The 60,948-nt window shown below is 37.9% G+C and overlaps 1 long non-coding RNA gene across 1 annotated transcript; it reads right to left on the reverse strand.

The window, feature by feature from the left end:
- Positions 1 to 31,684: 31,684 nt before the first annotated feature.
- LOC108924823 (uncharacterized) lies at positions 31,685 to 55,088 on the reverse strand. The gene is made up of 3 exons (XR_001965342.2): positions 54,924 to 55,088; positions 43,835 to 43,928; positions 31,685 to 32,098 (listed from the first exon to the last, which is right to left on the reverse strand). It is a non-coding gene; the product is annotated as an uncharacterized LOC108924823 (long non-coding RNA).
- Between the last annotated feature and the right edge of the window lie 5,860 nt (positions 55,089 to 60,948).

Genomic DNA, 60,948 nt, shown 5'->3' on the forward strand with positions numbered 1-60,948 from the left:
CGGGGAGCCGGAGCCTAACCCGGCAACACGGGGCGTAAGGCTGGAGGGGGAGGGGACACACCCAAGGCGGGACACCAGTCTGCCGCAAGACATCCCAAGCAGGACTCGAACCCCAGACCCACCACAGAGCAGGACCTCCTCGCTACCTTATATATACACAAAGAAAATGTCTTGCATTAAAAATGAAGCAAATCAGAACAATAATACCAGTGTTGTGTCTAAAATTAGTATTGTAATACCACAACACTTCCATCCTCAACATATGGTTATACTATGATTGAAAATTAATCCTTATTAGACATAAGAATATGCTGTATCTGAACAAAGTTACATGCAACAGTATTACAGCTGCTGGAATGTCATGACACTGCAAAATACATGCAGGCTTTGCATTAAAACATTGTTAATTACATAAATTACTACATTTGTAATGCTATCAAAAAAACTGTTTTAGGCATAAAATTTGATTTTATATTTTTTATGACTAAGATGAGAGATGTTTTGCTTTCTATTCAAACACCCAGTATTGTCTAGAAAAAGAACCAATGTACGATGACAATGAAACAGTATAATTACGCTGCTGGGCTGTGACCAAGAGACACAGTGCAGTGCCAAACTCACTCACCCGCAACGAGCCAAACAATTAGCCCAGTCAGTGATAAAGTTCTATTAGCAGCAATAGGCTGTCTATTAATTTTTCAGCAGATGAGGACGAGCTGCCTCTAACTGGACTATTAGGACGTTATATGTGGCAGACTGGTCAGACCGCAGCAAGACTTATAGCGCCCAGTGTGCAATACATTCTTACGATTCAGCTGTTGCCCCACGTACGTTGCCACCCCTGTCCCGCAACGAGCCAAAGTCCATCACAATCCATTAATTTCAAATCAAAGCAGAGCAACAGAAATATCGCAATTATGGGACAGCAGGAAAAATAAAATTAATATGGTACATTTTTAATGGATCTATGCATAAAAACAAGGCAACATGCAGACAATATTAGGCAGTTTCTATAGCAGGCTTTAAAAAAAGAGTTTGAAAGTTCACATTGTTACAAAAGTCTCTTGTAGATGATAGTATCTGCTAAAGATGCTGAAATACAATAAGGTGCAGATAGTATTACCTGCTGCATCTTATCTGAGCAGGAGATGAGGCTGAGGTGCAGCCAAAGTGTTTCAATGGACTTCCCAGTTACGACTGTGCCCAGTGTTGCTGCAGTTGTAGATACAAAAATGATTTTTGACTATGCTGTTGTTGCACTATTTACTTCGTGTTTTAAAAATGCATTTGGAGGTTTGGTGACACAGTAAGTAGCACTGCTGTCTCACAGCACCTGGGTGGTGCAAGAGGATGTGGGTTCGATCCCTGCTCAGTCTGTGTGGAGTTTGCGTGTTATCTGGGTGCTCTGGTTTCCTCCAACAGTCCAAAGACATGCTGTTCAGGTTCCCCATAGTGTGTGAGTGACACAGAGAGAGTGTGTGTGTTCCACTAATGTATGGATGAGTGACTCAGTGTAAGTAGTGTATCTAGCAGTGTAATTCACCTTGGTGAGTAAGGTGTGTGGCCTGATAACACTACATAGAGTTCATTGGAAGTCACTTTGGAGAAAAGGATCTGCTAGATAAATAAATGCAAAAAAAAGAAAAAAAAAAGTCTACTCTATACTGTCTTACACTTGGTCATTCCCTGACCTCAACATACTGCTGTGTGCTACACTGTCCAGAACAAAACCTGACAAAGATTGCTGATTAATTAGTCATTGTCTTCATCAACAACGCAGGGACACAGGATGGTGGTGGAGTCAAGTGTGGAGTTTATTTACAGTGAGAGGCAGCAGCATTGAACTAGAGACAAAAAGCAATGGCAATACAGGCCTGAAGGACTACGGTAACACAGGGTAAACTCAAGGAGAGGATCTTCCGCAAATGAACGGGTGGATGCACGCTGGGCAAGATTTCAGGCTTAGTTTCTCTGTTAAAGTCCTCCTTGATGAGTTGATGTGAAACTGGTTTTATGCGAAGGTCATCAAGATTTGATGGAAAAGGGAATCTTCTGTTCTGCAGCTGGGACCCCCCACAGAGTGTGTGACAGTCTTGCATGCAGATGTGCTTTAAATTTGTACAGGTGCCAGTATCTCTCAGGTAACAAATGGAGACAGACATGAGGAAGCACCCTCTCAACATCAATAATTCTCCTTGCTTCCCACACTTTGATAGTCGATAATTAAACAGACTCATTTCCTGGTGCTGCTGACTGAGGAAATTCACAGGAGCAGGATAACATTTCGGTTCAGGAGATTTATGTTTTGGATTTACATTTAATATTCTGATTCATAATAGAGACCCAAAAATGCATACATAATTATTTATTTCCTGATCTATAACAAACCAATAAATTATTGAGCATGTCTACTGAGCCAACCAAGCTTGTAATTCCCTTCAGTTCAGGATGATGAAAGAAAGTGCTAATTGGCAAAGCAATTAATTGTTTCCATTTAATGATGTGGTACAATTACAAATATGAATTCATAACATGAATCTGCTTAAATACCTGATGAATGTGTTTCCACAACGAACTGAGAATTGTGTATCATTGTTGCTAAAGAAACACAAAGTACACATAATTTCGTTGTTGCTAAATATTTTATGAACAATCCCTTTTGATGGAAGTAAAAGTGAACATTTGTTTTCTTATTTGTATGCATGTAAGTCACAAGTAATGTGAAATATTACAAAAGCAATACTGAGGCCTGTGACTAAATCATTGTTGTAAACATTCTACATTTTGTATTATTTGTATTATACAAGTGTTTCCTTTCATATGTAGGCATGTCACATGGAGGGTCAGTACTGCTACACTACAGTACTTACAAAAATACATCAAATGCCTTTATCCTCATGAGGTATCCAACCTTTTCATTTCATTATTGTCCACTGTTGTAATGGGGAGGGAGACATAACAGAGGTAAGTTGTTATCATCGTCATTATTATTATTATTATTATTATTATTAAAACAGATATCAGATTATTACAAAACAGCCTGGGTAACAATAATAATTGTTGATGTTTTTTCATTTAGGAACTTCGTTCAGTTCCAGAAAACTAAAAATTAGTTTAATCACTTCGCAATTCATCCTGTGCAACCTGTTACGTGCTGTTCCGTATCTTTGCATATCGTATCTTAAAAGCTGAGAGAAAAAGTGTTGGGAAGGTGCCTTAAAGATGAATACATTCCAAAATTTATTACACTTGCAAATACTCTAATTTGACACAATTTAAATGTATCATTTTAAATTTGACGTATAATTTAGCGCATAAAGACTGCTAAGCAATATGCCTCAAAATAAATATGGATATTTTCAGAGTGGCAAGAAATCACAGCATCTGAGCTATTTGGATATGGGTTCAAATCTAGCTTGGTCATAATGGAGATGTATGTTCCTATTGGCATTCTGGCATTCTGTCTAGGGTGGACCCTGCTTGGCCTTATACCCTGTGGTTCTCGGATGGGCTCCAGACTACCCTGACTTGGGCAAGTAGTTAAGAAAAGTGAGCAATATATTGGGTAAATAGTTTCACTGTCATCTTTAAGCTACTAAAATCAATTTAGGTTTTCATTTATTTTTTATGTTGCAGACTGATAGACTGCTATACTTTCAACTGACAGCAAATAAGAAATGGTACAAGGAATCTCAGAGGCACACGTTCCGACTCACACTGTTGCCTTGCAACCTGAATGAGCAGTCAGATACAGTGATTGGTGTAGAAATTCACCAGGAGTTTCTCACAGCTGCTATGATTCCGTGAGGAATCGAATGAGGATAAAGGAACGAAAAAACATCCCTTGCTGCCTGGGCCCTGCACCACAGGAAACGAGACCTTGCCCTTGCACGCCTGACTCTTCCAGTGACCACAGCACATTATTAGCAAGACCAGAAATGCTCCTGTTTCACCTTTCTATATCCATCTTCCTCAGAAAGGAATTTTCTCCTGCAGCACTAAAATTCACAGAGGTAAGGTGAAGTGTTAAAAGGCCACCTTGACAGTGAAATTAAGCAGAAAACTGAAGAAGACAACTGTACTTAGTTAATACAGATGCTCCTTTACTAACGATGGAGTCACATTCCGATAAACTTGTCGTAAGTGGAAAAATCGTAAGTTGAAAAAGAATACAGTACCACATCTACTGAACGTCTTAGCCTAGCCTACCTTCAACATGCTCGGAACACTTACCATAGCCTACAGGTAGGCAAATTTAAGCAGGAGACACACATGGGTGTTCAGTAGACATGATGGGATGCAAAAACACAAAATAAAAAAACACTTTCAGCACAATATCGGTTGTTTACATTTGTGGTTGTTTACAATCATTGGCTTGATCGCTACAGAGACTGCGAGCATCGTTGAGTGGATGCTGAGGCTAGCTGCTATTGTCCAGCATCGGGAGAGAGTATCACACCACGTATCGCGAGCATGGGAACAGATTGAAATTAAAAATTCGAAGTACAGATTCTACTGAATGAGTCTTGCTATCGTGCCATCGAAACTTTTGAAAATCGTAAGTTGAATCATCGTAAGTAGAAGAGTATCTGGATATGTACATATATCAGTGTATAAACCTGAAGCTAAAAATATGCATTTTCAGCATCTGTTTTCTTATTCCCTCCTGCCCCTGTAAATGTAAAAAATAAAAATAAAAATTCTCTCAGCTTGAAATTAAAAAAAAAAAAAAAATTCCTAATTCTCCTTCTGGTTCTGACTGACAGTCTGGGCTTTTATGTAAGCTTTGCATAAAAATATTGACGGCAGCAAACGGCTTTCTTGAAAGGCTTAGAGCGCATTCGTCATTCAAGTCAATGTTCCCAAGATGAGTGTCAACATGAGTCACTGTGTTTACAGCTACTGAAGAAGATATTAAAAATGTATGTACCTGCATGTACTCCCTTATTTGTGTATTGGTTGAGTGATGGTGACATTCAGGCATAGTGGAGGGGAGAGGATGGCTGGGAAGGTGCAGTGATCTGTTACTTTGCTTCCCCAGGCCTCTTCTGCAGCTGGAGACCCATGTCAATGTGTCAGTGTCTCATTTGGTGACAAAGATTAGAGTGCCTTCTGTACTCGCCTTCACAGCAGGATGCTGGGAGAATCTCCCCGAACACAACTGTCCTCTCACTTCATTTTCACCTTTAAATATTGACGCTGAGGCGATACGTTTTATTTTAAGCTTCAGATAAATTCAGCTTTACAGCCTTAGCTGTCAATGACACAGAAGAATTCTATTCTGAGCAACCCTGCTGTAATAACTTGGGTGTGATTACAAAGGTATTCTTAGCTCTGTCAGTCCCTTGTTCTTCATCTCATACGTGTTTTGGCTTCGTTTTCCAGGAAAATTCAACTAAAAAAAAATATTTAGTACTACAACTTCATTTTTTGCTCACTTCTTTTTTTAGCTCACCTAAGAAAGATATGATCACAGGAGACAGTAGTGGGAACTGTCCACAACATCAGGAGGGAGGCACTGTGAGACCTCTGTTCCTCCTCCTTGGGTTCTGGTCTGCATTCCCGCAGATCAATTTTGAATCAAGCAATCAAGGAGTCCATTGAAAGGGGAGTAGTGCTCTTTTTTTCGCATCAAGCCAGTGTAGACCTCATGGAGTCAACCTGGATAGATTTCATGATCTCCCTACTGCTCTGAGCTCTGGAATGGGATACTGTGGGCTGGAACCAGCAAGATCCTATCACCTCTTTGTACAACTAATTCACTGCACAATCCCAGGGGGTCTCTGGCCATTCTGCAGAAGGAAGGCCGGCTACAGACCTTCAGCTGAAGATCGAGAAATGGACATGGACCATAGCTGAGTCTGCTCAGGAGTTCTGCACACCACCAGCAGCTGAATAAATTCCTCACTTCTCTCTAGTTACCTGTGAAAATTAAACAACTCCATTTCGAACGAGCCTGCCAGGACGAAGAATGGAGACTGGACAAGCCGATACAATGACACCTCAGGCTAGACAACCTCACCAGAGAATAGACTGCAAATGGGAAGAAACCATATCCTCCATTTCAGTCAAGTCATCAGATGAAAGCTGAATTCTGATGTGACCTCCTCAGACCCCAACCTTGACTGATGCGCTCAGAATATATGACTGGTACCAGATGAGTGACAAGGAGTGATCTTTATAGTAACGCACAAAACTACACACCAAACCAGTTGACATACGTACTAGAAATAAATGACCCACCATTTTCCATGGTCCAGTGAGATGTGGAACAAATGCAACTGTGACAAGAGCTTCTGGTGGTCAGTTACTGGATTAGTCCTTTACAGTAATGTGAAAAGTCCTACAAACTTCAGGATTAACTTTTCACCAATATCCTGCATCAAAAGCCAAACTCCCTCTTGTCTCAGTTCTCCATCCTTCAGGGATTGGACCACTTTCTGGAGATGGGCGTGTTTATGGGCAGAATATCAGACCACTGCACTCCTCGAAAGAGCGGCACGTGGGGCTCTTCAAAATACAGCAGTAGAGCAGAGTTCCACCTAATGTTTGTGGCCACCGCTTAACCGAGTTCTTTAACAATAAAATTCATAACATCACAGTTTGAGTGGTACTCACAGACTCTACATAATTCTTTTGGAACATTGTTTAATTGCAAAGCAACTGTTTACATTCTAACAATCTTGACGCAAAAGAATTAATTTTACATTTACATGTAGATATGAATGTAGATTTACATGTAAACGTAATTCTAGAAGCAAAGTCCGCTACATCCTATCTCTATTAAATTGCTTTTAGATTCTCTAGAAGCATTTACCGAGTCTGTTCTTGCCTTAATTAAAATACCTTTATCATCAGATCTATTGTCAGACTTTGTAAAGGCAGCTTTTGTGAAACACCCCTCTCATTACACCTGTGTCTATTGATACAACCAAACTAACGTTTTCTGCAGTTGCAATAGCAAACTTCTCTGTTGAGTATAAGCTATGTTCTTTTGCATTTTAAGTGAATACAGAGCATGCTCAATTTAATTTGCAGTATTAACAAATAAAACAAGTGCATGCAAACTTGAAGGGACAAGAACTCCTTTGTAGAGTAACATATCTCAAATTAAGCTTTTCCTACCTGCAGTCAACTATGGCAACACAATGATATTGTTCTTAGGGAAAGTTATTTCACTGCAATGTCTCTGAGATCTGCTGCATTAATAGCACCACCTATATATGGGGATAAGTCAGAAAGTATCAGCAACGCATAAAGAAGAGGTGAAACAGCATTACTGCTGGCACTTTTTGACTAAACGTCGTGTTCTGCAGTTTAATTGCTACAGCTGAAAAAGTAATAATAACTTTAAAAGAAAAAAAAAAACTGGTTCTTAAAGTAAACAAACAAGGGAGATGGTAGAATACATTATTTACCTGTCCCTTTTCTTTGTTATTCTTAACTGTTTTAACTTGAGAGCGTCACAACAGGCATGGCAGCACAGATGAGACTTTCCTATCTGGTGCAGTGGTCAGTAGCTCCTCCTAAGAGATTCTTAGGTGTTACCTGGTCAAATAAAAGACATAATCTCTCTGATAATCCGTTTGCCCCAGGGGACACTTTCAGAATGTTGCATCAATATGACAAAAACAGGAAATGTCTTATGGGCATTCAAACTAAATGCCCAGACCACTTTGGCCATGAGGACCAGTGCCTGTTTTCCAAGGGGTCTCCTTGACCATGAACCCATCCACAATCCGGATAAACACCGTTTCCACCCTTTGCACCTGTGATATTCTTATTTTGTTTGCTACCTAAGGCATCATGGGGATGTGGACAGACTGCTCTTACCAGTGACAACAGTGGAAAAAGCCATTTAAGGTATTTGAACTTGCACCTGAGACAGTTGCTCACCTCACCCAGAAACAATCTGCTTTTTTAGCAGGAAAAAATACATCCCCTCTCATTTCATGTTTTCCTAGCAATGCTCACCTTTGACCTGATTGCATCATGAGAATTCCAGTAAATACTGGAGACAGAGGTCTGATGAGACCAGCTGGACATCTTTGCCTGCAAACAACAACAATATCCTCCCATTGTTCTGAAGCAGGATGCTCTCCAAACCCTGACTAAGCATTAATGGCCCGACTAGAAATATCACAGGAAGGACAGGAGAAAAGACATGTCCTTGATAAAGTCGCTCGCAAGGAATGAACTCCATGTACTGCTGAGAATTTGTATCCAGCTCTCACTGAATACAGGCACTCAGAAGCAGCACAAAGAAGCTGTTCCAGCAACTCATAGTGCTGTAATGGATGGCCTGGTCACTGCTGAGTTCATGAAGTTCCTTTTGAGTGCTGTGGTCAGTTTGGATTTTTGTTCGATTTCGTCAGGAAATTTTTTTATTTATTTTTTTTTTAAATGTGTTTTAAAGGGGTCATGGCTCCATTCTGATTATTCTTTAGGTTAATAAGAGTGCATTTTTATTTGAACCATTGCCATTACCTGTACATTCTGTGCTTTTTTACACATTAACATCTACTGTAAACATATGAGAATATAAAGAAAAAAATCAACCTAACCATACTCTGTTGTTTTGATATGATTGTTAGTAAATTTGTGCACACAGCATTTTCTACAGTCACTGTGTGATCTTTTTAATACCCTTTTCTTTACACTTTTACCGCTCAAAACGTCTGATAAAGTATCTGGGGCACAACTATTTGGCGAATACCAAAAGTGCGTTAAAACGGGATGACGTCTATGAGCGATGACCCTGGGAAGATTACTGCAAGTTTCCCTGGGTTTAATCAAGCAGGCCACAGATGTGAGCCTTAGAAACATTGCCAACATTAACTTTAAATGTCAAAGCCAAACACGCAAGGTCAGGTGACCATGTGAGAGAAAAGGGAAGCAGAGAGAGAAGCAGGTGGAGGAGGTGGTAATATGGCCAGCACCATGAGGGGAATCTTACAAAGCATGAGAAGTGAACCCCTATCTGAGTCTTGCCCTTGAAATCCAGTAACATCTCATGGCTCCTGCAACATGAGGCTTCCACGGCTGGGTTCTAAAAAGGATTAATCATTCCCCAAACAGAGTGAGCCGTAGGCAGTGTCTCCTCAAGCTACCTTTGAATTTTATCCCTTAAATGATTGGCATGCAGACTTTCCAAGCAGGATGCACTGCAGTCATGCACTGAATTTCAAAGTCTCTGTACTAGCCCAGGATTTCTTATAAAAAAGTCAACGAATTAACTTAACACTGTATTCCAACAAACCTGAATAAATATTATATTCCTATAATGCAAAGAATTAATCTTGATTGAGTACAACAGTCCAGCACATTTTCTTAATATCACATATAAAATTAGCACTTCCCTCCTTTTTTCCAGCCCTACTTACAATACACTTGTTAAATAATTAATATATAAATGATAATTTTAATGATTTCTAAATAAAGTTATTGAACTAATTTCTAAAAAATAAATTTAACTAAATATTATCTGACTGGAATGCAAATTATAAGTACTGATCATGGCAATATATGTAAAGTGAAATTACTATATATATAAGGTGTCCAATCATTTTTTTGTCTCACAGTACATTCAGTTTTGTAAACTGAGACTAACACATTTGAACCAAAAGCAGAAACAAAAATAAACATATATCTTGCTGTTCATGCATGACACTCCCATTGAGAAATACTATGCTGTTAACATTTAAATACCCCAGCAAAAGAAATCTGGAATATGTCTGCAGAAAATAAATAGTCTAATACATTTCAGACTAAAGTAATATAAGTAACTTCAAGCTAATGAGAAATGAACCTGGAAAAATGGTTGAAGTTTAAGTGAACATTCAAAAAAAGACGGATACATTAATATAAAATTGCTCTTGGTCCCATCCTTTCCCTAGACGTTTAATTCCTGCAACCTGCACAGTATCCTTCTACCCCAGGGTCCCCTGGGTTTTGATGGGGTATTCCACGCCCAATTCAAACACGGATATGGCAAGATGTGAAGTACTGTGACAGCTGCAGTATTGCAAAGACAGCTTTTCCATGTCAGGCTCAGGGGCATGTAGGCCATTCAGACCTTTAGTGCAAACACAGGAGAGATATTACAGTTTTTCTTACTTGCTAACACCCTAAAATGGGTCCTCTGACCACAACCCTTCAAACCATAACATGAATTATCCAAAGGAAGACTTTCAAATCTCCGGCAATGTTCTACACAAACTAACCTACTAAACTCTTTTTTGTAGAAGCTTCCTGAAAACAAAATAAACATATTTTCATGTGAAAATCGGAATGTTTCATAGAAATTAAGACAACACACAGTTTCCATCATTCAGTCACTAAAAACCTTACGTGTACACAGATCATTCTGAAGATGCAAATATAACTCCACTATGAAGAGACTTGTACTTCAGCCTAAGAACGCAATGGGGACTGTTTGTCGAACCAAGTCCAACCACATCACAATCATACACACACACACACTGTCTGAAACCGCTTGTTCCATGTGGGGTCAAGGCAAACCGGAGCCTAACCCAGCAGCACAGAGTGCAAGGCTGGAGGGGGAGGGAACACACCCAGGATGGGATGCCAGTCCGTTGCAAGGCACCCCAAGCAGGACTCGAACCCCAGACCCACGAGAGAGTGGGCCCCAGCCAAACCCGCTGTGTCACCACACCCTCTTACATCACAATCAGTAAAAGCTTAATAATACAGTCTAAAGCCTTGATTTGTTCATGGATTAAGTTCTGCAAAAAGATTGGCTGAAGCTATAATGATGTAAAATGAGCTATTTCAGCTATTAATACCAGAAAAAGGAATAACCATTGGTACCAGCAGACTGCCTGAAGACTCAACGGAAACAAAGATGATCATACAATACCTGTGCAGATAATGGAGGCGAACAATAATACAAGCACCCCAAAGCAACTGGCTAGACTAATATTCTAAAATCACCATCTGCTAAAGAATTAACGACTGCCCTTTCCTCGTAAGAATTCGTTCGCCAAGAGATCTGGATAGGTAGCATTATCTGAGTGATCAGCCATGGAAGTCGTAAAGATTCTACTCACCGAGAATATGGCCTTTGATTAGACTGGAAAGGATAAGGAGACTGAAAGTGCCCCGTGTGTCCACAATAGATGCATTAAACTTCTCTTTTGCTCCACCGTCACTCTCATCAAACATTCTCATCGTACATCACTGGAAATGAGGACAATGTGAATAGCTAACCTACTGGTTGACTTCTTTCTACTTTGTGTCTAAATAGGTTATTCCAGCAGATAAAAGTGAGGGAACAGATGGTATACACCCATAACTTGATATGTTGCTTACAAGAATATCTGTATAACAGTGCAGAATGTTTATGAAAAAATGCAGCGTCATCTTGTTTATAAATACACTGTCACTGTGGATCTGTTTATAGAGACGTGTTTGGTACATTATGGGAAGAAACAAACACACACTTTACTTTTGAGTAAAATGGCAGATGATGGCTGAAATGGCAGAAGCATCATGGGAATTTGATTTCTTTAAGCACGAATAGGAAGATTCATTCTGGGAAGAGGGCTGTTAACCTCACTTCTGTTGTGATTGGAAGAGTTCACTTCAGTGAGAGAGGGGGAGTAAGAGGAATATTGTTAGTCTTGGAATATTGCTAAGATTCAAAGCTTTTTTTGCTGTACTATGTTATACAACAGCATTTGACCACATTTGCTCTAAATAAATGTGAAAAATGTAAGTTGTTTCTGATAAAAGTGTCAGTTATGAGACCTATAAATAATTACGCAGTTATATACCCTCGCTGCCTTGGAGCACTCCACAGTGCATCAAATTGCCTTTCATTTGTCTTTCCTCGTGGCCTCGAAATTTCAGATTTAACAGCATATGGTACAGATAAAATCAGCACAGGAATTCTGTTTTCCCCTTAAGGGTGAATACAGTTAAACCTTTCAATCAAATTATCTGAAACGCATGCCATATAAACATATTAGGCATAAAACTGGACACTAGAAATGATTCAAATATTTAATTCTGTTGGGAAAACCACAAATGTGGCCTGCTTTCATCGTTTAAATACATAAGATAAACTATGCATTTTACACTTTGATATCATGCTTATTGACAAAGTAACTCCCTTATAAAATTTTCCAATTGTTATAAAATATACTTTGTCAATAAGCATGATATCATGATGTACTGATATAATGAGTATATCGCAGTAAATCTCAAGTGAGCTTTAGAGTATAACATCATATTTTGGAAAAAAAAAAACACTCAAAACTTCTTGAGACATAGCAGTTTGCAATACTATTTCCAGTTTCAATATAATACATTTATTGCAATGAACAACCACAACCTCGCAATCACACACTCACATAACACACTCATCATTAGTTACATCCAACCTGCCATGATATGTACAGCAAAAATCCTCTAGTGAGATTTTAGGTGTTTTCTTTTCATATTAATTCAAACAAAATCAAGAAAGCTAATTGAAGTTTATACAAAACAATAGCAATAACAGTGCATATCAGAATAGTAAAAAATGAGTTAGCTTTTCAAGACAGAGGGACTAATTACTAAATTCCTAAGTATAACAACATCCAATATCTATGTGATAATGGAAACTCAGCTATAAATAAATAAATATTGAGATCTGGCAGTTTTTGTATACTTCATACATTTATGCAATCAGTTTGCCAGCATTCTGACTGGAGAATACCTTATGATGGAAGGGTCACATTATTCACTAAATGTATACAGTATGTATATAAATACTTGAATTTATATAAATTCTTCAGATGCGCAACACCACTGACTGCTGCAGATGATCATTTGATGATAGCAGTCATGAGTTCTTTTTTATCTTGAAAAAAATTAATATTCAGCGTCCTGTGTTTTCAGCTGTTGTGTTCTCTGGTATGTTATAGCAGTTTGAAATTTACATGTTTCTAAGGTTTTAATTTTTCTCTGCTATTTGAAAACAACTTTCTCAGCAGCAACACAAAAAGTATGATTAAATCATATGAGGTTGTCCAGAATCATTTTTTTTATTATACATGTATCACTTCCTGATTAGAACGTGGATCAAGAAGTTGGGACCATGATTTTTTAATCTTTACTTAACTATTAAAAAGTTCTTGCTCAGAGGTCTGGTGGCAGGCCTCGTGCTTTACTGATAATCGGAAGGAATGTTTCTGTGCGATACAGAGAGCAAGTCCTCCAGAAACAGAAGATTAAAACTGACATCAAAATTAAAAGTGACATCCCTAAAATAAATTTTTGAAAAGTGGGGCACTAAAACCTACTTTCAATTGACAGAGAGGATTTTTTACTTATTCCTATGCAAATGGTCTGCTAATCTAGTTTTCACCAATTATTAGAAATGTAGGTGGAAATGGACTGTAGAAGACTCAGAAATCTAGGAAATGCAGTCATTTTAATCACATTACATGCCATTCCACATTTATTGTGTTTATATTTTTATGGTTTCCAAAATGTGGAAGCAAAAATGGTTAGTTAGTTCTAAATCAACATGAGAATTTATTTTTTACTGCTGTACCAATAACATGAGCTGGCAGCTGATATAGTGGTTAGAGCTGCTGTTTTAGGACCCAATGGCTGTAGGTTCAAGCCTCACCTCCAAGTGCAATACCCTTGAGCAAGGTTTTCAACCCTAAAATTGCTCCAGTAAAAAAAAAAAAACATGTTTAAATGCGTAAATAATAATTTCTTAACCTTATATGCTGCTTTGGAGAAAAGTGTCAGCTAACTGATGTCCTGTAAACATAACAGTTTTGCAATCCTCACACTTAGCCATTCACGGCCTTTACTACAAGGTTTTTCTACATTACTGAGGAAGAATATTCAGCTAAAATATTGTATCTTTGAAAATTCGTAACTCAGATATTTATAACTTGAGGATGCTGTGTACCGTTGTTTTTCAAAAGTACCAATCATTCATTTATCCCATGTCATATTGTAAAACTATACCTTTGCTCTCACTATAAATAATTCCAGCCTGAAGAACAGCAAGACCTGCAGAGTCTAGTAGAAGATTATTACGAGTGACTTAGAATGAGAATGGCAACAAAGAACTTGGAGCAATAAAATCTGTTAGTGGTAACTTGTGCAATACATACAGTTTGAATAGCTGGTTCATTTTGATCAATCACCTTACTTACAAATCGTGAAAATTATGAATCCACTAAGCGCTTGGAATCGGGTGCATTTTACAACATGTTGAGCCATCAATATCTACAGAAGGCCTCACACCTCCACACACTTCACATAGAATCAATAGCTGCTTAATGTTGTGCTAAATTATAATGGGTTTCAAATTGGTTTTAATGAGTACTGTATTCTTGCTAATTACTAATTACTGCATTTAGTGCGTATTAAAAGATGTCAGGTTGAAAAGTGAATAGAGTGAAGGCAAGATGCCATGGTCTCCATCCAAAGCTGTGCATTTTCATTTCTGTGGTTCATTGCTTCAGAATTTAGTTAATGAAAATTCAGATATCCTGACTAAATTTCAATTTAAGTGTGAAGTACTATATGCGATTTATGTTTGTCATTAGTTTCTCGCAGTGATACTTTCAAACACATTAATTGTTTTTATTATTTATTTATCTATTTATTATTTAGTGGCAGCACTGTGCAAAATCCTTCTGCTACTAGGATATGGAAACAGAGTTCCTGTAGCTTTATTTCCAGTTTTTATGACTCTCATTTCATCAATGCAGCGGTATATATCAATGAAACAGAGCAGCAAAAATCAATTCTCCTTTATTACTCCACATGAATTGCCCACTCTCTCTTTTTTAATTAACTAGACACACACACACACAAACACACACACAGGTCTAGTTAATTAAATTAACTTTATTTTTTGATTTTTTGTTATGTTTCATCCAAAATATAATTTTTGTAGTTGTTCTAAAAATGGATGGTTTCACATTTGATATATTCTATGTTTGGAATGTAGGTCAATGAACTTTTTACTGCTCGGCTTGGGAAAATGAACAAAATTGACAGGTAATGTATATAAATCCTGCTACTGATCACTGGTACAAGCAGTGGCTAAAAATTATGCATAATTTAATCATATGTGTTCAGTTAGTCATGGAATTGAAAAAAAAAAAGAAAGATTCTACAGAATACTCCGTTGCTGGAAAAATGTCTTCGGGCAGTGATCAAGTGCACAACTCAAAATGCTGTTTTTTACCCTCATAAAGTAACAGAGAAGTAGCAAAATAATGAGTATATCATTCTTGTCCATGCAAAATGTGAATTACTAACACTATTACACTGTAATAAAATGTTGATGCTTTGGGTAAATATAGAAGCGATAAAGTAAAAACAAAATGCAATGTTAACCTTCCTACTTATTTTTGTATTGAAAGAAATGCAGTATGTAGAGCCATGGAAAACTGTGAAAATATTAGTTTAATGATCTTGTGCAAACTCTCAGGATTACTAGAGTACAATTTGTAAACAGGCACAGACACTACTGCTGTTCTGTGGTCACTGTTTCCAAATGCGGTGCTGTTCTTATTCCTTCACCGTAACACATTAGATGTCATAGGAAAAAGCTACCAAAATAAAGAAATAAAGAAATATGATCAACATTATATTAATGAATATGATGATTACATCATTATTAAGGACAAGAAAATCGGCATTTAAAATAAAACCAAGTCTTATTGGAAAATCTGTATGGAAGCCACTGGATCCATGAAACCCAATGCAGAAAACATTTTATTATACAGTAGCACAATAAAGTGCTGTGGTTTTAAAGAGTGATTATTATTTATGTTTTTGATTACCAAGAGCTATTTTCAGCTTCCAAAATGTACCCACTGTTCTTCTTTTGATTACATTAATCAAGAATCAGGTTTTAGCGTCAACATTCATTGCTGGCACAGTGCATGGAATTACGAGTATTTTCATATACATTCATTTTTTGTGAGCTGCTTGCCTCATGGAAATATACATTAAGGAATAGATACCATCTTCCTCAACAATGTATTTTATGCTGGAACTGTAACAATTATCAGCTGGTATTCACAGGCCTGAGGTGTGCCAAGAAAACATTTGTCACCCTATTACTGTAATGGCATCGGTGCAAGATTAAATGAAGAATCAAAGGGTGGAATTTATTGAGCAAGTGATATGGTGCAATCTTCTCACTGCAGTGATTCTTCAGATGAGAAAAATTTTGATCCAACAGTACATTTTCTAGGGGCTTGCTGGTGACTAAAACAAGACTTGGCAAAGACTCATTATGCCAGTTTCCCTTTGCAAGGCAGTCTGGGCTGACTGATGAAGATCAGATGTGTGGGAAGGCTGATTATTCTGAAGACAGGGACTTCTCATGTCCCCTCAAAGGTATGGTCGAAAGGGTTTGTGGCAGTTCTCACCTGTACAAGAGACCCTGGAAGTCAACCCCAAATGCGTGACAGTCTGGATGGGCCTTATGAAAGTCTGCGATAACTCAGGAATCCAAGACGTCCGGACCTATCCGCCACAACATACCTCTTTCAGTCAACAAAGTAATAGAGATGAGCTCCAGAGCACTTGGAGTCCAGGAGGGAAAAAATCAAAGAGGCTGAGAAAGCATCAAGATCATAGAGAGGAAGACACAACACTGTTGATTTATTGTGTAACACAATTGAGAGAAACAGTTTACCAGAATGTTGGATAGTTTACATTTATTCACTTAACAGACACTTTTCTCCAAAGCAACTTAACAATGGATACTACGTAGTGTTACTAGCCCACACACCTTATTCATCATGGTGATTTACATTGCTAGATACACTACTTACAATGTGTGACTCATCCATGCATCAGTGAAACACACTGTTTCTGTGTCACTCACACACTATGGAGGAACCTGAACAGCACAACTTTGGACTGTGGGAAGAAACCAGAGCACCCAGAGAAGATGCAAACTCCACACAGACTGAGCAGGGATCAAACCCACGTTCTCTCGCATCACCCAGGCACTGTGAGACAGCAGCACTACTTGCTGTGCCACCGTGCTGCCCAACTGTACATGTAGTTGTAACACTGTTGATGTACAACACTGTGGTCCATTTTCCATCTACATGTAGCTTTTCTGTTTTCTTCAGTCTCTGGAGATGTACGTGATATGCATGGCAAACCTCCTCACACCTCTTGAACCAGTAATCAACTGTTCTTGGGCTGTCTCTTCTGAGTTCTGTTCTGGTTATACAGGGTGCAGTGCAGGAACAATGAGTGTCTTTACCTGGGGCAAACCTGTAGGAAACTTAACAGTGGTAGATGAACATCAGTTGGCAGTGAGCAGAGGTGACTCACTGTGATTTATTTCAGTTCATGAGGATGACACTGGAAGTATCACCTATTACCCAATTCTGGGCAAATTGTGAGGGTTGATCAGGAAGGGCGAATCGTAAAGAAATCTCTGAATGCTCTGAACCAAAACTGTAAATGGTGTGCAATTTGCAAATAAAATGGCCAGCTTGAGTTCTCCAAGAAATAAGCCGTAAAACTGAATCATAGTAGCAATGCTGACATGTGTCTACGAATTGGTGAGAGTTAAGGAGCTGCTGCAGAGGAGGCTCAGCGGGAATGGACAGATTCAAAACATTAAAAAAAAAAAACACAAAAATGTAAATGACGAAGGGTCTAGGTTAGAAGCAAACTGATCAGCCAGTCACAGCCTTCTCTCACACTTCTAAGTTCAGCATCCACCTAATAATCAAACCCCAGGTTTACGAATCTCCGCTTTTCTCTACAAGTGTTGCATTTTACCATTCTGCTGCCTACATCCATACTTTGTCTTCATTTGTCCACTGTACAGAAAATATTCAGTTGGCTATTCATAAATAAACACATAATGATAGCTAAATGAAAATAAATCCCTTGCACTAGCACTGCAACTTGTCAACATAATTAGCTAGGCGTCTAATGAATTGAAAGAGAAAATGTATTTTGAGTGCAGCTTTTGAAAATGTTGCAGCTTCTCCATTCATGATAATTTAATCTCTATTCACTGTAATATTGCTATATCTTTCGATAGTTAGTTACTTCCCAGCCAAGCAAACTACTCAGAACATTTTGTGGAAGATAAGTGTTACAGCAGTTAACAGATTTCAATGACAGTGTGTTGAGTTTTATTTTGTTTATAATATTGGAATTTGATGTTGCCTTATCACCGATGATGGTAAAATTAATAAATTAAAGTCTTTGTACACTTTCCATATATGTTGTGATGTATTCTATTGCTTTTTGTATTTAATTGTATTTGATTGTTTTTTTTTTTTTTTTAGATCTATGACTGAACATTTTGAACATTGTTACTTTTGAAATCTTTTGGATTCTTTAAAAAAAATGTTTCACAAATCCTGAAAGTGATTCAGCTCTAATGTTTGTATATTTCCCTCAAAATACCAAGGAAAGCTTGAAGCGCCTGCTTTGAAAAATAGATTAATAAAATCAGCTTTCAGTGTTTTGCTTCAGTCACTGTTACAGAGGCCACACAAGTTATAGGAGCTCTTCTAATTATCAGAGGACTGGCATAACAGTTGCGGAATAATGATATCCTATTAATATCTTTCCCCTCTACCCATATTAATAATTTACAATAGTGCTGGCTATTAATCACACATCTCAGCCAGTATGTCCATGGGCAAGCCAACAGTGGGCAGCCACTGACTTTTGTCCCCACTCTTTACTTTGGTCTCACATGGATACGTGTACAAATAGAATAAAAAATTGGTCAAGATTAAATAAAGTTAGAGCCCTTGTTTGAAAATATTATCTTTAGTGGGCTATATGTGGAGTATTTTACAGTTTTTTCACTCTTATTTGACCATCATACGCAGTTCAAGCAACTATTCAACACTTTTTGCTTGCACTGAAAGGGTTTCATGACATTTATGCAGGTATATCTATATACATACATAGTGTTCATATACAGTATAGTCTGATTATACCTAGTCTACACACAGAGATGAAAAGTACATCCCCTGCAAAATTGTCATTTTATTATTTTTTTTAATTTAATCATTTGAAATATATACAGATGTCTGGAGAATAGTTACAGAGAAGGATAGTGTAAGCACTGTCAATGGCTTAATGCAACTATATTTAACAAATAAAACAAGATTTTTACTGTTAACTTTACAACTGTTACACATTTTTCCACATAATATTGCTGTTACCGGCAATTTAAAATGTTAGTGTTATTAGATTATCCTACTGTCTTTCATGAAATACATTAATATTTTTAACCGAAACAATTGACAATTACTTCTGTATAACTGTCCTCACAATTCAGAGGGTAAATGAATAAGGCCATGAGATATAGACATTTTATTTGTAGTGTGTGTTTTATATTGCTCTTTCTAATCAATAAAGTTCACATTTTGCATTCTCATTTCAAGCTATAAGTAGAAACATTAGTTAATATTGATGAGAGAAGCAGAGCCCAAAAATAGCAGCTGCAAAGTCTATGGAATATTTTAAGCATTCAGTACAGTAGCGCTTTGATGTTGTCTCCCAAAAGACCTGAAGGAAGTTTAAATGAATTTAGCTGACGCTGGAAATCCAAAGCTCCTACAAAATCCCAGCAAAAAAAAGAAAAAAGAAAAAAAGGCAGCTTCTAATGAGACGTAACTAAGCTCTTTATAAAATCATTAGCGTCTGATTGCTTTTTTATGAGAAAAAAGTTGAGTGGAGGGAACCTTCTGTTCAATTGCATATAAGTATTTTCTTAAATGGAGACTGATAGGAAAAAGTAAATCTGATCAAAGCAAAAAAAAGTAGCCTAACATGTCATTGTTGGAGCATTTTACATGAAGATGAAGGACATGAAAATAAAATCATCAATCAATGAAGTTAGATATTGTTTGTGTGTTACCCTGAATTATAGTAATGCTCAAAGGTGGTCCTTGGAGTCCAGTCAACATTAATAATATTCACCCCCTGCTTTGTACCAAGTCACAATGTTTATGATATTCCTTTGAACAATAAATGAAACTCCATTTCTTTCTTATGAACATTACTTTTTTTAACTAAAACCATTTGATACCACACAGTTTTAATTTAATGACTAAAATGCTGATGTTCATCCTATTACTTTCAATCCTGAATATACTCAGTTACCCTTAACAAACTACACTCTCTATGTTCATACTGCTAACTTGTTTTGACAGCTTCTGATTTTTATTATCATTATAATCTTTTATCTGCATGACCAGCAGCTGGAAATCCAAGAGGCTTTTAATAAATACCAGGAGCAGGTTGTGAGCCCTTCAACCCAAGGGTCCCATCTTTCCACACTAAATCTTGGTATCAAGTGACATGATGACGCCGTATTTAATTATAGTACAATACGAGTTGATATTGTACTCAGCTTACTTGGGCGGTACAGCAGACAGCACTGGTCCCTCAGAGCGCCTGGGCCGTTCAAACGGCTGTAGGTTTGAATCCGACTCCGTTTCTGTAATGTTCCCAAGTTCTCCCCGTGCTTATATAGGTCTCCTCTCATAGCCTTACCGTACCTGTTCCATGCGTCCAGCCTGATATTTAATGTATATGTCAAGCTAAATGTATTTTTACAAAATTCACACAGTCAGTACTTTCTGAACCAAATATATATTTCTTTTATAATATTTTTTGCAATTGAAAGAACAACGAAAAATGTTTTCATATACAAAGATTTTTTTTCCCCTTTCTATAATGATGCGCCATTTCCTTTCATCTTTTTCCATATCCTTATATAATTATAAAGAAGTTCAAGAGCACACTACCATATCAGCATTCAAGCCAGGCAGTAAATCTCATTTCACAAAAGCCTTAAAAAAAATTAAAAAAAGCCATGTTTGCATGAATTGCATGTAGCATTTTTGTTGTAGGTAACTGTCCAAACTATATTGTAATGTATTTTATTTATAAAATCTCTCATCCCTGCCCAAAGCATTTACTGGTTAACTGTAATTAAAAGATTAGAAAACCATTGCATCTGACCTGCATTTCATTGTATTTAGTTATTACTACCTGTAGATGTATGCGAAATTTAGAGTTATGTACTGCATGAATCCAGCATTCATCCATGTAATAGTTACAGCTACTGCCTTTGGCCCCAAAGGTTACAGGTTCGATTCCCACTTCCAACTGTAGTACCCTTAAGCAAGGTATTTATGTTAAATTACTCAGCTATATAAAAGGGTAAATAGTGGTAAGTACTTTAAAATTGTAAGTCGCTTTGGAGAAAGTGTCAGGTAAATGTTACAGATCTTTCTCACAAAAATCTGTAATAATTCATATTGTGTATACTTTAAATGCAAAAAAAATTGTAAGGGAAAACGTATTTCATGTACAGTTATTCCATTCCCCGTCTCCTCTCTTCAAAGAGCCCAAAATGTTGTAAGTAGTTTTTACTGGCACTACATAGTAAACTTCTATTAATTCAGTTCTTCAGTGTCTACATAAGCTATCCATCTCTAGCTACCAGCTTTAAATAATTATTACTGGCATCTTATCTGAGCAATCTTTGCAGTGGGTAGTAATGAGTAACATTTACTTATTACTGGCTGTGTCAAGTTACTTTTACTTTAATTTCTGGCAAAAAATTAACATTTCAATGTTGCTTTTGACAAGCATACTTTTTATTCTGACTTTTTTTAAAGAAAAAATATCACTCCTTGCAGAGAATTTGTCACTCCTTTGCACAGCATTTCTCCGAGAAAAACGTCAAAAAAAAAAAAAAAAAAAACCCTTCCCACTTTCTGTATAATATCACATTAAGAACTATCATCAATCATGCAAAATCGTTATAACATGAGCAGGGAGTTAATTCCGTAAACATTTCTGTGTTCAATGAGACCAGTAAGAGTTTCGTGTTGAGTTCCATCCTGCCTTGAAAACCCAGTTAATTCTTGGGACTTGTCAAGTGACAGCAGAACAGTAGGGATTCAGACTTGTTCCTTTAATTGCAAGATAATGATTCAAAACCTCTGCTACCCAGCACTCCAAAGTTATACCATGTGTCCCTTAGTTCACACATTACCCAAATGTTTACCCATTTGTGTAGCATTTTTTAAGTTGTATAAAAGTACGTAACAAATTTTAATCATTAAAGACAAATTATGTTAAGGATTTTAATTACTTACTACACCTGACAGCTGCATTTACTACCCTGCTTCCAGTCACTGCTTTACAAAGAAGCTGAACACAAATACCTGGATTCCACCCCCCCCAGCCCCCATACACTTAAATGGCTTACACTCCACATTCCAATGGTTAAATTAAGCAGTTTAAAAAAGCAAGTCATGCATAAAGGATTCATTAAACATGAATTAAAATTTTATGTCTGCCCTTCCTTCATAACCCCATAGGTTGAGAATAATCCATATATTCATGTTTATTAAATCCACAAGATGCACTCAAGTATCATTCATTTGCTCTTATTCTCATAATTAGGGAAACATATCTGAACATGGTTCCCATTATTTATATTGCATGTTACAATTGTAAAATTATAACTATCTTTAGTAATTGGAAGAAAACTGTCAAAATTAATCATTCTGTATGGATATGGTAAGGACAGCCTGGGCAGACAGACAAGAGAGACCCACACACTCCTACTGCACATATATAGGCACTGACAAGACAATGTTTTGGTCCCAATGGAACCTCATTACAATTTTTAATTACCTGTAATTACCATATACAAAATTCTTAAATTTTGTTAAACAATACAAAAAGCTGCAGACAAACATTATACCAATCATGCTTCCGTTATGTTGTGTAGTGCTGGAATTTTCAGTGCAAGAGCTATTATAATTAGTATGCATAACCAAAATGCTACACATGGAAAATTGCAAGTAATTAGATGATGAGTTTTGAATCCCAAATGAGTTGAAAACTGGAGGTGAGAATGAGACAAAAATATACACATATTTATCAGCTTCTTGTTAATCACTTGGAATACTGTATGACTGAGAAAAACGGTGGAACAACGCTCTATAAAAGGAAAAAGACATTAACGGCATAAAAGTACATATATTTTACATGATTATGAAAATATTTACATACCTTTCAAACATAACAGCACAAGAGATATAGCTTACATTTGGAACATGAAGCTCAACTGAAATCTAAGCTATTTCATAGGCATAATAGTTTTGATAAGTATGTGTTTATTGTGTCCTGCTCAATAACAGTACTACCTTATCATGAAGAGTGTCTGTTTTGGTACTCTTCCATACTTCTCTAGGTTTAGATTTGTTTCTTCCTGGGTTTTTCCAGTTTATTTTGTTGCTATGTTGTACGTGTGCTGTTGTGGCCTTGAGAACTTTATTGATCCTGAAGGAATTTGCAAATCTGTGCATCTTTATGGTTTTTGCCTTATTTTCCTTTTTTTTTTAATTCACTGCCATCTTTTGTTCCCTTTGACATGGTGCACAGTGGACAGCAGATTTATCAGTTATCCCCCAGACAGAATCATTTGCACTTCACTAAGGTGGTCTGAACCCTACATCTTAATGCTCTGGTTTTGGGGAGTCTGTCTCATTACCTTCCAGCATTTTGCGCCCGTTAGTGACTGTAAGGACATGGGAATTAAATTTAATACCTTTTGAAACTCTACAGCTGAAATACATTATTCATTTATAAATTTATCAGCTATATATTTCCTAAATAATTTTCATGAAAATTAAGTCCTGTCAAAACATAGATGCATAAACTGAAAAAGTATGTATCCATTTACAAGCACAGTTCCAAATTGATTCTTTATGACTCTTATTTCCATGTCTGTATATTGTCCTTTAAGGACATATCTAGCATCGTTCTGCAGAAGATCAATAGTAACCTAATGGGATGTGACAAAACATTTTTTAACTCAGTACATTCAATGTTCTGCACAAATGCTTCAGGTTTGTAAGATAAAATTGCCTATTTTTTCCTGTTCAATGAAATGTTTTTAATGTTCTATCAAATTTCCATTTAACATTGTAGTTTTGCTGAGCTTTGTCATTAGCCGCATATCCTTTTAGAAATTTCATTTAGGCTCTGTTAACATCAAAACACCAGCTACCGATAAAGAAAGGAAAGGGATTAACATTAGACGACACCACTTGAGAAGAAAAATAAGTGTATCCCAGCAAGGGGTTGAATACAAGGTCTTCATCCTTGAGCCCTAAACCAAACATATCATTAGCGGTGTCCTATAAATAAAGCAAAGAATGAGTCATTAAAGAAAACACAAAGAACAGAGAAACTAAGAACACACACACAGATTTTCAGAACCGCTTGTCCCATACGGGGTCACGGGGAACCGGAGCCTACCCGGCAACACAGGGCGTAAGGCCAGAAGGGGAGGGGACACACCCAGGACGGGACGCCAGTCCATCGCAAGGCACCCCAAGCGGGACTCGAACCCCAGACCCACCGGAGAGCAGGACTGTGGTCCAACCCACTGCGCCACCGCACCCCCTAAACTAAGAACATTTATGGTGCAAAATTTAAATGAATAAAAATTGTAAGTCTTTTTTTAAGAAAAACCAAGACAACAATGGGACTTAAATCTCTGCATTGGCTGAATTTAGGGTGGATTTACAATTCTCATTTTATGTTAATGACCAGCCTTACACAACTTGCGCTCCTGGGCAGGTCTGTCATTCACTTTTTCAGCAACTGGTCAAGAGAATGAAAAAAGAAAAGAAATGCAGAAAGCAAATGGAGAAAGAAAGAAAAACTTCACTCTCCAGTCTTTTTTTTTTGAAGTCCTCACCTTACGATTTGGCCCGCCTGCTACTCATTTCCTCTCCATGAGCCCAAACCAGGTGTGGCTGCGAGTGCAGGCAGGGAGTAGGTGTGGCATTCCACATTATGTTACTATGTTGAGAACTTGTGAAAAGGTATACAATCCACTCGTATGAAACACTTGATTAAGAAAACAATTGAAAGACTAACTGGCAATTTAAGATTTACGTTTTGTTTGGGCTGTTATCAAATACTTGATAAGATATGTGTTCAAAGCTATCAGTTTTATAATACTAAAAATTCAATCAAACATAAATGTTTTTCAGTATGTTTTTAAGAAGAGACTAATGAATCAGTACATTGTAAAATAACACTAAATTCTACCTTGTGATGGACTGGCAATCTGTACAGGGGGGCCACTTCTTGCCTGGGTTCCAGACCACCACAGCCCAGTCAAGGACAAGTGGTTACTGAGTGAATAAATAAGTGAGAGCAACCATAAAAGCAAGCATAAAAACCTGTTTATTTTTATTTGAGTTTAAGTGTCATAGTTTATATTTATGTTTTTAATCAATATTTATGAGAAATGTCTAGGCTGTGAAAGCAGGTTAGGAGGGTATCAAAATATGATCATGGTTATGGTCACACTGACATAAATCAACCAGGCACTTTTTTTTTTTTTAGCCAGATGTCAGATGTAGAATCAAACAAGTGTTGCGTATTTTATTGACTTCTCTGATCCTTGTTGGCAGTTTAATTATAAGAAGATAACTTGCTAACTTTATGTTCATTGCTCATTGAGACATGCTATTGATTTCTTTCACACATAATCAGCATCATGAGTAATAAAATAAGATGCCATTTATGAATATTGTAACTGTTATATATTTGAAATTATCTTATATTTACATTTACATCTTTTCATTTAGCAGATGCTTTACACCAAAGTGATGTACATCTCAAGTTCAATTTATTGTCACATCACTAGGCCTCCAAATTGCGAACTTAACAATACATTAAATAATCACCTCTAGTCTCTCTGTGATAATAATAATCTCTGCTGTAAAATAAAATATTTATGCTTGATTAAAAACAATGCCGTTTACATGATTATTTTAATTTATATGACTTACTCCTTTATCCCTCTCACATAATATTAATTAAAAGAGAATCTTGTTCCAAGCTGTGGGTGTGTCTATCATTAGAATAAATGTGTTTACGCTTCACAGATAATTTTGAACACTTTAAACAAAAATATGCAGTCTCTAGAGAAACATAGTTTTTACACATCCCTTTACATTTATGTTTTTATTTAGAGGTTTTGTGTTAAAAGCCGTGTCTCCAATAGTCCGGCAAAGCAAGTTCCGATGTTTGACGGGTACAGCAGGACTTTTTTTTGAGATTTATTATAGTCTTCTTCAATAAAGAGATTTTGTAGTTATGGTTGTCACCACACCGAATGCAGAGGTCCAAGGTTCTACACTAACTCCTGTGGGTGCTGGAATCATTCCGGAAAATAACAACTGGGCTATCAAAAGAGTGCGTAGAATTCTCCAACTAGTGCTGGCAGAACAACAAATGTGTCTTGCATATTCAGATTTGGTTTGGGACTCCATTCATGCAACTTCAAAGCTGTGTGCAGCTCAAAGTTCCTTCTGACAACTATAGAAATGCAGCAGGGGAAACACCAGGCACACGAATCCTGCTTTGTGAATAAAGCAGCTGCTGCAGATGTTTGGAACACGTGGCCATTTAAGTGAAGCGCTATCAAGCTACAGAAATATTCCACAGATATTATATTGGGGTCAGAAGAGGGTCAGAAAGCAACTAAAGAGACAACTCAAAACACAGTGCTTTACTAAAACATTCACACCTGTTAGGCACATGAATTTGCCAAAATATTCAGGCAGTTTACAGATGTTACTGGATTACAATAAGATACTTTGTATATTTTTTCCTATTATCTTCATAGCAAACTCACATGTTGAAACATATTTTAAGACAAAGGTAATATTATAGCTATTTATTGTAGGCAGGTATGTGAAAGAACGTGAATAAAGTGAAATAGACAGTTTTTTTTTACCTCTGAGCTCTAGTAGCTCTTCTTAAATGCAGATGAAAAAATAAATAAATAAAAAAACAGAGCAAAGATAAGATTGTTTTACCACTAGCGTCAAATGAAGTGATGCTGAAGATCTCAACAGTGAAGTTGCATACACCAGATCGAAACCCCATCTCTTAAGAGGTTTCTTGGTTAGACAGTGGACCAGAATGAAAGGTACAAAAATCAGCACTAAAGAAGATTCCACATTCCAAGAAGCTTTTATGTGATAAAAATGTATTTCATTAACCAGAATTAATCAGAAGGAATAAGGAGTTGAAACAACAACTCAGCTCCCAGGCAGGACCTATAAAAGGTCATCTCTCTAATCTCTAATCTCCAAACACCGCTAAGACTTGTGTGGAAAGCCAGGTAACCAATCACTATAAAATACCTGTACAGTTCAATGCTTGAACGTGGAGCAAAGGTGCATCAGTCCAGAAAATAGAGCCATGAATAACAGTGACCTGTATGGGAAGGTGGCAAGAAAGAACATTAGTGAGAAACATGACTGAGAAAGAACCATTTCAAAAGCCATCTAGAATTTTCCAGACAGTATGAGTGGTCTAGTTAAGATGTGGGTGAAAAAAAGGGTGCTGCCACCACGACGAATGATAGCGGCAGCACCGTGCTGTGTTGATGCTTCTCCTGAGCAGGGACTGAGAATCTTGTTGCAATTCACAGAAAATAGATGGAACAAATTGCAAGTAAAAACTGACCTGGGCATCAGGTTGGGTCAGGCTAGAACAGCTGCCTTACAAGCTGAAGGTCCTTGGTTTGAAAGAGCCCTCCTGCTGTACATCCCTTGAGCAAAATCCTTTAATTGCTGTACAAAAGGCTGTAGAAAAGTAAGAGGGATGGGTGAACACTCCAGACCAAGCTGGTATAGACCAGGCCCAAAAGACTTATAGTGCTATGAAAAGTATTTCCCCCTTTCAAAGTTCCTCTATATTTGCAGCTTTTTGACATTTAACTTGAGGACTTTTTTTGTCCGTTCTATGTAGAACAGTTAATAAATTCTAAGACAAGCCACCGTGGGGAGCTGCTGTGCATGCTTGCGGCATTTGTTGAAATTAATTACCAACGTGTGTTGGTATGGTTTCTTACATATGTGTGATATGGTTTTTTTTAATCCCTATATCACGATCCACACTAGAATATTTATTCTGCTTCTAGATATGGAACAATCCAGCATTACAGGTTTTAAAGGTGAAATTCTTGGGTGGAGAAACCAAGATGTGCGGACCAAAAAACTAGACAATAGAATGTCAGCGCGTGTGCTGCTGGGCCCCTTAATAACCCTCTGTGCAGTGACTCACACCATTTCTCAATGTGACAGAATCTCCACACATTTCAGTTTAAAGTTGTATCCATTTCCAGGGACGGAGACTTACTTCCTTCTGAAGGCACAATTTAACACACTTTGGTAGGGCTCGTCAGCTATGTCAAATTGTTAATCAATAAGGAAACATCTTTTACACACCCCAGTAACTTTCTGGACAAGAGTTGGAAAACAACATTGTGAGAGGATTACTGGAACATCACAGGCTCAGAGAAAATTGCAGTGGCATTCAATTAAAGTGAAAATTAATGCCCTGTGAACTGTAAAATCCAAATGATACCGTTATAAAGTACGCAAACACTGTCATACAGTGACATTTTACAGGGGCAGACTGACCTTAATGTAATGTTAAAACTTTTGGATACTACCGAACAAGCAACCCAAAAGCATATTAAAACTTGCATAATTGTATTTACACTCAGTGTTCTGCCTTAATATTCAATAAACCAATTTTTGCTGGATCAGTTATGAATAGCTAAATAATAAAGGAATTATAATTTCTTTTAATGTCAAAATGTTAAGTGTACCACTTAACCTTACAACAGTGACCAAGCTGGTTGAAAATCTCATTTGAAAACGTTGTAGAAAAAATGAATGGAAAGAGTACTCGATTAGAAGGAGGTGATTTGAGGTCATATATCTGATAATTAAAGAAGTAAAACCCAATTTTGATTGCAGTTTGATTGTAACCCCAATATCCAAGATAAACTCCATTATCAAGCTTTCACAATCTGACCATTTAATCATGGTAATAAAATTTTTATTTCCTTTCCTTCAACCCACAAGATGGTTTCAGAGTAATTTCAAAACTAGCTGAAAGTTCAGCTTCTTGGAATAACTTCTGATTGCATGAAAATATGGAATGTAACAGTTATAACAAAATATGACTAAATTTAACAAATGACTAAAGTCAGTGGGTATTGTAATTGATATTATCCATTTTTACCGAGCTTGCCTTCGTCCAGGGTGACTGACAATGTAAGGTTTGTATGCTACTTAGCAGTATTTCCTCATTTGTATGGTTCGTTAACTCTTACTGGGGCAAGTATTCTATGTACCTTGGTCATAGGTCTTGCAAGGGGAGCAAAGCTTCCCAGCCCAAGTCCTTTGATTGCCAGGTGACCATTTGAACCACTATACTCCACTCTGCCTCAATAAGTTATTGCTTTGCCAATGACTACAGGCTTGGTAAACCTAAAACCATTCACAAATCTTGACATGGAGGGCAGACGGTCTAGTTCAGGAGTGAACTGAGGAAACTGGGGTCTGAGAGGTAGATACTGGGCTAAGCTGGAATGTTTTGCAGAAAGAGAAGGGAAATGCACTTGGTACGATGGAGGTGTTTTGGGTGTACTCATAGGTCAGAATCTTTGCAGTTCCCTCTTCCATTGTGCATGTATTCTTTGCAAGCAGTGAAACACAGGCTGTTCCAACACTGATTATTTCTACAGATTGAGCGCTCTCATTCTCCTTCATGTTGCCATTTCTCTTCATTTTGGTCCTTGCTGAGCATTTTAGGTGAGTCATTTCAGCGATCAACATCATGATAGATTCAGTGCCTGTCGTAGGTGGTCCAGTTCTTCTCATCCTCCCTGTCCTCCTCCTCAGAGACACAGGAGTACAGACTGTTCAGAAGCTCTGCAAACTGACATGACCTCTAATAGGGATAGAGGTGGTAGGTGGGAGATTATGAAAAACACCAAGCATTGGGGAGATCGTTGCACAAAACATGCTGACTTGGCATAGTGCTATAATGGGCAACCCGCTGGCCAGTGCTCATAAGGTGCCGTTTCAAAAAAAATGTGTGGTTAACTCATGTGACGGGAAGCAAATTATAAATATTTCAGAAAATTTTTGAATTTCTCTGTGAGTGTGCCTCATTGTATGACTGTGTATCGAACCAACGCATATTTACAGAAAAAAATGTGACTGTTAAGGAAGCTGGAGAAAACAGTGTGCAGATCAGTAGTGATATGTACAAATATTTTTATTCTACTCTATATATGTATTCATTAATTCTACAGTTGCACACACTGAGTTGGCAGTATTCTTTATAAAGGTGTGACACCAGAATGAAAGTCCAGTATACAGTATTATGTGATCAAAATCAAAAAGTTTTTGCCAGGTTTTAAGACTTTTTCAAGAAAAAAAAATTATGTACACTGGGTACACTGTATATACTGAGTGTCAAATTTTGTCAATTTATTAATATATTATATAAGACACATTGTACAGGTAACAAAGTTTTATTAACAACAGATTCAGAGCATACAGAACTTCCAGACAGTGGAAACAAATATGTAGACAAAATACATTTTCTGTGATCAAATTAATTTATATAAACAAATGTTATTATTCTTGCACATATACATTTTTTCCATTAACAAAATTATCACAAGCCCTGTTGAAGACATCAGGTGTTGATAACAAGACTGAATGATTCTGAGGTGGTTTATGTATATACTGTATTATATATTTTTTTGGACAACAACAAGCATTTTAAGGCCCTCATAAGAAATGTGGCAAAACATTCAGGGAGCGTAGTGGCCATTCATATTTCCCCTTGGAATTAGCTTACATTTGTATTCGTTGTGCATCAGTATATTCCCAAAGGTCTCTTTTCTGCAAATAATTTATGAAGGACATGAATTAGAACTGACAAACAAGCTAGATGCAGGATGCATACAAAATAAAAACAATAACATGGACAAATGTTTAACAGCCATTGTGGGGATATTAAATTTAAAATAATTTCACTGCTTAAAAGAACAGTTAAAACATAGATGCAGAAAAATAAACAAACAGCTGGAGATAATAAATACGGCTTTAACATCACATAATTGACAAGCAATTAACGCTACAAAGAATAAGAGAAAGAATAAGAGAAAAGAGAGTTGAAAGTAGTGGCCACTCTATATTTCACTGTTTCATCCCAGAGAACTCAGCAATGAAACTGATGTGAATCACGTTTTTTTTTGTTCCTTCCCATTATAGTGCTGCAGAGACAGCAAGGCCAGAAAAAAAAACAAAAAAAAAAAAAAAAAATCATTCTGTATTCAAGTTTCATAGAAAATTTTATCCCCCTGCAGCTGGTTTTTTCTTCCCCCACAGGGAATAGTACATGTGGGTTAAAATTCTGGTTCCACTCAAAATCTTGACTATATTATGTTGAAATAATTATCAGAAATTTTCAGTGCCTCCAAACACATTTAGATGAAATTAAAGAACTTTCAAAAAAAAAGAAGAAAACGTCATTGTTTTACATCCAGATAACACCGCATATTATTATCTGCAGATAGAATATAAATAATAATTTAAAAAAAAACAGGAAAACTCCAGCAGACATTGACTGTAAACACATACACATTGAAATAACTGAAATGTAGAAAGACACCAACGTTGGAGAAGAACAAACAAGGCGAAGGTGCTTTTTTTATCGGGGTACCTGGAGCACAGATACCAAGGAGAGCTTCACTCTGGGACGGATCATGAGGGGCCCGGGCATCATTTTGATGAAACATGCTGTACACCACGCACACGGGGCCGATACAGCACAGATATGTCCATAAATTGTAAGAACCCCACGCTGTACATTAATTATCCATTACTATCATTATTATTATTCATTACTTTTCAAATTAAGGTTTCTACCAAGTGGAGCCAGCTACCTAGACATATTGCTCTTTGGGGAAGGTGTAAGGAGCGATCGAACCTGGAACCGGGCACCTGAATGCTGGATTGCTGGAGGGAAGGTGTGTGTAGGGGTTCTGTGGCAGATACGTCAGTGGAGGGTACACTGAAGGGGGGTGGGGATCAATGCAATCCTCTTTGTTGCAGGCAAGGCGATAGCTCACATAGTCAGCTGTGTTGGGTAGCTCTTCATAATGCTTCCCAGGGTTCTGCGAAACCAAGAATAAAAAAGGAAAATAGGGGAAGAACAGAAAAAAACAACAGAGCCATAATATCTATGACGGTACAAAAAGTTAGTATCTACATGAAAGCTTCTATCTGCATCACTCAGAAGTAAACAATATGAACTACAACATATATTTTTTTACATTTTGTTTACACCACTGTGTTATGATTTCATTTTAATTATTATGATTTTTTTACTACATTATTCACCTTATCATATTAATCTGTCATTGTTTTACCTCATTACAGATGCTCCTTGACTAACGATGGCCATATGTTCAACGTATGTTGTTGTCGGCAACATCCAAGTTGTTCCACGGGCACGGTTAAGTGGGTGTGTGATAATTGCTTTTCTGGGTGGAGTCTAAGGAATTATACAGGTGCTCCTTGACTAACAATTGGGTTACGTTCCAATAAACCCATCGTAAGTGGAAAAATCGGAAGTCGGAAAAGAAGACAGTACCGCACCTATCGAACATCATAGCCTAGCCCAGCCTACCTTCAACGTGCTCAGAACACTTACCATAGCCTACAGCTGGGCAAATTTAAGCAGGAGACACACATGGGCATTTAGTAGACATGATGGGATGTGAAAACACAAAATAGAATGACGCTTTCAACAGAGTATCGCTTGTTTACACTTGCGATTGTTCACACTCGTTAGCGTGATCGCTACAAAGACCGCAATCGTGCTTGAGTGGATGCTGTGGCTCGCTGCCATCGCCCAGCATTGGGAGAGAATATCGTACCACATATCGCAAGCGCGGGAACAGATCGAAATTCAAAATCCGGAGTATGGACTCTACCGAATGTGTATCTCTGTCGTATCATCGTAACTTTGAAAAAAATCGTAAGTCGAACCATCATAAAAAGAGGAGCACCTGTATATATTACTTACATGCTTTCGCTTATGTATAGATATATAATATATAACAATGCATATTTACAATGTTAATCTATCTGCAATTATTTATTCTTTTATACAGGTGGGGAATTCTACTGAAACAACTGAGGATAAGTATGTTTCTCAAGAGTATTTCAGCTAAAATTAAGATTTAAACCTGCAGCTTTCGGGTCCCAAGGCAGCAGCTCTGACCACTATACTATCATCTGTCTTTAAAAAAACAAATCTCTGAGAGTAACTCCGCTATTCGGAAATTCCTCTTAACTGGGACCATGTGAAGGAGACCTTCGGATGTCTTTGTTGCCATCAGACAGTTTTGAGGAGTATGAAAAGTCAGAGGAGAAATGTGTAGGAACGTGCATCTGTGATGGAGAACATCTGGTAAGAACTGTAATAAACCAGTTTTTTAAGCTTTATTGTGCCTCGTAATTGAGACTCCAAAGATCCTCAAACTGAAAAAAGATCAGTTCCAGTAATGTGCTTGAGTGCTTTTCCACAGCTTACCGGACAATTAAGTACATTACAAAAGTAAAGCGGATTTACAACAGAAAGAAAGTCTCCAAAAAAGGACTGAAAAGTTCTAAAAGTGCACATCTCATATTAGTTTATTATTTATGATGCTGAAGAAAATTAAAAAAAAAAATCAGCTGTTGAGGTCAAAAATAGAGCTGGGCTCTTAGTGCCCCTTTCAAAAGTTAACATGAGAGATTCCCAGTGAATAATTAACTTTTCTACGTATACTTTTTGTTTTGACCTTTTCAGTGCCAGGTGACAATAGCGTTAGTCTCCTTTCCACTTTCAAAACTTTTAATTTTACTGCAGAATGCATCCAGGCATCCCATAACACCATAATAATGGTCATTTTATCTTTTTTAATCTTATCTACCCAGTGTCTGATGAAATGAAAAATTGTTTGATTTTTCTGATCTTATTGGACATTGTACATTTTATTTCAGATATCAGGTACATTGCTCTTGGTCGTTATTTTAAAAGAGAACTGGTTCTCAAAGGTTTTTATCACATTAAATAAATAAATTAGTTTTTCTCAACATTTTTACTTTTTTACAGTTTTTAAATTGTCAGAAGTAAACGTAGAAAGTCACTGCCTGTAAAAAGATGCCATAAAGATAGGGGAAACATTCACTCGTATCACTTTAAAAGTAAGCGGAAGCCCAGGGATTATGCGACAGCTGTAACTCTGCAGTATGGATGTGGGATAACATCTGGCCCCAGCCGGTTGCAACAACACTTCAGTGATCACTCATTATGATCCATTTATTTCCAGTATGGCAACTCTCCATGTGGCATGTGGAAGCACAGCTCACTTTTCAGATCAAAGTTCCTCTAAAATATTTTCTATTCGGTAAAATGTTGATTGGCTACATTTACAATTTCGCACAGAAAATAAAGGTATTACTCTGTGCACAAAGAATATAACAAAAGAGTTATTGACAGCTATAGTTTGTTTGTTTACCAAAGGCACCCCTCGTCCCCAGCGGCACCTTATCCTGTGTGCTGTTGTAACTTTGACTCTCTCTGTGTGTGTGTGTGTAGTATCATAACTTCATGATGCTGTGTGGTCATCTGTGCTTTACTGTTTCATATGTAAATTTGAAGCAAATGACAAAGCAATGAAGCAATTTACTTATTTTTCCTCTAAGCCATTCTCAGAACAGCTTTAACTGACAATAAGCAAAGGAAAGAAAAAAAAATAATCTAAATGTCTCCAGGAAGCAGCCATCTGACAAGTATAGGAGGTTAGGAGTAAACACATGATTTAAGCCACTAAAGTGTTTTAGGACAACTGAGAGCTGACCCCGGATAAGCAAAGGTTAATCTTTTCTTCTCGGAACGGCAGAACTGATGGGAACTCGACGCACATCACTGAAATAGTGAAGTTAAGTGAAACAGATACTGCAACATATTACACGAGGAATCGAAAAAGCCACACAAGTTCTTTATTTCACTTATTAATGTTATTTGGAATCAGTGAAAATCTCTCTGCTACCTTCAGTAGTATTTATTCTAGGATGCATCCATGTGCTCGTTATGTACATATGTACATAACATTTTTATTAAGAAAGGCATCAAAAAGTGAAACATATTATTGGTTGACAAAAAAAAACTGAACAGTATAACACCTTAATATTTATTCAGTGGGTTCAGGGATTTTCAGAGTCTCACAGGTTTCTAATAATTATTTGCGGTATGAACCCAAATCCAAGTTTTCTATGAATTCCCATGGCCATATGAGAAGAAAGAGATGAACAGATTGTGAAAATGACTATTTGAAATTGAGTTAAACTAGCAAAAAGTAATATGGTGCTCTATGCGCCATTATCTTTGGGAACATGTTACGCAGGTAGAGGAGAAAAGAAAAAAAAAACTGATTTACTTGAAAATCAGATCGGTTAGTCACTTTCCAGTTTCCATGTTCAAGAAAAGATTCCACAAGTTACAAAAAGCAATAACTCTGGCAAATACAGAGATCCCGAGAAAAAAACTCAAGAGACCTTGTTAATTGTTGTCCACAATTAAACTTTTTGGCTGAACAGAATCTCAGGAAATTTCTAACAGTTAAGACTTCCAGCTGCAGCAGCAATGATCACAGATACAAATTAAATAAACATGTTTTACTTAACATAAAAGAATACATTTAAATTATCATTTAATTTTTTTCCCCAAAAACTGCACACAAAGTTATCAGAACGAAGCAATATATTGATCCTGTAATTCAGGTATTAATATGTGAACCTCTTGAAGTCACGTGTGACAATGCAGTTTTTCAGTTTCTTCCCTGCTATGCAAATAGTATACTGCACATTCGTGGTGTGTTTGGTGGTCAATGTATGTATCAAATTTACCACAGCCACAGAACCCCTTTCTTGTCTGGCTGGAGTTTGTTATTTAAGTTCATAGTTCATCAAGCGCTCTTCATAATAATATAATATAATCTGTTAACTTGGAAACACCAGTCTAGCTATGAAGTGAAAACGCAACTGGTGTTTGTAATTAGTTCAACTGTGTTGTAAAATTTAAACAGCAACATTTTAAAAAGTTTAAACACCAGAAATATCATTTTTCTTGCAGCTGTTTGTGAGTGAATTAGAAAATAAAATAAATAAATATGACAAAAAATTTGAATTTATACAATAAAATGTGCCAGTTTTTGTAATTTAATATATTCCTACATTCCCTACAGGTGTGACCTCTGTTCTATTCAAGAACAGCAGAGACATTTTAAAATGTCAGAAAAATATTCTTTATTTACAAAATCAATCAAGAAAGCTTGAATATTAACCAAAACAATAATGACGGCTATCACTTTCTAAAGCAACTCATCGGATTAAACATATCGACATGATTTCTCACTGCTTCTGCCCCAGGCTTCCTGATCAGCTGTGTGAATATAACAATGACATGCTAAATTATTCCATTCAAAACCCCCATTTAAGTCAGAGAGGTTCCTTCTGCCGGCCGAGAGCGACATTTGATGACCACTGTCTTAAAACAGAGAAGGAACAGGCGGTCATCTGGAGAACGTTCGGACACGACCACAGTTACACACATGATTTCAGTAATATCGTTCTCCCTATTAGTCACTCGCTTGGCGAAAAAGCTCGTAGAGGTTCCATGTGATTGGAGCCACTCTGTAGGTGAAGATGCCATTTGTCACACTCCCTGGTGTTTGACACCTCATGCACCAGATCTGGTTCAGGTACCAGATACGTGACACCTCCCCAGTGCGAGTAGGTGACAATCTTTTCTCCGATGAGGGATGTGACCACAGAGGGACACGAGATGTAAGGGCTATGACTGTGCCCTCGATGGTCAAGGTTACAGTGAAACTCATTCTGGGAAGAAAATATTGCTGCATTTCCTCCTTTTGTGACCTTCTGCGAGGTGCGAGGAAGGGACTACAGCAAATTTTTTCATTCTAGCTCTCCGGTGTAGTTAATTCTCCTGATCAATTAATTTTCTGTAGTTTTAAGGAGATTGATTTGTTAATATTTCCTTCGAAAAAATCTCTGTGCTGGTGTTTAAGGAGGACAGGGAAAAAAAAAAAAAAAAAAAAAAAAACAACTGCAAGTGCAAAAACCCCAGAAAAATTTCAGAAAACCCCTGGGTGTGTTGTGGTAAAAATCTGTATAAAAAGGTTGTACACAATGGCAGATTTTTTTCAAACCAACCTTTCATGCTGGCAAAAACATCAAGTTCGTCCTACATTGAAATACTTTAAAATTTAAAAGTACATAAACTAAATGATCTACAACACTTGAAACACGGTTTTAAAAAGAAGGCCACAGGATTTGTGGTATAATCACGCTGTCATTGAACCTGTTACACATTTTCATTCTATGGGAAAGGGACTCTCCTTAGGAAGTGCAAAACATCGTAATAAAATTTTTATTTCTGGAAACATACTTGTTCTACGATCCAATTTCATCAGTCTCTATGATGTACACATATTGTTTTTTGATAACTGCAGTTTAAACTGTTTTGTTGCTGTCATGTTTTTCCACACAGCATTTCTTAAAAATTATTTGAAAACTGCTAAGGTGAGTCCCCTTTTCATCACATTAATGTACTATATATGTAAATTAAATAACGGCTACTTACATGAACATCCAGCCAAAGAAGAATGTATTGTTTATGCATTCATTTATTTGTTACAAATAATGTCCAGTTTATTTTTCTGAATGAAAATTATTATTGTAATTTAGGAATACCAATCTAATTAAACTAAATGGACTGCATATGTACACCTGTTTTATTCTTTACTGCCCACCATGTCCCATTAGATACAGTGTATGGAGGTCTAATAATCATAAACTATGCAGCTGAGTGCTAGCAGAGATTATTAGATGTACACATACAGTTATTTTCAATAATCTGAATTTAAGAGTGTGGAAAAGCTATTTGTTTCCTTCAAATATGTATTGTATTGGTCCAAATAAACTAAAGCAAGAACATTTGCTCCACACTTGAGAACACTCAACATGAAAAATTAAAAATGTTTCCAGAAATGAAAAAGAAGTCTAGGTCATTTCATAAGTTTTTCGAAGATAAAGTTTCTTGTTCTGATTTTTAAGTGTGACAAGTTGCTTCCAGTGCCATGTCTGTGAGAAACTGGCTACCTTCTACTTCTATTAACACTGAAAATATTTAAATCCATATGTCAATATATTTTTATACACAATGCATTGTACTTATGTACATAGTCTTATGAAATACACAGATAAATTTTATTGGACCCAACCTAAAAATGAATAAGAGGCAAGTCTTGTAGCAGCAACATTTCCAGAGCCCACCATTAAGAAAGATGTTATTCATGCAGAAAACATATAGTGGAGTCTTCCAAAAAGCTATTCGAGAGACTTTCATGCATCCTGCAGCACAAGGACTCTCTAAGCCTGGCATTAACAATACCATGGAAGCTTCCAGAAGATGTGACCTACTCCAGAGCAGTTCTACAACATCACCCTCTTCAGTGCCATTTGTGCCATGCGCAGCCAGGAGAGGAGAGGAGAGGAGAGGACAAGGCTGTGGTTGTGGTTGTGGTCACAGTTGGGGTGAGGAGAGGAAGCTGGGAGTGGCAAGACTACAGCCGATGCTTTATTGAGGGAACAGAAAAAGAGATTTCTCCATGTAATTTAGGTTGAGATGATTACTTCTTTCCTTAGGCAATTCTAGAAAATTTTGAGCTACTTAATTTTCAAATTAAACGAAAAACTAAGTCAAGTAACGATTACTTGTATATATTTTCAACAAGCAACCCTTTGTCTCATCTGTAATACAATGGATTCAGTGACAATATAAATCCGGAAATTTTATATCACATTAGCACAACATTACTTTTTAAAGACTGGAATCATAATTAATTCACATTTATAGTTAGTGTTGAAAAATGAAATGTTATAAAAATCATTTTCATTATGTTGCTAGCTACATTATAAACAATTTAAAACAGTCATTTAAAAAAAAAATATTTATATATATTATACACGTACACTGAATGTCTTCAGTAGTAGTGGAGCCAAAAAAAAAGTCAAGCATAATTTAATACAGAGCAGGAACAGTAGCTCGGAATCATATGAAACATGGATATATATGGAGGTGTATCACTGCACGGTGACATATGCAAGGATATAACTCAAGGGTTGGCAATTCTAGTCTTTGATGGCAACAGCCTTGCAGGTGTGTCAGTTACTCTTTAAATGGCAGTGTGTTTGAACCCAAAAAGCAAAGACTGCCAATCAAACGATGCCCAAACGATAGCATCGATGATATCAGAGAGTGCTGAGCCTAAAAGAGAAGCAAGATGCCCTGAGGCCTTCAATGACTGCAATTGCCCTCCCTTGAAGAAGAGAAGAGAAACAATGACCAGAGGGGGTATTTCAGGTAGATGGAGAAAGTGCACCAGTGTGTGTACCTTGAGGCCAGACTTTGAGCAGAAAAGGCCTCGTATGGCATGCGCTAGTGTAAATTAGGCTGGATGGTCGCGTACTCGACAAGGTCCCCGCCAGTGTGAACGGAGCTTCGCGGGCAGGGCGAGGAGGCCAATGCCGAAGTGTCCAGCTCCGCATACTGGACATCATAGTCCTTGTGGCCAGAGTTCTAGAGATAAGAGAGGTAAGAGGAGTGTGAGGACAGACGCATAGCGAGGCACGAAAGAGAGAGAGGACAGACAGCAGGTCAGCTGAAGAAATGGGGATGAGAGATGATAAGGTTGAGAGAAGGACAGAAAAGCCAAGTTGGATGAAAAATGTTATGGCAACACTGGAAATTAGGAAGAAACTGGGGAAAAAACTGATGAAACATAACGATGACATGGAAAATTCAGTCGGCCGCACTGAAGGGGAAAAACACAGAGATAGAGGTATCTTGAGCCTGAAAACAGAGAGACGTGACATAAAACAGACTGCGAGAGCAGAGGGCAAAGAGGTGGAAAACCAGATAAACGTCAACGACAAAAAAGAACGTTTGCTTTCCTTGGTCCAAACTCAACGTTCGCTTTCCACTACCTATCCGCGTATCAGCAATTATTTCTCGATAATTATCATTACACGTTCTTCATCCGATATTTTTCCAGTCAGAAAAAAAACATCTCTATTATATATACAAATATGATATGATAGGACCAAAGAAGTCAAAGAGACCCTTCCACTGGAAGATAAGGGGCACAATGACACAAATAACTACAGAGGGAAAGGTTAAAACCAATTAATTCAGTTTACTGCAGATGCTGCATTCTGCATCCAATACAATAAAATTTTTAAGCTACCGAAAGATGCAAAACTTTAGTTTCTAGGAGGTTTTTCTCAGAAATTCATCAAATCGCTCTGGTAGCAGGTGGGGTGAACATTTCCTCCTAATATTGTATTTTGAGCCCATAACGAGGCTGGATATTTGGGTTCATTTTAGAATTAAGGCAAGTATTTCTTGTTTTCTTCCCTTTTCAGTCTACCTGCATGCGGCTGGCGGAAGTGTGGTCATGGTCAAGGGTTACAGCATTGACAGCGGCAGCATGCTCGAAAATGACCATGGAATTAGTCAGAGGGACAAAAGAATGCTTTCAATAATTGAAGTTCCTCCTTTGTCTCTTTACAGCAGGATTGTCTTTCACGCTGTCAAGAACAGCAGATATTTTTAATATTCATAGAGTGATGTTTGCAGCCTTTTACATCGAACCCAGAAGCAAATGGGGAGAGCAGAGCAGTTCCAGGGCTAATTACAGCAACATGATGTACCGAGTGCTGATGGATCTCTCCTGAGACGAGGGGCTTTGGCCCAATGAAGCTCCATGATTACTTTCAAGATGTATTAAATGACTGGGCTGCCACATGCTCTCTTACACGCGCACACACACACAGACACACACGGCAAAATTGCTGGAGCAACACAAAAACCTGGCTGTGTTTCGCAGTTTGATGCTAGGGGTCCCATGGCTTATCGCCTGTAACACTAGTGAACAGGGTTACTTGAGGAATGCAGTAACTGAGAAAAAATGTAACACAACAAACACACACACCTAGAGATCATTGAGCTTTACACATTACTAGAAAGTAACGCACACAATCAAAATGCCAGTTACCTGACATTCCGGAAAAAATAGCAGTAAATATAATTTATATTTTTAAGAATTGATGATAATAATAATAATGTGCAGTAATACTGACAGCTTAAAATCAGTTCTGGAAGAGAAATCTTTGGGGAGTCAATTCTGAACAATTAGGGAGAATACAAGTGTTCTCAGGGTTAATTTAACACTGACAATTTCACTGTGGAGCATCATATGGAAACAAGATCTTGCACGATGATAAAAAAAATGACAAATTGTCAATGGTAATGCAAAATGAGCAATTATAAGCTTTTTGATGAGAACCCATACCTACTGTATATACGATAATACTTTCAAATACCTTAGCTGAGAGCTAGGAGGATATTCATTGAAGAATGTTTTATGCTTATTGCGGACAGAAAAAACTCATATATCATTTTCTCATATATGTGCTGTATCTAGTGTTGGGAAGTTGAACCATTATTACACAGAAAGATAATTAAATTTATTTTCAGTTGATTTTTTTTACACACCTTGTCCAATTTAAAAATTTGCTCAACATTGAATCAAGCAGATCTCTATTAGTTTTTAATTACAATTTTGGATAATGTCTCCTTCCAGCACAATGAAAATGAATTTACTATTTTACTAGGTGAATTCATAGTAGCAGTAGCACATTACACTGTCAAGTATTTAGAAACATGAGATGAAATAATGCAAATAATGAAAATAATAATTTTTTTTTTTTTTAAGTTTAAAGCATTTCAAGTTGAGATTATTTTTGAAAATATTTTGAAGACCTTTTTGAAATTATTTGTTTGATATTTTCGATTTTTTGGGGGTGTTTCCAAATAGTAACTGGTGCTATTTTTGCATAGTTTTTACTAGTTTTACTACTAGTTTACTAGTTCTGGAATAGTATCATAGCGGTGGAGAGTATCATGTAAAAAACGTTTCTAAATCATTTTTAACAAGTGATAGAGCCAGTATATCTGAAGTCAGTGACTTATAAATAAATCAAGTGCAATATGGACAGGCCCCTCTACTGACTGATGTGTTAATGGCAGATACTCATTAATCATGTTGTTAAACGCTGTGTGCTAATTTCACATGAATATCCATTTTGATTTATGTACGGACAACACAAAACGTAGGAAAATCACTCATTGTACCCTTTATGTCTTAAATGCCACGTTGGACTATTCATCATTGGACAAGCTTCTTCCAACCTCGGTTCCTGTATCTACCGGCTCCTCGTTGGGGGTGCTTCTGGCAACTTCTACTTCTATCTTTCGATCAGCACAATAAACTTTACAAACCGTGTTTTCTGCCAGGCAAACATTAACTGCTAGGCCAAATCATGAATTCTTGCATGACAACAAGAAAAGCTGGATGGGAACGGAAAAGAGTCAGACCTTTGCCAGAGTTTTTTTTTTTTTTCCATGAAGCCTTTCGATCTCCAAAGCTGCAAACCCATGCATGATTCAAGAGCGTCTTCTCCTCTTGTCAGAGCAGAAAGTCACTCACTGTATAATGACAAAGCCATTCAAAGTATGCCTCGTGCTACTGTGTAAAGATCGGCCCCTGGCTCTGCTCGGCGTACTTCGCAGCAACAATCTCCCATTCGGTATCGCTCGGAAAAAAGTCAGAGTCTGCTTTCCCTCAAGCTACAGATAGTACAGCATGGAACAGAAGTATGAAGATCTACGTGTCCACTATTCAGGCAATTAATGTTCCTTAGTTGGCAATGAATGATGTAAAGAAAAACCACATGGGAGATGAAGCTGAATTTCACATGAAAAGGCCACGGCTTGGGACATTTCATCCACTGAACTTGTCACCTCCAGTGGCAGTCATGCAAAGGTTATTATTTCAGGTGTGGTCTGGGTCACCAGATACTGGAATCATTGCTTTTCAACAATATGCATTATAACAGCACTTTTGTATGAGGGTAAGTCAAAAAGTATCTGCAACAATCTTGATAAAGTTTTCGACGTAAAATGACATAGAAATATTTTGAGTTACCCTCTTAAAAATGTTCCCACTATTTCATTTCATGCATCACACATCCCAGACAAACACCCCTTACATGAGTGGGCAAATTATCACTCTGACTATCAAAGATTCGTTCATTCTCTCATCTTACATTTGTTCATCCATTTCACACATTTCTCCAACGCAACTTACAATACTAAGCTACTTACACTGATTTACCCATTTATACAGCTGGGTAATTTTTACTGTATAAATTCAGACCATATTCTATATATTTGAATTCTAAGTAATGCATACCTGTGGTTAAAATACTACAGTGATTACAGTGATTTCAGTTTTTCCTGATGATCCCCTGGAACCCCCTGAAGGTGAATGTGAAAATCTTGAATGTCACCCCCTTGAAAGTGGTCACAAAAATAGCCACACTTTGCAAACAAATTTCACTCACAGATTTAATGCAAAGCTTTCGTTTGTGACGGCAGATAGTTAATATACAGTACTTATGGAGCAATCAGCACATGCAATATTGTAAAGCAGTGGAGTACAGTACTATGTGTAATGCAAACACACCAGTTTCAGGTAGTCCACATATTTACTCACAGGTATTACTCTGTGTGTAATGTAATAATACAACAAGCAGTAAAAGCTTAGGGATATAGACAAAAGCAGTGAACACAGTTTATTTTTGTGATTCTTTCATTGTTTTTGTTGCCTTATATGCATAAATGTGCAAGTGAAGTGAATTAATAGCCACCCTACCTGGATTTCTTCAGACGTCAAGTGGCACTTGAATTCAGTGTTCTTCTTCTTGGGTGGGGGAGGGGCTGGCTTGTGAGCTGGAGGGAGATCGGTCCTGTTGGGAACGGAGCCACATCACGCACAGTCAGTGCACAGCCATGGCTTCGAGCGGTTTATAATGATCACACTTCCCTATGCAAGAGACAACAAGAATCAGCCGCACATCGCTTTCATAATTTTTGAATTATAATAGCTGCCGGGCTAACAGCTCGGATTTAGGCCAATTTGTCGCCGGTGCCCTTTAAATGGCGGTTAGATATGAAGGAAACGCTCATAATCGGACGAGGGTGTAATGGTCGGGCGAAGAAAACAGAGTCGGGGTTACGAAGACCGTTGCCAGGCTGCTCCTGCAGAGCTGTATAGTTAGAGGTGTCACTCACAGCACTCAAACTGTTGGCCTGAAATGTCCTCCTGGGCGTCTACAGCATACAGCCTGTTAGTGACAGACACACTGAGCACCTCTACCTATGTCCCATCAGTATCCGTGTGTGTGTGTGTGTATAATGATCCTGGCATTAATAGTAAGGCAAATGGTTTGATCCATATTTTACTCTTTTGGCACTTCAGTGGGTTAAAGAAAGTCAGCATTTAACAGTAGAGTTCCATTGAATGGGAATAATGTTAATAGAAGGGGACAAGAAATTTAATAATTTATTATTTTGTATATGTATTTTTTTCTGTCAGTTCCGCAGAAGATCAATGACTACTAGTCACTTTTGAAAAATTCTTATTTTTTACCTTTGTATTAAACTTGCATTTCAAGTTTCCTCAGACAAAGGCATCAGTTAAACAAACAATAGAACAGTAGTGATAGATCACTGAAATATTTAACCATTTGCAAAATCCAACTCATTAGGCATCAGGCACAAAGGTCAGTGTTCAAACAGTGTTTCCGCTTAAACAGCAGATCATATTTATGTGTAAAATGAAAAAAAAAGGAAAATAAATTTCATATGAATACAGGGGCAGTAATGTCACAAGCAACACAGGTGTACAAGAACGTAATTTTTTTTAAGGCTAAAAGTGAGGTCATTCATTCTCTGAGCAGATTTGAAGGGTTTGAAGAATGACAAGCAAACAGTTTTATTATTGGCAAACATAAGTCATCTGAGCCGCGGGTAACGGAGATGTTGGTTAGGGCACCAAACAAAAACTTCAAAGACATGAAAGCTCCATTTGATCAACAGACGAAGCTCACACCTTCTCCACTGTGTACTTAAGGCTGCACAGGGATTACATCACACAATTCTGCTCAATAAAATCACACTGGTTGTGTAGCTACTTTTGCAAGTACAACACAGGTTACAAAAGTGAAAGTGCCTTCAATGCACGTCTTTTTGTCTCCCTTAATTTTCATATTATTCATACGTATATTACGAATAGATCATTAAAATTTTACAGATGGTGATCTCGTATGACTCAGTATTGTATACGTGGATACAAATTGCATGTATTCGTTTTTAAAATTTACAGATCATTACTTTGATTCAAATGCCTCCGAGCGGCATAGCAATAACAATGAATATATTTCTAGAAAATTCCATTTGTACTTCACCATATGAAAGAATTCAAATATACTTTTATTTGCAAAAAATTAACTGCCAAGTTAGTTACAGGTGAAGGAATGATACGCACTCCACATATCCCTCCCTGGTGCCTCCCCCTCGATGATCTCAGCATTGCAAAACATGCAGGGCTGGCAGTAGGGTTTTGGCACCTCTAGGCAAGACTCAGTGTAGCACCCCTTACACCGCTATCTCTGAATATGGCAAAAAAAGGGTCTTTATTTTAGATATATATATACAGAGATTACAAAAAAGAAAAAATACAATTTTAATTTATAAATACGTATTTTTTTGTAATTATTTATGAAATGTATGACCATTGTATAGGAATAGAATACAAATGTATACTTTAATGACTGAAAATAGATTGAAAATTCAACTTTTTAAAGATTAATACTTGTTAAGGGAAAAAACTGTTATATGCTATTAACTGCGTAAACCGACTTTAATCGAAAATGTCACCTACAAAGCTACAACATTTCAAAGACACCGAGTGGATATGCCTCATACTAGTATGTAAGGTGGCAGCTCTTCAATTTTCAAATAAAACTTTCTATTATTCAGCAAGGTTTTTTTATTAATTTTCCAAGGTTACCATTTATTTTTCAATTTCAGTAGCAAATTTCGGCGACCCTAGGTGATTGCCCAGGTTCTCCTAATTATAAAACCAGCCCTGACAACATGACCTTTCCGCAAGGCTGAGTTGTGTCCACAGTGTCACAATGCAGGTTGTTCTTGCATATGTGCTCCTCTTAACCCTTTGTGCTCAGAACATTTTGGCTCTGAATTTCTTAGTTTCTTGCTTTGCACCAGAGTTCAATCCGAGGTGTGGCCTTACTACCACGACCTGGCGCCGCAGACCATAGTGCAGATAGCAATGTGTCACACACACTGAAGAACATGTAAGATGAAGACATCCCTTTGTTTTTTTTCCAAATCGGCAAGTTCAATTTACATGTAAATACAATGTAAGGTTATTATCTTGTTGGGTATCGCGTATATAGGAAAACAAAGCCCATTAAAAACGTGCGGGTGTACAACCAGGTGCGCTGCCCCGGCTTTGTCAGTGTTACCCTTGATCAGTTCCTGAGGGGAAGATGATGAGCAGCAGGTGAAATCATTTCTGCTCATGTCAATGAGCCCAAATAATTACCCACAGAGGGTGTGCTGCTCTCATTTACCCCCTCGCCTTGCCATAGCAACCATCAGTAAGTCGCTGGATTGCATCTAAGGGACCTCCACTGCAGTCCTCTGCTGCACCATTTCACCTTCATGCATGCTTCCTTTCACATTTTTTCTTTTTCTTTCCCTACTGTTCTGCTCATCTTTTGTCTGGAAAAAGGAGTGTTTGTTTTTTGTATCGTTCTTCTCCTGTTTTCATTTAGGCATTGCTCCCTTCCGTTTCTGCAAGTGGAAGAATCTTTTGCGGAGCATCTCTGGGCTGTCAGATTCGGATGACACTGTGGCTGACAAGGGCTTCTAATGTGTGAAACACAAACGTGCCGGAGGACCACGTCCCCAGGCACTGAGACACATATAAAGAATAGCATTCAAAGCTCCACCACTGCAACACCCTGGTGAACAATTTGCAAGAATATCTTTGCTCATGAATTACACATCTGAACATCTTAACAGCTTTGTTGTATTTTTTAAACGTCTATTTCTCAGTGAGTCACTTGGCGCTGAAAATTGCCAAAATCTCACGGAGAAATCGATTAAAACTGCGTACCACAAAAAAAGAAAAACTAGCTTTCCAGAAAATTAATTAATTATGCTCTCCTCTTTTACTCAAGAACCTGTCCACAAATATTCAGCAGACCTTCATTTATAATGAAAGTCATGTTTACCATGGAATTTCAGCTCCTTTTTGATTTTGTTTTCACAGAAACTACTGGGAAAGTAGTCAGACCTCCTGGGAAAATTATGCTACGTGAGAAGGTGGAAGAAGAGTCCAGAAAAAAAATATCGGCTCTTGGAAATCTCAAAAACATCAATAAAATCTGTATTAATAAAATCTATTTGTATCACCTTGAATTTTTTTAAATCTCATCTTATAATTAAAACAAAAAAAATTACATTTCAGTTTTTTTTTTTTTTGTATAATTTACAATCTTTTCGAGTGGCAGAATAACTTCAGACCTTTCACTGAGAGAGGTCTTTACTTTACTTGAAAACCATCAGAGTGTGTTAGTGACTTTAGACACTGCACAAGCAATTCCACTGATCTCTCAGTTAGTGGTTGCCAGAGGGGACATGCATTGCTCTTCCAAATAGTGCTTAATTTTCATTCATGGTGCCACGTAGTTTGAGCGGAAGAGAAAGCGGACTGGCAGGAACATGAACTGGAAGAGCGCATTCTGGCTGCCTCCTGTTTCCCAGCAGATATGAAAGAGCTGCACACACAGGTTCAGAAAAAAATTCTTTTGAAAAATCAGAATCGCTAACCAGTTTGCCTAGACAGAGCACAGGAGTTATATTTAATATATTTGTACAGTATAGCTGCAAATCTGTGCAATTCCCTGCCAAACCAAACTTTGCTTCTCTTGGTTAATTTAGACAATAATGCATAAGTGAAAAATTGCAAACCACTGTTGGAATTGATCTTTTCTAGGCTATTTCTGGTTCTTTGGAGTGTCAATAATAAGGCACAACAAAGCTTAAAATGTGGTTTATTACAGTTCTGAAGAGAAGCCCCTTGATGTTACCTTGCCATAGCCGGGCAATCTTTCCACCATGCTTATATACGCCCAGTTTCCATTAAACAGCCCATCCAAGTGTCAGCTAAACATAGAAGTTTCCTCATCCAGACATTTCAATGGAAGACAAAGACAAGGGAAAGTACCAAGTAAGATAAGAGAGTGAAAATAAAAGAATTCAATGAACACCATATATACACACACACATTGACTGAAACCGCTTGTCCTGAGCAGGGTTGTGGCGAGCCGGAGCCTAACCCGGCAGCATAAGGCTAGAGGAGGATGGAACACACCCAGGACAGGACGACAGTCCATCACAAGGCACCCGAAGCGGGACTCAAACCCCAGACCTGCCAGAGAGCAGGCATAGGCCAAACGCGCTGCGCCACCGCACCCCCTATACACCATACAGTGGTTACTATAGTAAACTGTATGTAAAAAATTATTAAAAATAAATGGTAGACTGTAGAGTATACAACAAAGAAAAATGAGTACACCCTAACACTACTGATGTCCTTTTACCAGAACACCAGTAACATGTCATTATTATTCAACCTGCAGTATAATAAAAAATGCAATACAAACCCAGACACATAAATAGAATGAATCATAGTTCAATTCACACAAGGCTTACACTCATATGCAAAATGCAAAAAAGGGAGTACAAACTACTTGGTATTTTATGCAATTTATACTGCTCCTTAGTAGAGAGCTAGATCCAGGTGAAGAGAGATGTTAGTTTAAAAAAAAAAAAGGTAATGAAAGTGGAGGAAAAAATTCAAATCATGTGAGGTTGAGCTACAGTTAAGCAACTTCTCTGAAGACCCTCACCTTCAATGTCGCTTTTTTGTCCCTTTTGACTCATAGCTGAATTAAATGAAATTAAGCTGAGAATAAAAATGATAAAATAAGTCTAATTGCTAAATAATAATGAGCAAGCTTAGGTGGGAAATTAAATGATACATCCTTTAGGTTGGGATCAGGGTTTTTCATTTCATATGACAGTGTCTTTGACTTTTAGTAATATTAAGATGGAAGAGTAAAATAATCTAATGCTCACAAAGAGAACCATAAAGTTTATTATTGATTTCTGTTCTTCAGAAGTGATTAAATATCTAAAATTTGTTTTTTGTTACATACAGTATGTATGACCACTGTAATGTACATCATCTGAACTGCTTGTCCCATACGGGGTTGCAGGGAGCCGGAGCCTATGCCGGCAACACAGGGCGTAGGGCTGGAGGGGGAGGGGACACACCCAGGATAGGACGCCAGTCCGCCACAAGGCACCCCAAACAGGACTTGAACCCCAGACCTACCGGAGAGCAGGATGAGGACCAACCCACTGCACCACCGTGCCCCGCCACCAGTGTAATGTGTTTTAATAAAATAAAGGGTAAAAAAATACTTGGTCATAATTCATTTCTCAAAGTGCTCTTAGAGTAATTTTATGTATACTGTAAAAGTATAACTTATCCAGGTTTATTTGTAAGATTTCACTAAGTCAGTCTTTATTGTTCTCTACTCATGGAACTGAAATCAGGTGGATTCCAAGCGATCTCCTAAAAAATGATATACATCTAGACACATTAAAACACATTAAAACAATCAGAGTAATATCGCCAATTTCCAGGTTGTATGCTTAATAAAATTATGAAAAATATAAATATATTAGTTTGTTCAAGATAATTTTATATGAAAAAACATCATGATTATTTTCCATTTATTTATTTATCAGAACTAGGTTACAGTAACATAGGGAAAGAAACCATTTACTAAAGAGTTGCAAATTCACACAGACCCTTCAGTAACACAGTAGGAGCAACCACTGAAGATGAACACTTTCTGGAGGGACACTATGCGTTTACACAAAAAGTTATGTTTAGTTACATCATGTATGTAAATGGAGACACAGACTTCCTTCCGTTTATAAGCTGGTTTTGTGCATTCAGTTTCTGTTGCACTCCGGAGCAGCCACTATCTCGCTCATAGTTTGGATTTGTAGATATGGCTGATCAAAATGTGTTCTGTTTATGCCGACAGTCTTTTTAGATAAACACACAACATTATCCATGCATCTCTAAAAAATATGGTCCACATTCAGCTCTACAGTACACTGTTTGAGGGAAATCAGTTAAGATTAGGATAATGGCACAGTGGCATCGGCTGGTGCTCAGAATCAAAGCAATATTTCAAACTGAGTTGTGATTTTCATTCAGCGATGTGGTACTTTTAATTTCTCTGGATGGTACTAATACCCTCAGTTTTTCTTTCTTGGGTATCAGCTTCATATCCAAACAAAAACTTTTATTATTTCCGAATTTACGCTTTACCATTAATCCTCTTCTTATTCATTTCCTTATTAAATGAATGTTACATATATCAGTATCTGGAAAACTGGTTATTAGAAATAGCTTGTGTTGCAGTTGGTGGTGTAGGTATGACAATCATACGGGGCCTTTTCAAAGCATGAAGTGGCAGAGACTGTGTCTTAAACTAAAAATACCAAAACTGGCAGTGACCATATTTACAGTAGAAAAAATACCAAAAATCCTTGTAACATAACATGTCTGCGTGAGTTTCTTCAGGTTTCAGCCTTTGTTTATAAACAGCTGTGCATTTCAACTATTCTTTTTTCACAAAGATTTGTGTTCCATGAACGACAGGCCCACGATATTCCCAAAATGCTGCCACATTCCTACATACAGTATTGTACAGTACTGTATTGCCCTCAGTGAGACAGGCAAAATATTTAATTTATTAGTGTCTGTCTATCTGTCTATCTATTTTAAAGTTTGATCACAATAATGTACATCCCAGGATCTTCACCGTTGTACAGCTTTTTATTGATGTAGTATCTCGGCTGCTTTGTATGCATTCACCTGGGAACACACGTGAGCAGGACGTGGACTGGCTAAAAAAAAGCATTTGAGGTCATAAGGACAAACTAACCCACGCAGCTGTTTACATACTTACCAGTCCAGCATTTACCGAAGGTAAATATGTCTTAATGTAATGTAACCATAGCATTTTTGCACAGCGAAAATATTGCTGTCTTGACGTTCAGGGTCCTAGGTGGACCTCCAGCCAGCTGCTCCACAATAAACACATTAGTTTGTTCTTGGCTGAACACACCACTGGAGACTCACTCAATATGTTATCATTAGAGACAGAATTTTGTGTCAGTACTTCATCAAGCTTCCCAGAAGGTTTTATCCTCCAGAATGAACCATGTGTAAAATTAGAAGCATTATCACACACTATTGCTGAGCATGATTGCTGAAAAGTTATACTGATCAAATCCAAAGTAGGCATTGTATTATTTCAGATGGGACATTATGTGCTCTAGTGTCCTCACTGTTCTGTCTAAAATTACCTTGAGCTTTATGCCTTGTCTTTTGAAAGACGACTCCTGTGTGAGCACCGAAAATTATCAATGGGGTAAATAATATACCAACCCAAGGTTCAAATATTAAATTCCTAAATATTGAGTTACGCATATGAGATCTGCTCATAGTCAAATGACTTTCAGGTAGCTTTCAGAAGCACATTATCGTACAACACTGTAAGACTACTTTGCACGCTCTTCACTTCTCAATCCATCAGTCCAACCAACCAACCATCAATGATTCCATTCAACTACTCAGTTAATCAGTCCAGCCAACCAACTATCAATTTATCCAGCTACCCAATCGCTCGATGAATCACTCCATCCAGCACCTACATGCCTTTGTTTCAGCACAGAATAATATGCACAGGTATAGCACTGAGGCTTCAGTAACCGGGGAAAATCACAGCACTGTGGATTGCGCGCACGCAACTGGAACTGTCATACACTACAAAGATTTGGTCACACAGTTTGCATGGTTTGTCACAGTTAATATGTTTAATGTTGCACGGTATATCCCTGGCTTAACTAGGCTTCTGGGTGCTTACTCCAGTGACACTGATGATGATGACAATAACAATGAAAACAACAATTATTATTCCATTCATTACTAGTAACTGCTAGTAGTCGATCCCAAAAACTGTACACTCCACACATACGGAAAAAAGTAACACTCATAGACTGTAAAGTAAAAAAAGAGAAACCTTCATGTTTAGAAGTTCAAACAAACTATACTCATGTTTAAATGTACACATAGATATCGTACAGAAGGAGGTATCTGTAACAGTTGACTAATTCTGTGATTATTTCTAAGTTGAGTCCATGGGCGGGCTTTCATTAGTCATAAAATCAATATGGAGACAAGTTTTAAGAGCAGTGCAGTGATTTTTGTGTGGGTGCTGTGTCTCCTTCCTTTTGGGGGATCTGTGATTTTATAGAGTAACAGTGTTTCAGTGCTACACAGTGTGAGATTGCAAGAGGACATGACAAATATGATGTACATGCTTCATCGTGAATTAATGTACATAAGGGATACTGTAAAAGAACTACTGGGGCTTAAGTTAGTATTCAGTCAATAATGGCAAAAGTTGATATCAGGGCTGTGGAGTCAGTACACAAAACCTTCGACTCCGACTCCAGTAACTCAATAATCGCTTCTGACTCGACTCCACGACTCTGATTCCGACTCCATAGGACTGCCCAAAAGTTGTGCATTATTTTGGGGGTTGATTTACCCGGCGAATATAGGCCTAAACCTACACTACACCTCTAATTTTTGGGGGTTGACTTACATGCCAGATTGACTTATACACTAGCATATACAGTACATTTTTTTCAGAGTCTGTACATTTTTACTGACTCCAACTCCAGTTACCGAATAATTGCTTCCGACTCCAATACTCCTCTGACTCCACAGCACTGGTTGATATCCACATATACATTATAAACGCATTGTAATTAGTGTTGCTTGAGCAAAAAATATCAGCGGTCATTAAAAAAAGTCAACCATCTGTACACAACAATATTCAAACACATCCAATTGTCCTTTAGATCCACACTTGGGTTTGACTTCAGCGATCTGCAATGAAAAATGCACAATTTTGTACAATAAGAAAATGTCTGTCCTCTACTTTCCAGCTTTGGGCTGGATTTTGTCACAGTTGAGCATACTTTGCTTTATTTTTACAGGAGACCTTGGGTCAAAATGTGTAACATAGTACAATATATTGTTTAATATGCATTAAGATATAAAAGTATATTTTTGAGTTACTGTGTGAGGGCTTCAGAAGTGCTTCTGAAATTAATCTTTTTTTGATGCGTGTCTGTGCTGACCTCTCCTTCAGGAGCTCTCCAGAGTCCTACGCAAAGCTCGCTGCAATAGACTCATGCCTTAACAAAAAGGGGTATTACTATTAAAAATTATACTTTGAGAAATTGCATTTGCATTTAAATCCAAGATTCTGGTAATTTTGTTTTCCTCATTAGCATTGCAGAAGCTGCCTACCTGTTACTGCATCTTTGTCTGAAGTAATAGTTAAATTCTCTTTTCCTTTGAATTCACTCGAAAGAGCTATGCTGCACATGGATAATGATGTCTTCACACATGAAGTTTAAACAATTCCAACGAAAGCCATACCACATGTATCTTGGAAAAGAACATCCTGAAGTGTTTAATACTTAGACAGGGGACAGAGTATAAATAAAAAAGAAAGTGTAAACTTTTTTTCCAAGTGAGTGCTATAATAAAATAATGAATATATATAATACGGTACATTCATTGTTCACTGATTATATGAAAAATAAATAAAAATTAATGGAAAAATTATATAATATATAGTATACAGATAAATAAAACATGACTTAATAACCATTATAGGTGGATATGGCTTTAAATAAATTTCACATCACCTTTGAAACAGTGGCTTGATGAAGAGTATTAATTTTTCTATTTACCCTTTCATAAACCTATTATTTTCTTAATTAAACACATTTATTTCCTTTTTATAATTTTACTTAGTGTATGTATTGCCGGAGGGGGGTGCGGTGGCGCAGTGGGTTGGACCACAGTCCTGCTCTCTGGTGGGTCTGGGGTTCGAGTCCCGCTTGGGGTGCCTTGCGACGGACTAGCGTCCCGTCCTGGGTGTGTGCCCTCCCCCTCCGGCCTTATACCCTGTGTTACCGGGTTGGCTCCGGTTCCCCGTATGGGACACACGGTTCTGAAAATGTGTGTGTATGTATTGCTGTTCTAAGTATTTACTATTTAAAAAATTTAATATTGTTTAAATACAGTGAATAAAATGACTGCAGATTTTGTTTATTTTAGTTCAAGACGCTTAGTAGTTGGCACGATGTGATTTATATACTGTTCCCAGTTCAAAAGTAGCTGATCTATATGGAAAACATACACATCAATCCTTGGTCACAATCAAGTTTCCTCCCATCATAAGAATTTTATATTTCATATTCAAGCCAGGTAAATAATCAGTGGGAATGGCTTTCTAAAAGATGCAAATGATTTAAATTCCCTTTGCAGTTTGCCTTCATTTAAATAAGGTGACCGCTGTATTGTGAATGACTGTATGCACTTTGGAACCCCCCCCAACCCCCAGGTAGCATAATGGTTACTACTGCTATGTTGGACTGCAGAGATTACAGGTTCAAACCCTACCCCCTACTGTAATGCCCTTGAGTAAGGGACTTATCCTGAAATTACTCTAACAAAAGCAGATAAATTAGTGTAAAGTAGCTTAAAGTTCAAGTGTCAGCTGAATGAATAATTGCTCCTAGAGGGCTGTTACTTCATGTAGATATGGTGTTAGGAGTTGACCATGTCTGTTGACTTTAACCACTGAAAACTTGATCCCTAGGACACGAATGTCCCTGCATGAGGTGAAACTTACAGGTCGTTGTCGGTCTCCGTGCGAGTCTTCTGCTGCCGTCTGTAGACCACAAACACAGTGACGGCCACTCCAATGATGAGTCCACCAGCTACTATGATCCCCAAGATGCCGATGAAGCCTCCAGGGCCACCTTGTGGCAACGGCTTCTCTGCAAAGTGAGAGGAACAAAACAAAGATCCAAAACTGACTTTCAGCTCACACACTCACGGCTTCCTTCCTGTTTACTTAAGCTGAATACACCGATTTTGTAAATCAAGAAAAAAAAAACGGGAAGGAAAAACTCAAAGAACATTTTCAGTTGAGGGCTGGATTCCAGCTCTTTCTTCTACACCCCTGTCTTTTGTGTACTTCTTGTAGCTCTGTTCCAACACACAAGAAAGAACAAAAAAGAGGGCAAGCACAGTATATGGGCACGTGGGTGTGTGAGGGGGAAGTAATCATGTCGAAGATAAACAGTATGGGGTTGTATTTAAACACTGATTCTTAAAAGTCAGTCATGTTTTCCAATATTTTCTCTAACTCACAAGGTCTTACACAATGTCAGAAAAAAAACTGGTACTGAAATAAATGAAGACACATGAAAATAAATAAATAAATAAATCACAAAAAAGCAGTGTTCAAATCTCCCAAATGAAATTTTGATTTTAAAATCCCTTTCACAACTTTCGATCTCTGTTTTCGGGACATGGAAAGAAAGTCTATGGTTTTCCTGTTTCAATGCATCAGCCTCACATTTTACTCAATATTAAGTGACAAGGCAGCTTACAGATTGCTTGACTGATTTTGAATAAGATTATGAATGATTGCCTGCACAAGTTTTCAGTACTATATGTCTGAATATAACATATGAAGGCCAAAAATTCCTTGTACTTAAAAAAGTTATTTTTCTCTTCAAAAACATTTGGGGTGTTTCTTGTTTGTTTTATTTCAAGGTATCATATAATGACCTATTAAAGGGGTAGTACAGTGGCACAGCAGGTAGCTCTGGGGCCTCATAGCTACCTGTGCTCTGGGTTTGGCCATGTGTTTGAATTAGGCTCAGTCTGTGCAGCTACTGCATGTTTACCCTGTGTTGCCATGGGTTTCCTCCAGGTGCTCTGGTTTCCTCAAACAGTCCAAAAGATGCGTTCATGAAGATCAGTGACTCTACATTGTCTGTTTTGTGTGTCTGTGTGTGTGATATCAGATCCTGTCTGAAGTTTACCCTCGTTTTACTGCAGTAATCCTGTATTGGAAGAAGTGATCACTGACAACAAATGACTATATACTATATACTAAATAATGTACACTGTATGCTATATACTTTTATGACTATATACTTTGAAAAGAAAAGGGCAGCTTATATGTCGGTGGCCGATTTGTGGATTATTTGTAGCAGTTTAAATTTTTTGTCTAAGCAATATACTGGAAAACATTTAATATTTGAAGCATTTTTCATGTGTTTTTTTTTCACTCTATAATGTCAACATTTTAAGACACTTATGACAGAGCAAAAAATCTCATTAACATCAAAGGGCTCCAACATGCATTAATGGAAAAAAAGGGAAAAAGTGAAGACGCATTATCCACACACACACACACACACACGTTGTCTGAAACCGCTTGTCCCATACAGGGTCGCGGGGAGCCGGAGCCTAACCTGGCAACACAGGGCGCAAGGCTGGAGGGGGAGGGGACACACCCAGGATGAGACGTCAGTCTGTCGCAAGGCACCCCAAGCGGGACTCGAACCCCAGACCCACTGGCAGAACCCGCTCCAACCCACTGCACCACCACACCCCCCTGCAGTACAGATATGTATATAAAAGTCATCTTTGTTTGAAGGAGAATTTCCTTCGCTGCCAGCTACACAAAACATCAGCTGTCTGTCATAGTGGAGCAGGGACACGGAATATGGTATCGGAACCGAAAAGCCGGAAACCAAAAATGACTGTCTAATGGTACTGTAAACTGCCACCACCATGTCAGCAGATCTAGGGTTCGAATAACCCACACACAGCCATGGCACCCAATCACGATGCCTGCCCGGGGCACTCAAGGTGCATCTGATGTTTCTGCCATCGCTACAATCTGTACAGCACATTCCGGTTATTGTAAACAGAACACTGAACTAAAATGGAAACAACTGAAAAATTCAGCGTCTCTTGTTTTTATTTTTTTTGTTTTTTGTTTTTGTTTGTCTTTTGCTCCTCCAACAGGGGAAACATTTCTTTCCCTGCTGTCTGTGTTCTTCCTATATCTGTGTGGCTTTCCTCCGACAGTCCAAAGATGTGTTTCGTGACCCTTGCGTGGATCTCTCTGTGTGTGTGTGTGTGTGTGTGTGTGTGTGTGTGTGTGTGTAAGTCTTTCCTGCGATGGACTACGATCCCATCTGGGAAGTACCCTGCCTCACACCCTGTGATTCCGGGACAGACTCCGGATCCCCGCAGTCCTGCATCAGAACAAGCGGTTTACAAAACCCAGTGACAGGGTTACATTTCAGAGCAACATTCAACAGCACAACACATTCCAAACCTTTATATTTGTGAAAAATCTCTCTTTTTTTTTTTAGTGAACGATAAATCCAAAACAAGAAGAACTCACTTGTGGTGAACTTATTCAGTTAGCGCAATTAGGGAAAACTGCCAAATTTGAATTAACTGAAATTCTGTGTATACACACACATTATCCGAACCGCTTATCCCACACGGGGTCACGGAGCCTAAGCTGGCAACACAGGGCGTAAGGCTGGAGGGGGAGGGGACACACCCAGGACGGGACGCCAGTCCATCGCAAGGCACCCCAAGCGGGACTCGAACCCCAGACCCAGCAGAGAGCAGGACCCGGTCCAACCCACTGCGCCACCGCGCCCCCTCATTTTTGTATATCCCCTATCAATAATATTAACTTACCGGTAGTGATATTTTAAGTGTAGGAAGGTGTCAATATGAGTTATACAATAACAGTCGATTACAACAACTAGAGAACATTTTAAATTGTATTTTTATTTATGAATATTTAGCTGACGACAGTTTCTAAGGGGACTTGGAAGGATGGAGCACTGTTTATAATTATGTAACCATCCACAAGGCAGAGCAATTTAAATTGTACTCACACCCAAGGGGCAATTTAAAGCAACAATTCACCTGAAACATGTGGGGAACAAAGCACCAGGAGGAAACGCACGCAAACACAGGGGAAACACGTGAATTCCAAATGGTTAGATACGGATTCCAACCCACGGCCCAGGAGTTGTGTGGCTGCAGAACTACCTGCTGTGCCACCGAGACGTCCATAAAGTACAATTCTAAGAAAAAACCCAACAGAAATCCAAACCCAGGAAGAAATGGGCAAATTATAATTATATATATAGACTATGACTTCAGCACGGAGCACTATGTAATGAGAAGAGTAAAAGCCGACCAGGGAAATGTGGAGTGGATATGCTGGACTTCTGTAGGATGTCTCATTTATTCCCTGTTTATCAGGTCCTGAAAGGCGATGGTTCTTGTCCAAGCGCTGTATCCGGAGTATTGCACTCCGTCTCCGGTTGCTTCACCGATTCTCTGGTTACAGCAGACAATATGCAGTGAATCAATCCTTTCGGAGTCACTGTCACTGTGAACGTCGGTGGAATAACTCGTCATGTCTACTGCAATCGTTCTTCCGTGATAAGGCTGCTAGCACCCCATTTCCAAAAAGGTTCTACTGTTGGTTTCCCCTAATTATAGTGTAACATATTCTTTATTTTATAAAGGTTGTATTATCATAGGAGGGCGTGGTGGTGCAGTGGGTTTGGCCGGGTCCTGCTCTCTGGTGGGTCGGGGGTTCGAGTCCTGCTTGGGGTGCCCTGCGATAGACTGGCATCCTGTCCCGGGTGTGTCCCCTCCAGCCTTGTGCCCTGTGTTGTCGGGTTAGGTTCTGGTTCAGCGCGACCCCACTCAGGACAAGCGGTTTCAGACAGTGTGTGTATTATCATAATAACTTAGAAATGTATTTCAGTCTTTAACTCTAGCCGAGTCAAATGCATGATATTGTACAAGTTTATGTCCTAATAATGGAAACTCTGATCAGTCAAGCTATTAAACTGAAGACAAGCAGGTCACCCTGATTGAAGGTAACTATAGAGGTCAAAGACTGAAAAAAAAGCAAATCAATACAGCTCTAGGGTGTCTACTTGGATTGTGATGCCTGAAAAGTCAATGAGTCCTTAAGTTACAACAGCCCCCCTTATGGAATAAATAAGAACTGAAGAATTTATTGCTGTTGGCAGAGCCGGTGCAAACTCCATTAATAAATACACTACTGTGGTTCTCGGGGCTAAATATTACATGTTGAATACCGCACACCTACACACAACACAGCAACATTTGTTGTGAGTCTGAGAAAAAGGTGCCAGAAACCAGACTCCCAGCACAGATTGGAAGATTAAAAATAGGTGACCAGAAGGCTAAAAAAACAGGGCAGTTAAAAAAAAAAATGTGCTGAAATAATTATTTATGTTTTCAAACATTCCCTGCTGATGTGTCTTGCGCAGGTGAAGGTAAAATGAGTTTCACTGACTTTGTTGAGGAACAATGCACCAGTAAATTGGTTTCAGTTCTTTGGTGCGATGGAGCAGTTGGTCCAACGCAGATGGAGAGTTTATAAATTATACATATAGTGACAATGCTTATGAAATATAATATCATGTTTATAGGGCTATGTCACTGTGAATATGCCTATAGTTATGTGTTTGGTATATTACAAGAAGAAACACACACGCACCTTACATTTGTGTAAATGGCAGCTTGGTGGGAAAAGGGAACTGTGGGAAATTGAGTTCCTTAACTATCACCAGGAAGAATCCATTTGGGAAATGGGTGGGAGAAGCAGACAATCTCATTTCATATAAATAAAATTAAATACAAGAAAACGGAAAACAAATCTATTGATTGTTTTTATTCTATTGTACTTAAATAGAGATTTTAATTTTAAATTTGTTGTGAATGGAAGTACAGGTGGTCCCCGACTTACATGGGGTTATGTTCCGCGAAACCCATCGTAAACTGAAAATATCGTAAGTCGATAATGAATTTAATACACCTAATCTACTGAACATCATAGCCTAGCATATGTGCGATGACCATTATGGACTTGCTGCTTTCATGCCGGGCAATTATCTTGAGTTTCTCCTCAAGAGTAATTTCCCTCCTCTTCTTCCCACCAGTAGCAGGAGATACAGATGGGCATTTCTGTGACATTATGGATGCACAAAATTCAACGTAGATACAGGGGGTTATCTGCATAGTGACCGCATGACAGACTGGGAGATGTGGATCACTGCCGCTGCCCAGCATCGTGAGAGAGTATTGCACCCCATATCGCTTGCCGGGGAAAAAAATCGAAATTCAAAAGTCGAAGTATGGTTTCTACAGAATCGTGCTTATCGCTATCGCACCGTCGTGAAGTTAAAAATAGTAAGTCGAACCATCGTAAGTAGAGGAACATCTATATATAATTTGCTCATTTCAGTGAGGAGGGAGGGTAAGAGGAGTTAATAGGTTCGTCGTCATGAAGATTTGTCGTCGACAACTACTGGAGTCTTAAGTCTGTATATGAGCATGGAGTAGAATATTCTCCCCATGCGACTGAGCATGGGGAAGTATGTTGATAATAAACCTTGTGGGTCTTCACTTTCTTGCCCTCAACCTCTGTGCACATCCAGTGTGGTCACATTTGGTATCACAATTGTTAATAGGATACAGTCTTTTAAAATCATCTATTCATCTACAGCTTTTTTACCTTTTGCTCAAATGTTCAGATGTTATCTTTTGTATAACTTCATTAAATATGTGTTTCAATAGTTATATTTTGCTTAACAGAACAAACAAGTTTTTTTTTTTTTTAATTTGCACCTCTTAAAACAGTTTTCACTGAAAAAAAAAAAAAAAAACTGTGTAATCCATCCGTAACCATTGCAGTACCTTCACCAATTCCCCATGAACAAAGCAACCGTGAAGAAAAGTGTCTTTATACAGTGGCACAATTGGAAGTGAGACAAATT

Source organism: Scleropages formosus, chromosome 3 (genome assembly GCF_900964775.1).
Source record: "Scleropages formosus chromosome 3, fSclFor1.1, whole genome shotgun sequence".
In the NCBI taxonomy this organism is placed as follows: Eukaryota; Metazoa; Chordata; class Actinopteri; order Osteoglossiformes; family Osteoglossidae; genus Scleropages; species Scleropages formosus.